At 41.0% G+C, this 71,216-nt stretch overlaps 3 protein-coding genes across 6 annotated transcripts; 1 reads left to right on the top strand and 2 right to left on the bottom strand.

Annotated features, from left to right (window-relative positions):
• Positions 1-15,193: 15,193 nt before the first annotated feature.
• SCO1 (synthesis of cytochrome C oxidase 1) lies at positions 15,194-36,249 on the bottom strand. Its single transcript, XM_004483133.4, has 6 exons — positions 35,901-36,249; positions 34,785-34,875; positions 31,373-31,570; positions 30,475-30,567; positions 28,206-28,321; positions 15,194-23,932 (listed from the first exon to the last, which is right to left on the bottom strand). The coding sequence occupies exons 1-6, from the start codon at positions 36,183-36,185 to the stop codon at positions 23,798-23,800; spliced, it is 918 nt and encodes a 305-aa protein (XP_004483190.2). The 5' UTR covers positions 36,186-36,249; the 3' UTR covers positions 15,194-23,797.
• A 2-nt stretch (positions 36,250-36,251) lies between these two features.
• On the top strand, positions 36,252-52,597 carry ADPRM (ADP-ribose/CDP-alcohol diphosphatase, manganese dependent). Of its 3 annotated transcripts, none has more exons than XM_071210315.1 (4): positions 36,252-36,364; positions 43,455-44,080; positions 44,937-45,053; positions 47,922-52,597. In XM_071210315.1, exons 2-4 carry the CDS (start codon positions 43,480-43,482, stop codon positions 48,254-48,256), a joined length of 1,053 nt encoding a protein of 350 aa, XP_071066416.1. In that variant the 5' UTR covers positions 36,252-36,364; positions 43,455-43,479; the 3' UTR covers positions 48,257-52,597. The 3 variants fall into 3 exon arrangements, with proteins under 3 accessions (XP_071066416.1, XP_071066417.1, XP_071066418.1); XM_071210316.1 differs by lacking the exon at positions 36,252-36,364 and adding an exon at positions 36,458-36,668; XM_071210317.1 differs by lacking the exon at positions 36,252-36,364 and adding an exon at positions 37,561-37,603.
• On the bottom strand, positions 50,791-65,813 carry TMEM220 (transmembrane protein 220). Of its 2 annotated transcripts, XM_058283472.2 has the most exons (7): positions 65,708-65,813; positions 64,830-64,859; positions 62,778-62,861; positions 60,807-60,867; positions 58,876-58,999; positions 57,463-57,522; positions 50,791-52,092 (listed from the first exon to the last, which is right to left on the bottom strand). In XM_058283472.2, exons 1-7 carry the CDS (start codon positions 65,798-65,800, stop codon positions 51,957-51,959), a joined length of 588 nt encoding a protein of 195 aa, XP_058139455.1. In that variant the 5' UTR covers positions 65,801-65,813; the 3' UTR covers positions 50,791-51,956. The 2 variants fall into 2 exon arrangements, with proteins under 2 accessions (XP_058139455.1, XP_058139456.1); XM_058283473.1 differs by lacking the exon at positions 62,778-62,861.
• Between the last annotated feature and the right edge of the window lie 5,403 nt (positions 65,814-71,216).

Here is a 71,216-nt window from a genome sequence, read left to right as displayed (position 1 = left end):
GCACTGTAGGAAGATACAAAAGAAATGGAAGGTGAAGTCTTAATTTTAATAGTTTATATTATAAATGAGGAGTCTTATAGATGATATAGACTCATTTGAAGATTTAGATGACTTCAAATCAATGCCACAAATATGCATGTACTGTCTGCTCTGTAAATGCCAGGCAAGATAGGTGGCTGCAGAAGGAGTAGGTTAGGAGGGCTGCTAATCCCTTGCCTGCCAGGGAATTTCCCCGTCTCACTACCTCTCATCACTTTTCCTGCAACTTGGACTGAAATGCCCATCCTTGACGTCCCTTCTCAACCAAGGAGAACACATCCTCTCTTCTGAGATGCTCACCTGTGTCCTACAAGGGAACGATCTCTTTGGTGCTCTCTCCTGCCTGTGACAGCAAGAGCCTTTGTGTGATCAGCTGGCCACCTCCTTGGGAGGACTGATCAGACAGCTGCTGGACAGGTCCAAGCCACCTGTTGGAGTAGAGCGAAGGATGCAGAGGTGTTAAGCCCTGTGGGGCCGAGGGCAGCGTGGGGCTCTGGCTAAATCTCAGGCACTGGGGTGTCCAGTGCAGGTCATTGGTGAGGGATGGCTGGATGCTTGCAGCTGCTTCTTCAAGGCCGATAATCATTGTTGGGACTTTGTAGACAATGAGACCTGTGACAGTTTGGTTTCTCCCTTTTCTGGTGATCAGCTTACCCATCTATCTAACGTAACTGTATCCATGCCAACCTCCCGGAGACTGGAAGGAAATGTTCTGAGTCCCGTGGAAGAGAGCACCTATGTCCTATTACTGCACTAAGAGCTCGGAAATGCTGGTGACTTCCCACCCCAGCTCTTCCAAAACTACCCATCCTTTCTCACTTTTCTCCATCAAACGTCGTCTTCTTTAGCAAACAAATATAAGTGAAACTAGGTGAGATGGCCAGAGAGCATTAGATTGTTCAGCTAAAAGATCTAGCAAGCATTTGCTAAACAACCTCCTTTCCCGTATGAGAGGAGGGAAGGCGAGAGAGTAGGAAGCCTGCCCAAGTCCATAAAAAGAGGCTCCAAGCGAGGGGGAGCTCAACTCTCGAGAAGAAACCCTGAAGAAGGTGGCGGTCAAAGCAACAACCACCAGAGCAGAAAGTGGCCAAAACCTAGATACCAGGATTCAAAGAGTATTATCATTTAGAAAAGTATCTTTAGGAGAGGGGGAAGCTACTCACAACAGTAGCAACTGCAGGTTGTAGCAGAAAGAGTATGGGGTTTTGGAGTCAGATAGACCCGGGTGTGAATTGAAGGCAGGCATTGCACCCAACTTCTCCAAGCCTTGGTTTTCTCATCTGCAAAATGGGGATGCTAATACCTGTCCACAGACTATGCTAGTTATGAGGCTTCAACAGGATATTAAAATGTAAGATACATCATGCCTCAAGCTGTGTTCGGCCCATTGTATATGTTTAACAAACTTAAGTTCTCTGTTGGAAGGTTTCCAAGTATTATAGCACATGTATTAAGACTAAGATGACCTTGAGTAGATTAAATTGAAATGTTTTATTGATATGGGGAGGGAGAGAAGGAAATTTATAATATTAGATAGATGGATGGATGTTCATCCGAAGAGAGAAAAATCTTAAAGAAGGGAACATCTTGCTGCTTAACAAGGCAGCTTTCTGGGGCTAACTAGCTCCCCTCCTTGGGTGGAATTCCTCTAATAAACGGAGGACAGATGACCTACCAGTGTACCATCAGCTGGCTTTTGGGGACCACCTCACAGCTAGAGCTAATTCTCGCAGCCCAAGCAGAGAGCTGGATAAATGTATTGTTTCTCAAGAATACACACCTAAGTGGAGCAGTGGCTGTGGGTCTGCCTTCCCGATGCCACACGGCTTCCCCCAGAGCTATTTTCTCTGCTGTGTGATGCGCCTGTAGACGGGTCCCTGCCTGGCAGCAGAGTCCCAGCCCCGCTGTTTGCCAGAGCATGAGGTCAGCCCCTGTGAGCAGGTGCTCCTGGATCAAGTGCCTTCTTCATGGCCCGCTGTGAGGGGATTAGGTGTCACTGGAAAGGAGGGCCTCAGTTATTCTGGGCCAAGGCTGTTTCCTGGCCCTGAGTTGCAGGTTGGGAGTCCTGCACTAAAGTCCAGAGTCCCAAGAAGAAAGCCAAGTCAACCGACGCCAGAACACTCCTTTAATTCAACTCAACAGACACTTGCTTTGCCCACTTTCTATTAATATTATAAAAAGTGTCAAACATACAGAGAAGCACAATGTGTACGTACAGAGCGATTAGTCGTTTTATTTGGCTGACCATTTGAGAGTTAAGCAGTAGACATAAAGAAATCTCACTTTTAAATACTTCAGTATGTCTCTCTTAACAATAAGGACAGTCTCCACAATGCCATTCCAACCTGATCAAAATAACAATGATTGAATAATAGCATCTCTTTTGTAGGCCATATCAATTTTCTCCAATTCTTCCAAGATTTACATAGCTATTTGTATTCTTTTTCAAAATCAGGATCTAATCTAGTTTTAGGCATTACACTTGGTGGTTATGTCTCTTTGGTTCCTTTTAGTCTAGAATATTCCCCCAACTTATTTTTTAAAAGCAGTATAAACATTTATTGAGCTCTTTTCAGGGCCAGGCAGAGCACTCGACGCCCCCAGTGAGTTACAGATGTGTCCGTCCTGGTCGCTGCCTTCAAGGAGCTCTCCATCTCTAGGGGAGGAGAAGGACAAAGCCTTGGCCCAAATTTACTGTGAAGATAAAACACAATGCGTGGCATCAAAAAGGCAAGTGTGCATGTGACATTCAAATGAGGGAGGAATTACTTCCGGCTGCACGAGGCAGGCAAGGTCCCAGGGCAGAACACAAGAAAACTCTGAATGGGGTGAGTAATGCCTTGAGAGCTGGAGGGTACAGGAAGGGCCTTCTAGGTGAGGGGAACAGCAGTGCAAAGACACCAGGTAGGAGGGTCTGAAGGATGCTAAGGAAACAAAGTAGAGCTGGAGTCCAGCGAAAGCCAAGCCAAGAGGAAACGAGAATCTATGGACCTCTCAGAAGTTTCCTTTCCTCTGAGGAGGTGAACCAAATGGCTGAGGGGACAATAAAAATTGCTTTTTTATTATTCACCATTTTGCAACTTGTTAGTGTTGTGTGTAGTACATGTATTATCTATTCCAAAAATTAATTAATTAAGATAAACAAAGAGATATAGTGTAAAAAATGCCCCCCTTACTGCCCAGAAAATAAAAATGAACAAGGGGAGCAGATGTGGCTCAAACAGTTAGTGCATCTTTCATATAGGAGGTCCTGGGTTGGGTTCCTGGTGCCTCCTAAAGAAGAAGAGCAGACACAACGAGCTGATGCAATGAGCTGACGAACGAGCAGACACAACAAACATGGAGCAGATGTGGCTCAAGCAGTTGGGCACTTGCCTCCCACATGAGAGGTCTCAGGTTCGGTTTCTGGTGCCTCCTAAGGAAGATGAGTAGACTAAGCAGACACAATGAGCAAAGACAATGAGCATAGACAACAAACAGAGACAATGAGCAGACAAGGAGCAGACAGGTGAGGGAGACATGGGGGTGGGGATGAACACATTTGTTTCCAAGAGGTTTATGCAGTCTATTTTAAGAGACACTTTGACAGAAGGGGAAACCGAGGCACAAGAGAGGTAAAGAAGCTTCCTTGGGGGAAGCAGCTAGTAAGAGAACGAGCCAGGATTGTAGTGCATTTCAGTTTGATGCCAAATCCATGCTTGTCAACCACATCACAAACTCAATGAGAGGAATTCAGGGGATTATGATGTGAGCCAGAAAGTTTGTAAAGTCAATCAGAGCAAATCTCTTGACAACATCGAGCCTATTGAACGAGAGGGAGAGATGGTGCAGAAAGGTGACCTGGTAAGAAGATGATTCCACCCGGAGTGAAGGACGTAAGGAGAGAACTAAAGCTGCGAGTGAGAGTCAGGTCTGAGAGGCGACAGCTCAGCTGGCAGAGAGATGAGCCCGTCCTGAAGGTGGGCAGCTAGCGACGGCGTGTGGTTCAGATGATGGACGAGGCCCTCTGGCTGGGCGCTTGGAATGTCATGACTGAAGCAGGGAGGAACGCTTTGAGCAGGACAGGAGAAGTCTGGAATTCCAAAGGAAAGGAGGCTGTGAAGAGACAGGCATGGCTCAGGGCCTTGCCAGAGGATTTGGGCATGAGAGTTAAAAGGAGTGAGGGAGGCCGAACAGTGCTGTAGAGAAGGAAGCAGATAAACTAGGCACTGGCAGTGGGTGGGGGGTGGAAGGGAAAGATCAAAGATCTTCTTGAGGTGACTAACTGGATGAGATGGAGAAGAAAGGACACTGCGATACTAGAGAATATGGAAGAAAAATAGCAGGTTTGCAGATTAGGGTGATTAAGATTTAAGTCATAATCTTTCATTTGAATTTTCATTTAAAGCAGTGGTTTTCATACCTGACTGTACCTTAAAATCACCAGAGGATCTGTTTAAAAAAAAACAAAACAAGCAAACAAAAAAACCACAACTGGGGAAGTGGATGTGGCTCAAGCAATTGGGCTCCCGCCTATGATATAGGAGGTCCAGGGTTCAATTCCAGGGGCCTCCTGGCGAAGGCAAGCTAGCCTGCATTTTGAGCTGGCCCAAGTGGAGAACTGGCCCACGTGGAGTGCCAGCCAATGCAGAGTGCTACCCGCATGGCATCCTGGCCTGTGCAGAGAGCTGGTGCAGCAAGATGATGCAACAAAAAGACACAGAGAAGAGACAATAAAAGACACAGCAGACCAGGGAGCTGAGGTGGTACAAGAGATAGATCGCCTCTCTCCCACTCCAGAAGGTCCCAGGATTGGTTCCTGGTACTGCCTAAAGAGAAGACAAGCAGACACAGAAGAACACACAGTGAATGGATACAGAGAGCAGACAACTAGGTGAGGGTAGGGGCGAGAAATAAAGAAATAAATCTTAAAACACACACACACACACTTGCATAACCAATTGAAAGTTATGGTGGAAGGAAAGGTTCCACAGCCACAAAACAGAAAAATACTTATAAACATAGCAAGCTATGTGCAAAACTTTAAAGCACTATTGAAAGACATAAAAGTAGACAATGCTAGTTGTAGGATAAGGTGATTCAACATCATAAAGATATCCCCAAATTAATATTTGAATGTAATGCAATCCCAATAAAATGCCAATTTTTTTTTTCTTCTGGAGCTAGACAAGTTGATTCTAAAGTTCATACATGTATAGCAAAGAAAACCCTGAAAAAGATAAATCACAGGAAGGAGATCCTATCAGATATTAACAACCACTACAATGTCTACAAAGTTAAGAGTGTTGTTCTGGTGCATGAAAAGATAGACTGAGCAGAGTAACGGGTCCATAAATAGGCTGAGACATATGGAAATTTGATATATGATAACAATGGCATCTCAAGTCAGTAGAGAAAAGATGGATTCTTTAATAAGTGGTAGTGACAACTGGAAAGACATTTGGAAAAAGATAAATTTGGATCCATCCCTCACTCTGTCCATCAGAATAAATAACAAGTGTGTCAGATCGAAGTGTAAAGAAGAAAACTAGAATGTACTGGAAGAAAACATGGGTGAATTCCTTTTAATCTTGGAGTGGGGAGAGCCCACTATGACTCAGTAAAATAAAATAGAGACTAATTCAACTTCATAATGATTTTTAAAACTTTTATGGCAAAGAAAATTAAGCAAAGTGAAAAGACGAATGAAGAATTGGAAGAAAACATTTGCAACTTATATCACAAAAGGCCAGTCTCCTTAATATACAAATAATTATTAAAAGTTAAGAAGAAAGCAATAACAACGAAATCCACCACAAATGGGCAAACAAATGAGCAGACAATTCACAGAAAAAGCTATATAGATGGTCCCTAAACTTTAAGAAAGAATGCTCATCCCTTATTTAAAGAAAACCACAGAGATACCAGTTCTCACCTACTGAAATGGGGAAACCAAATGCTGGGCAACCCTGTTCATTAGCAAGTGTTAACACATCTCTCATACTTTCCTGGTGGGAGTGAAAAGTTGTACAACTGCTATGGAGAGTAATTTAGAAAAAGCTAACAAAATTATCTGTGGAACTTTACTGAACCTGTGGTTGGTGCTGGGGTTGGTGTATGCCCAAAAGACTTGAATCTCTGGACTGTCCATGTGCCAGCTGGGCCCTGAGCCTCAGCAGAGTTGCAGCTCCTACTCTCCCATTTGTTGGACTTACCCAGGTCAGCTAACAGAGAAGTGAGGATGGTCAACCACCACACCAAGGAACTGAGAGTGTCTACAGCTGCAAGCAGGAGCATTGTATCCATCAGCCATGTGGGACTAAGCCCCCTCTCAATTTAGAGGTGAAGCGAGCATTGTTATCCCAGGGTACACAGGATGGAGGAATAAGATATGAATTAGAGTGGACTTACTGGTATTCTACTATAGAACTATTGTGACTCTAGCAATGGAAGAAATTATATCATTGATGTGGAGACAGTGGCCACGGGAGTTGCTGAGGGTAAGGAGAAGGAAGAGTGTGATATGGGGGCATTTTCAGGACTTGGAGTTGTCCTGAATTATATTGCAGAGACAGATGCAGGACATTATATATCCTGCCATAACCCACAGAATGGACTGGGGGACAATGTAAATTACAATGTAAACTATAGTCCATGGTGTGCAGCAGTGCTCCAAAATGTATTCAGCAAATGCAATGAATGTGCCACACTGATGAAAGAGGTTGTTGATGTGGGAGGAGTGTGTGGAGGGGTAGGGAGTGGGGTATATGGGAACCTCTTATATTTTTTAATGTAACATTTTGTGTGATCTCTGTATCTTTAAAAAAAGACAATAAAATTTGCTAAAAAATTATTAGGTATAGCTCAGTGGAGGCAATAAAACTAAAAAAAAAAATTATATGTAGAGGGGGGTATATAGCTCAGTAGGTGTGAATGCCTGCTGCACATGTATAAGGTCCCAGGTTCAATCTCTGGCACCTCCTAAAAAAAACTATATGTGCAACTTTCCTTTGACCCAGCAAAACTGCTTCTAGGAATCTACCCTGGAAATAGACTTCCACAAATACTGAAACATTGTAAGCACACAGTTATTTATTGTGTCACTATCAAAAATAGTAAAATAGTGAAAACAACCCTAATATTTATCAGTGAAATTTTAATATTTTACTATCAGTAAAATAGGAAAAGAGTGAAAACAACTTAATATTGACTGAATAAATTAAGGTATATTCATGTGATGGAATGCAGTCACCAAAAGAATTAAAAACTGATTATGAATAATTTCCAGGATATATTGTAAATGCAAAAAGAAAGGCTCAGAACAGTGTCTATAGAATGCTACCTTTTGTGAGAAAAGAGACATAAGAATATCTACACGTGTTTACTCAGTTTTACGAAAAGAAACATAGGGAAAGTGGATGTGGCTCAAGTGATAAGGCCTCCGCCTACCATTTGGGAGGACCTGGGTTGGATCCCTGCGGCCTCCTGGTGAAAAAGAAGAAGAAAAAGCATGCCTGCACAGTGAGTCAGTGCCGGCGTGGTGAGCCAAGTGCCCACATGGTGAGCTGAGAGCCCATGTGGTGAGCTAGCGCCCACATGGCGAGCCAGTGTCCACACGGTGAGCCGAGTGCCCATGTGGTGAGCTGAGTTCCCTGTGTGAGTGCCTGCATGGTGAGCCAGTGCTAGCGCAAGTGAGTCATGCAGCAAGATGACGCAACAAAAGAGAGATGAAAGGGAGAGTCAAGGTGAAGCGCAGCAGAGACCAGGAGCTGAGATAGCACAGTTGGCAGGAAACTTTCTCCACATCAGAGGTCCCCACGATCAAATCCTGGTGAATCCTAGAAGAGAAAGATGAGAAGAGAAGACCAAAAGAGAAATAGATGCAGAAGATCATACAGCGAATGGACACAGATAGCAAAAACAGCAGGGTAGAGAAGGGCGAGGGGAAAAATAAAAGAATAACTATATTTGGTTATCAATACATTGGATAAAAAATAATCTGTGAGACCTTAGCTAATATGGGGTGAGAAGGGAGGAAGGAAAGCTCTTCTTTACAGAAGAAGACAACTAATGAGAGTTAGAAGAATGATAAAATTAGAAAACTCATTTTGCCACTCCCAATAACAGACCCATGCAAGGGTCATCAATGAATGCCAAAACCAGTGGGCAAAAGGGTATTGGAGGGAAGGATAGTCACCGTCTTACCCAGGAGATCAAACTTAGCACCACTAACAGGACAGCCTGACATCTTGCTGGAACGCATTGTGACTCACACAATACTCCTAAGAAGTATTCTTCCCAAAAACATTTAATCTAATTACTCCTCTAGCCACAACTTTATTAAACATTAACACTAACCAAGAAATAGTGCAGGGAAGGATCAAGTAAATGACCATATGAAGGAACAATCTGTGGAATCCAGAATGTGGGACAGTCTATAAGACATTTGGCCTAGATTCTTCAAAAAGAACTAATGCTATTTCTCTTAAGTGGAGAGACTTTTAGGTTAAACAGTCTTAATTAAAAAGACATTACCAAATGCAGTATATGACCTTGGTTAGATCCTAGACTGAAACCAAAGGGGGCGTGGTGGTGGTGGTTGGTGGTGGTGGGGAGCAACCTGAAAAGAAACTTGAACATAGACTATATATTAGATATTTATTTTATGGAATTAACACTAATTTGCTTGGTTGTTTTAAAAAAAGCATTGTAGTTACATAGAAGAGTGTCCTTATTTATAGGAATTGCATTTAAGGAGGTACAACCTAGACAAACGTCACATGGTTCAGGGGGAAAAAAGAAAAGAAATGGACACACAGATAAAGCAAATGTGGGAAACAGTGTTCTATAGGTTTGAATGTGTGTTCTCTAGATTTGGAAATGTTCAAATAAAAGGTTGAGGGGAAATGTAAAAAGAGACCAACTGAATCAGAGCCTCTAGGTGTGGGGTTTGGGTATGATTTGTAAAGCTCCCCAGAAGACCACACAGAGTTGAGAACTACTGAATTATAGAGTTCCCAGTGGGTAGAGAAAGGGAGATCCAAAACTTTGAAAGAAAAGACTCTGAAATGAAAAGATAGATTTGAAAGTATGCAGATGCTCCCCCAGATAGTGACTGCAATGGGCAAGAAGAGCACCTGGCATGAGCGTACACGTGGGGAAGGGGGGGCGTAACTTTAGGAGCTTTTATACAGTAAGCACGTCTATTTCCAATAGAAGGGCCCGCCCGATCCGACACCACAAGGAGAAACACGTCTCTCAGTGGGAAGGTGATTTACTGTGAGTGCACAAGCAAGGAACTGGGGGAATCTTCCCAAAACCAAGCCAAAGTGGGAATGGGAGCTAGGGTTTTTATAGGCATAGGAGAGGCATAGGGGAGAAGAAAAACAAGTGATACCAGGGGTCTTCTGAGGGTACAAGCAGTTTCTCAGACTTGCATTGTCTCACACAATGTCACATTTGTCCTTGGCTTCAGTGGCTAATTAACCACAGTTTAGATGTAGTTGTGCAGGTGCAAGGCCTTCATGGCTCCTTTCTCAGCCAACCATGCAAGGATATCAAGCTTTTCGTCTCTGAGAAAAACTACAGATGTACAGGGTCATAAGGTGCTCCTGACACCACTCTGTCTGGTTTTGCTTTGAGATGGTATCTTACTCCTGTAAGCAAAATTGAGAAGGTCTGGCTAATGTGCTTCAGGGAACTAAGTACAAAGAGTAAACTTCTAAAATCAGATTAATAGAAAACCAGCTCAATTCATTTTAGAATTTTCAGAGCTGCTTAAGGGAAGAAATTTTAATAAGCACATTTTCCAGCTATCAATTTGAGGAAAAATCTCAAATGACAGTGAAGGCAGGGCTGAAAGGTAATGAAGGGACCCAAGACTTGGGGGAGGAACAATGAAGTACTCTAGATCTCAGTTCCATCCTTTGTAAACTAAACTGGGTGAAGTAGAGGAGGATTAATCAGGTTTGGGCATCAGAATCCTCTGTGAAGCTTTAAACAAGCAAACCGATATTCAAACTCTAACCCATGTCTTAAATGAGAATCTCTGAAGCTTAAACTTGGTTTCCATAAAGCTCTCCAGGTAATGTTGAGGAATGCCTCTGCTTAAAGCTATCGATAGATGATCTGTTCAGTTCCTTTTGATTTGGACAGTATGTGCATTTCATATTTACATATTTCTTAACCTTGGAAAGAGGGTGGCTGCCTGGTCCCCTAACTGACCAACCATTTTCCTTAGGAGGTATGACATCTTCACCTGCTGGAACCCAGGAGCCGTGGAAAGAAAGGTGGCAAGGTCCAATCCCTTGATTTCCCAACATCATGTGTATACTCAGAATGGGAGAGGGGAGGCGTGGGTTGCACGAAAGAACAAGAGCAGTTATTGCCAAACATCTGGGGTGCCAGGCCCCCAAAAGGCATCTCCTGCAGCCCAAAGGGTGAAAGGTGAAAGAAAGAAGGGCCAGGTCCCACTTGCCCAGGGGCTGCCTTGCCCTGAGGGTTCGGCTCATCTCTTCTGTTCACCAGACCTCAGTATCGTCATCTAAGAAATTAGGGTCTAGGTCCCCCTTGTTCCACATTCTGTGATTTTATTATTCTATTTAGGTGGGCATGTCAGAGAACCCTAAAAGGGATGAGAAGGCTGGACACTCAGTTCTAGAGAAGCAAATTATAGGTTCTTCAGGGAACTGTGAAAGACAAGGGGTGAGGAGAAGAGTTAATCTGAAAATGATTTAGCAACCAGACATTATAGGGGAGATGCTCCTTTTTCCAAGCCCCTCCCCCAGTTATAAAATCAATATTCACATAGAAATTTAAATTATGGGAAACTATAAAATAATGAAGAGAAATCATAATCTTCTCAACCAGAGCTAACAGCCATTAATATTGTATATGCCTTCCAAATATTTTTCTGTCTAGTCATATTTCCTTTTTCAAAATTAAATTGGGAGATATTTGTATATTTTTAAATAAAGCAACACAAGCTCACTACTTTAAAAATCACATCATCTAAGATATATTTGCAACTAGCTTCGTCTTACTTGATATATTGTCGACATCTTTCCGTGTCAGAAACTTTAGATTTACATCATTTCTAATAGTACCATACAACTGTATTATGTAGATATACCATAATTAATTCAATTAATCCTACTTTGTAAAATCTAATAGTGATAAACATCCTTGTACATTTTGATCAACTGGCAAACTGTTTCTTTAGGATAAACTCCTAGAAATAATGTTGAATCTAATGCTTTTGATCCATATAACCATATTACTTCCCTGACAGACCCTGTCCATTAAAAAAAAATACCTCGCCTCCCTTACGCCCTGGGTAAATGTTTATTTCCCTACATCATTTTAAAATCTGGGTCTCATTGCTCTAATTTTGCCCATTTTATAGGTGGAAAATGTACCTGATTGCTGTTTCAGTTGGCTTTTCTTCTCTTAGGAGGGAAGTCGAGCCTCATTTTATGTCTGCTGGTCACTTGTAGTTCTATGAATAGTCTTCCTATCCACTCACTTTTTCTATTTTAAGAACTTTTATATATTACAGATGTTAATAGTCTCTGATGTATATTGCAAATGTCTTCCACATTTTGACATTTGTTCCTTATCTCATTTACGCCTCATAACAATCCCTTGAGATAAGCAGAGCAGGTGGTATCATCCCCACTTCATTGATGTGGAAACTATGACTCAGTGGGGAATGCTTTGCCCAAGGTAACAGGGCCACGGGAAGTCTTTGGTTTCCTCGCTCTTAGTGAGGTGCACCAAGTGTCCTCTGCTCAAACAAGGATCTCCCCTGATGGCATCCTTCAGGATTAGGGGAGAAATCATTTCCCACTATACAAATTACAATTTCTTAAATATTTTGGGCCTTGGTTTCCATCTCTGTATAAAAAGGGAGTTGAACTATATGATCCCTCTACTATTTTCCAATTCCATGACTTACAGCTCAAGAGAGAGCCGCTTGGATTGTTTTTAGCCTCGGAGAATTGGTGGGGATGGGCGTTGGGGGTGGGGGTGGGGAGGCAGCTGGGGAACTCTGAATTGTGTGGACTTACCCTTCTCCATGTCTGAAGGGCAAGGTGAATGCCCATGACAGTACCTTACCAACAGCATTTCCTTCCTAGACATCCCGGGGCTGTGGGTGAGAACTTTAAGTCCTGCTGAGCCTCTCTGCAATCAAAACTAATCAAAGAGAATGACAACAATCAATTCCAGCATTCATGATTCAGGGCTGGACAGCACTAGATCAAGCTGCTTCTTCCCATGACACCTGCAGACATCATGAGTCATCACGGCACTCACCAGCTTCCTCTTTAGCACTGCACTGCAGGAAGCAACTACTATTGGATTGAAATCAGCACAGGAGATAAACTACTTGTCTTCCTGGCACTAGACTGTTTTTCCTGTTAATGACTATTTCTTATTGCAAAATCAATGCATGCTCATTTAGGCCAGTTTAGAAAATAGATCCTCAAAAATAAGAAAATAAAAACCATCCATAAACACACCACCCTTTTAGCCACTGTTAACATTTTGATGTATATATTCTGTGCTTAAACTTTAAAAAATGGGATTAACTTTGGCAGTTTATTTATTCACTTGATGTAGATAATATTTTTCCACATTTATTGAGTATTCATCAACAGCTCCATTTTAATGGTTCCATGGGACTCCATTTATGAATATACCATGTTTTATTTAATCATCCCCTATAGTTGCACATTTAGGTTGTTTCTCATTGTCTATCATTTAAAGGATGCCATGAATCGTTGCAAATAAATCTTTGTGCGTAACCTATGTTTCTTTCTGTGGATAAATTCATCAACGTGGAATAGCTGCCCTACATACTAATTGCCACCCAGCAAGACTGTCATAATTTATATTCTCACCAGTCCTAGGTGAGGGTCCATTATCTCCATAACCTCATCGTCTAAGCGTAACATTCTTTTGGTGTTTTGTTAACCTCAGAGACAAAAAAACTACTGTTTTAATTTGTACTTTCTTTTTTAAAATTTTTTCTTTAATTAAAAAAAATTTTTACATTCAAAAAATAAAGGTTCCCATATACCCTCCACCCCCCTCACTCCACTCCTCGCACATCAACAACCTCTTTCATCATCATGGCACATTCATTGCATTTAGTGAATACATTTTGGAGCACTGCTGCACCACATGGATAATGGTTTATATTGTAATTTACACTCTCCCCCAGTCCACCCAGTGGGCCATGGCAGGACATACAATGTCCAGCATCTGTCCCTGCAGTACCACCCTGATCACTTAGTAAGGCTAATTTTTAAAATATGGTTAACTCTTTAGTCTACGTTTGTAAATTGCCTGTTCTTATCCTTTGCCCAGTTTTTTCTTGGAGTATTCTTTTATTTCCTCAAGGATGTGTAAACATTACTTATTTATTAGTGCTAGTAATTCTTTGTTGCTTTAGACAGAACCTTATCGCTCTTTCAATTTATGCTGTCTGCCTTTGGTGACATGTTTACAGAAGCCCTCCCTGTTGTTTTAGTCTGACTCTTTTGGATGCAAGAACCTCCAGACAAAGGAAGGTGGGTGGATATTGTAAGGACAGATGTAAACTAGATCTAAAATGGAATGCCCAAAAACTCTAGAGCAGTGGTCTCCAAAGTCAGGAGCACAATAGGGAGACATCCATTGGGTGTGGGAAGGAAATATTGGCCCTTCTATTTATATGTATTTGCATTTTTAAATTTTCATAGGAAGATAAGACACACAAAGGCATATTCAAAATACATATGTTCAGTTTAGAGAATAATACAATGGTCACCCATGTACTCACCACCTGGATTAAGAAATACATTCCTCATTTCAAATTTTTGCATTTTTGATTTTGTTTCCCATTGCTGCCCCTGGCTACCATTTGCCCAACTATATTTGTACATTAGCTTATGCATATAATATATAGATAAACATACAAATATATATTGGTGGTACATGGTCACATTATTCATTATTTTTTTAATGGATTATTATAATAAAGAAGCTTGGAGGCACTGCTCAGAGAAATCTTTTTTTGGGTTCCTGTTTCTTTCTACCTACCGTTTTCTCTTTGCTCTAAGGACTGGCTTCTTGCTGACTGGTGTGCACACACCACTTAATCCTGGCCACCTCGGCTCGGGATCTGGCCTCTCTTCATCACCCTCTTACTTCAGCTCCTGATGCTGATTGGCTCCCGTTGCCATTCCTGTTCCAGAGGATGTGACTGGTCCAGCCAATGAGCTGGCTGGCGATGGGGCCAGGTACCTGGATCTATCAGCTGTGACCTGAGGTCCCCTGGTACGTGGCCCCTGCCCCTCAGCAACAGGTGTGAGTGGGCTGCTTCCCATAGAAAGCGCTTGGGCAGGACAGGCCCCAACCTACTCCCAAATCTTCTAACGCTCACATATATTTCCTATAGTAGTTTTATTACTTTTCACACTTACATACACACCCAATCCATCTGGAGTTCATTTTAACAGAGAAATGAAATAGAAATCTACCTTTTTTCATTTAATTAACTATTGCTCCTATACCAATTTTTAATTATCCTCACCAATTTGATATACTACCTGTACTCTCTACTTAAAAGTTTTATATCAAAATGGATGTTTTTCCAGATTTTCTACCTGCTAAATGCTGCATAAGTCCTACAACTTAAAAAAAAATTATTATGGCTTAATAATATATGTTACTACTGGGTGGGCAAGTCCTTCTCATTCTTATTTTCTCTATCTTCCTGTATCTTTCCTATAACTATTTTTCACATTTATCTTTCCAGATGAAGTTCAAAATCTTCTTTTGAGCTCCCAAAAGATGCCAATACAATTTTTAAAAGAAAGGCTTATTCAGGTATACAGTTTACATGCATTAAGTCTACTCTTTAAAAATACAGTTTGATGAGTTTTGATAAATATATAGTTATGTAGCCACCATTATAATCAAAATAGAGATAACTTACAGCATCTCCATAAGTTCCCTTGTTATTGTTGAAACTGCTAAAGATTTAAGTAGGAGAAATCAGACATTTTCATCGAGTCTTCTTATCAAGAAATGCACTAGGCCTCTTTATTCACTTATATCTTAAATTTTTCTCAAAACTTTATAATTTAATTCACTAGATACTAATTAGATACACAAACACTCAAGGGAATTTCTTTTTTTAATTAATTTTATTTCAAATTCACAAAAATAAAAGAACAGAAAAAGGCATTTCAACAACTTATGGATGAGAGTAGAGTTGCTCAAGCAATTAGGTGTCTCCCTCCCACATGGGAGGCCCCGGGTTCGGTTCCCAGTGCCTCCTAAAAAAAAGACAAGCAAATAGCGAGTGCAAACAATGAGGAGGGGGCACAGAGAAATAAATAAAAATAAATAACTCAAAAAACACCTAAAACAAGTTATGGAAACATTACTCCTAAAATGGTCTTTTTCAGGTACTTTTGTCTATTCAAACTGCTAAGTCAGTTGTACCTCTAGTATTCAGAAAGATAGACAGATGAGCACAGATTAAATGACATAGTTGAAGTCTCCTTATTAATGAAAAAAAATGTAGATGAGAAAAAAAATCTTAATCGTATTCATATCTCACAAAACCAAACCCTGTATCTTTTTTCACCGTTAGAATATAATACAATTTTGCTTTTGCTACACAAAAACATTACAATGTTGTTAACTATAGTCCATAAATTACATTAGTTATGTTTTCCCCAGGTATCACCACATTCTTAACACCCTGTAGTAGAACAACATTCCTATTATTTATATTATTAACTATAACCCTCATCTACTTCCAAAATCATTGTTATACATTCCTAACATTATCCTCCAGCTGTCCTCCAACTACCATTAATCTTCCTAGGCTACTTGCTTTAGCCAAATGGGGGGTTTGATTTTAGGTGTACTGGTTGACAAATTGAGACGGAATGGCCTAAAAGCTGCCCTACTCTTTATTTCTTTTGTAGTTATTTGCATTCCAGAGGCCTTCTCCAATGACTTGGTCTGTCTAGCCCTAGCACTTAACCTAACCAAAAGTATTTTTAAAATGTTAAATTAAGCAATGGATGAATGCTGGGGTCCCTCCTGGTCATATGGGCTTTCTGAATGAGTGGGAATTGGTGCCTTCCGTCCTTGCATGGGCAAAGGCCCAAAGTCAGGGGAGACTCTCCTGAGCCAGCAGAGGGAAAAGGCCTGCCCTGCCTTAGGCACTAAATGCTCACCTGTTCTGTTGTGAATGAAAGTTGATCCTCAGAGGGTTTCAGAGCCCCACTCCTGGAACTAAAGGGCTTTACCACAGCCCTGAGAGTACCAGGGGCCAGGCAGATTTGGCTTCTCCCAGTCTCACTTAATGAAACCAGCCATCCTTATCAGCCTGACTGCACTGGGGCCAACTGATATCAAACAGGTCTTCAACCTGGTTTCAATTCAGATTTTCAAAATGCCTAAATGGACACATTGCATTTAGCCTGCTAAAGCCCTTTGGGCTAACCAAGCAGCATGTCTCTCTGCTTTTTGCTGGAATTATATCAGCTTGGTGGAGAAACCCTTGGTATCCTGCACTGAACAGAAGTTCTGACGGGGAGTGATGTATGTCTTTGATTAAAATTTTAAAATGGAGAAATAAAATAATTATCAGCAAATGGAGAACTTCATGGAAGCAAAATTAATTATAAGGCTTCCTGGTTGGTGAAGATTAATCACTTTATTATTCTTCACTTTTTCCTCTTCCTTACTGGGGAAAATTAGCAGGCTCTAGGGTTAGAAGGGGAAAAATCAAAGAGCTGTAGACCTCTGCTTCTCAAACTCTAGCATGAGTAAGGACAACTGCAGATCCTGTTAAAATACAGATTCTGATTCAGGGGGTCTGGAGTGGGGGCCTGGGAATCTAGCAAGCTACCAGGTGATGTTGTTTTGGGCTGACCTGTTTCCCCAAAAGATAGCGTTTATGTCCTAACCTCCAGCGAATGTGGCCCTAATTGGAAAGAGAATCTTTGAAGATGTGATTAGTTAAGATGAGGCCAAACTGGAGCAGGGTGAGTGTCCTCATAAGAAGGGAATAACTGGACCCAGAAAGACAGACACAGGGGAAAAGGCCATGTGAAGATAGAGGCAGATACATCCCTAAGCCCAGGGGCGCCAAGGATGGCCAGAAAACACCAGAAGCCGGAAGAGGCCAGGAAGGACTTGCCTCTCGAGGCTTCACAGGGAACGTGCCCCTGCTGACACCTTGATTTTGGGTTTCTAGCCTCCAGAACCTGAGATGACAGCTTTCTCGTTTCAAATCACCTAGTTGGTGATGCTTTCCTAAGACAACCCAAGGAACGTAAATCAGATGAAAGCCTGCTGTTCCAGGAACCACACTTAAGTTCTAAGTGGTAGCTTTGCTGAACACTTGGAGGCAGGTCTCTGTGGGCTCTTCCTCCCCTACACAAGGACATGGTGGATAGTCTGTGACTATGACTGTGACTGCAGCACAACCTCCAGGGCATCACAGAAGCTGTGGTGCCCAGCAGCTGCTGAGCCCAGGGCTCTCACACCAGAGGCTCTCACATACCTCTACAAAGCTCAGCTGTGGCCCTCCACCCTTGCGTCATCCTTGAATGGAAAATGGATAATGGGCCACCATTTGCAGACCCACCCAAGAATATTTCGGGTGGCCCTGGTATAAGGGCAGTCTCTCTGGCTTAGTCCCTAAAAAAGGGACTCAACTGGGCTCAAGAATTGTCAGCCTGGCCCCAGAGCCTGACTGACAATGACCAGCTGTTGCTCACTGCAGCAGCCAGGAAGGAACGTGCCTGCTCTCGTCTCCAGTTTGTTCCTCCCTCAGTGTCCCAGGGCCCAGGAAGCCTCCAAAGCATCTAAACAGCTTCTCTGAACTCCCTCTCATGGCTGTCAACTTTAGTTTCTATCTCCCAGTTTGGGGGTCACTGGAGCTATTTATTTCTGAAACCTTCAAGTGGGGGCAAGAAGATGGACACGGCAGGAGCATGGGCCTAAGTGGGGCTGCTCCCACTGACTGACCATGTCAGCCCTCTACTGTTTTCTGACAGCAATCATTCCATGCTGTGTTGAAACTTGCTGTGCACTGTCCTTCTCTGCAGTCCTGTCAGCCCATCTCCTACCTGGGGAACCTGGTGTTAGCTGTTAATTAGCTTGTATCCCTCTGCCTGAGCTAAGGCAAGTTGCTCAGTGCTGTCCCGATGCCTGCTCCATATCACATATTGCCTCTTTTCTTGCAAACCTGCCTTCCACAGGAAACTTACCAACCCCAATTTTCTTGAGTGATACTTTACGTAAAGGGCATAAATCTTATGTTTATGAATATGTACAATTTTTAGATATATATAGAATACATACAATTTAGATATATGATCTGTAGCTCCAGATCAAGCTACAAGTTTTCATCACTCCAGAAGTTTCCCTCTTGCCCCTTCTCAACCCCAACCTGTGCCAGAGAGGTAAGTACTATTCTGACTTCTCTCACCACGGATGGGTTTTCCCTGTTCTTGAACTTGTATCTACATACAGTATGTACTTTTGAGTATTCAGCTTTTCTTCACTCAAGATGTTGAGATTCACCCATGCTGTGTATGTAGTTCTTTTTACTACCACGTAATAGGAGGTATACCGTACGTCCTACTACACGGTATTCCATAATTTATCCATTCCCTAGCTATGGGCATTTGAGTTGTTTCTACTCCGGCTACTATGAACAAAGCCAAATGTATGTGTGCGTGGCTACATGGACTCCCTTCTCTTGGGTGTACAACTAGGAGCTGTTATTGCAGTACATGGGGTAGCACATGTTTCACTTTGGTAGTAAATGCCACTTTGCCAAAGGAGTTGAATTAATTTATGCTTTGCTCCCAGCAACAGTGCATGAAAGTTCCCAGGTACTCACTAGGAAGCTAGGTGAGGGCAAGTCAGCTCTACGTGCCGCAGGGTGGGTAGCTCTCCTCCTCTTGCCTGGGGACCTTGTGTTAAGATCCTGAGTGATACCCTGACAACGCTGCCTGACAAGGAGGAGGCAAGACTGAACTTACCATCTTTGTATGGTAAGTGCTTAGCCTGCCACAGAAGGCAAGCTAAGCACCACCTCGCAAGTCCACTAGTCAGAGGTGGGTACCTAACTAATAAATTAACCATGCGCAGGGAGGCAGAGACAGGCCCCAGGAAAATCACAGCAGCAACAGACATAAACTGGCCCCTTAATGCCAAAGAGAGCAATGCTTCACTGGTAAAGTCCGGACTGCTTGCTAGAGAAGAGGAGGAAATGACTGAGAAGCTAAGTCTATGTCTGAAGCCCTTGCTGCAGCCAGCAGCCCTCTCAATGACCTGCTGTCCTGGTTACATTTAAGAACCCTGAGGGCTACCTTCCTCCTCAAAAGACTCAAGAGCCCAGCAAGCTTCACGAGGCCTAGCCAAGTTTCTGAGAAAGAACTCTGTCCAACTGCCTGGTCTTACTGGATAATCATGCCCCAGTGTTCTCCTGTTAAGACCAAAAGCCCCAAAGTCTCTGGTGTGAACCTTTAACTCCTCCTTAATTCTAATGTTACTTTAAGAAAGCAGTTCCACCAGTTTCAGGTTTAGAATATGAGTGAATGTTGAAGTGGGTGTGTGGAAGATGCAGGATAATGTCACAAGTTAGCTTCTGTGAGGTGGGTTGAAGCGGACTGGTGATACCTATGAGGCTTAGAAAACACTATAACCAACAAACAGGAACCAAAACCCACTGCTGATGCAAACCCTGCCATGCCAGCCCCAAATCGCAACCCTCATCAGGACCGAAATTAATGGCAGCATGTGTTGGTTTTCCATAGGATTTCATTTAACCCTCACATGAACCATACAAGAAAGGTATCATTAGTATTCCTGGTTACAGATGAGAAAACTGAGGCCAACAGAGCCCAGGTCCTGTGGATTCACACCAGCCTGGCTGAATGCAATAAATCCCCGGAAAAGTTAAGAGCATGGGCTCTGGGTACACAATGCCCAGCCACAAGCACCTGCCGGGAGACGCTGGGGAGCGGCCTGTTACAGACAGCAGCAGTTGCCCACCGGAGAAGCTGAGCTTCCCGAATCTCATGGTGAACTGACTCTGGCTCCCAGCTCTACACTGCCATTCTCAGAGAGTGGTTGAAGACATCCCTGAAATGACACATCATTCAATAATGGCTGTGTGTGTGTGGTGAGGGACCAAATGAAGTCCACATGTGTTTCCTTGAAAAGTATTTTTTTCTCTAGTTAACTTACTATCTAGCCTTTGGCAAGAGAGAAGGGGGAGCTATTTTCGACAATCTTCAATGATTATCAAATTCAGTAATTATCAAAACTGAGGAGTATCTGTGCTAGTCATAAGAATATCAGCTTTAACTAAATCTTTTTTTTTTTTAAAGATTTATTTTTATTTATTTAATTCCCCCCTCCTCCCCCCGTTGTCTATTTTCTGTGTCTTGTTTCTTTGTCCGCTTCTGTTGTCGTCAGTGGCAAGGGAAGTGTGGGCGGCGCCATTCCTGGGCAGGCTGCACTTTCTTTCGCGCTGGGCGGCTCTCCTCAAGGGTGCACTCCTTGCGCGTGGGGCTCCCCTACGCGGGGGACACCCCTGCGTGGCAGGGACTCCTTGTGCGCATCAGTACTGCGCATGGGCCAGCTCCACTCGGGTCAAGGAGGCCCAGGATTTGAACCATGGACCTCCCATGTGGTAGACGGACGCCCTAACCACTGGGCCGAAGTCCGTTTCCCTTAACTAAATCTTAGCATTCAAAAGTTTTTAGGCCTGGAAACCAGCCTAAGTTCTGGAAAGATTCACACCAAACATTAATAGTGATTACCTCCAAGGAAGATCTAGGATGGGAGAAGGGGTGGTCAAAAGAGATGTGAACATCAATTTTCAGGAAGGAATTTTTAAAGAAATAAATCTGAATTTCTGGCATAAGAGATTAAATTTAAAACAGCAATGATTAAAAGGAAATGTATCCAAATATATTTTCTTGGTAGTAAAGCAATAGTTATTTGAAAAGTTCTTCCTTCAACTTCTCTATACTGACTATATGATATACATACTGTGGAATAAGAACCAATAAAATTTCAAATACATTACTTAAATGAATAGAAAATAACTACCTTCTAAGTGGGAAAGGTGTAGTAAAGTGCACATGGCTAAAGAGGTTATTAATTGCACTTCACTGATAAATAAAAATAATCACCTACATCGTTACAGAGTATGGTAGCTTATAAACAAGGGTTAAAAACACAAGCTAAATAGATGGCAAATTCTTGCTCTTAAAGGTAGCTCACATGCACAAAAAGATTTAAATGGTGCTATACCCCCAAAATGAAAGGTATTTGGGAATATGAATGATTTGAAATTTTTTCTTTTAACCTTTTATTTAAAAGTAAGATATTAAAAAATATCTTATGCAGATGCATTTGCAATTCTAAATAATTTTACTGGGTCCCATTAGTCTCCTAACTCCCATGGATATTTTATACTCAATCACCTGGTACTGAGTAAATCTCAGCTCTTGACCTAAGGTATCGGCTGCCTCATGCATAGCCTGATGCATCAAGTACTTCCCTGCCTGCTGCAGAGACAGGATTCTTACAATTTTCAAATAATTTGAAGATACTAACTCCACTGGAGAGTCCAGCAGAGACACAGTAACATAGCCAGGGAAGCAATCTGCAAGTGATACTTCACTGGAAGGCCATCTGAATTTGGATTTCCTAAGATTCGCAATTTGAAAAGCTGCCCGCTGGCTCTCAGCATCCCACATTTTTGGCTGGATTCATCTGGTCACCATAGCATGCTGCAGCAGTGGAATAAGCAGGGACATGACTAGAAATTGGGCCTGAGTTTTAATCTAGGGTCAGAAGTAAGGACAAAACCTTCCTTTCTTGGGAATTACCTACTCATGCATAAAAAGGGGGATTTGGATTCAGTCATCTCTGAGGCCTCTTTGCCTGCTTCTAACATCCTGACTCCAAGCTGACTTAAACTTGACACTGAATGAAGAGCAAATAAAAGGTTTCTTCAAAAGTTGCTGTTCTGTTTCTGGATCATTACACAAGTTCTAACCTGCAACAGCTGAGAATGAAGACGAAATTTTATCTAAGAGCAAACTTGCGGCAAAGTGATCCACACAAATGTTTTGCGACTTAAAACAGACCATCTTTTTTAGAGTTTGGCATTTCAGACACTTACTGTCTCTTGTTACATGAGACTATTCTTTTAGTACATTCCTCACCTTGACAGGATTCCCGGCAGTCATTCCTACCAACTACGTCTGATTTGTAGCTCATATAAACTAACTCTTGCAGTTGTTTAAGGAACCTACCCAAAGAAACCAGAATGGTTACAGAGTTTGATATTTCTTTTTCACATACTTGCACTCATAGGTCTGTATCATGTGGAGGTAAAACAAAACTGATGTGCAAAGAGACTACGTTGTCTGACCACGCATTTTGCCTTTTGCATGTTAGGATCTGCTGAAAACTTTGATAGAACTTCCCTTAAGATAGCAATGTCAAGTGGAAAAAGATAGAACTTCCCTTAAGATAGCAATGTCAAGTGGAAAAAGATGAAGAGTCAAGCCCAGGCACCTAGGAAAGCTAAACTTAGAAACAGAATTCAAGAGTCATTCCAGCACTCAACAAACATTTTCCCCAATGGCTGTGTACACAATGCTTCGTTAATTGACACACCACAAGATAGGCCAAGTGTTCATTTATCAAACTCAAAACCTTATTTTACCACAGAACAGTTTCTCATAAAGCACAAATCCCAGACTGCCAGCATCCAAGTCACCTGGGAAGTCTGCCATAAATGCAGATCTCTGTATCCTACCCCAGCCTCAGCAAATCCAGCTCTGGGTCTGGGAGTCTACATTTGAACAAGCACCCACCTCCTGCCCAACCAAGTCTGTGAGTCCCTGCACTTGCACCTATGTGCTGCCACTGATGCACACACAAAAGGAGGTCATGCTTGTCCAATCTGCAAAACTGAATCACCTTTATTTTCCATGTAGTGCAATCTAGTAACCGCGGGAAGTACTCGGTATATACTCATGATCATTATCCTCTTATTTCCACTTGGTTCAGCATTGAAAACCTGGCACATCATTAAGCTAAACAGCACATAAAAGGCCCCCAAAAATTGATCCAGGAGTTTTCCCAAACAATAACTTTTCTCATCAGTCAAATCAGCATTTGCTGACAGTGGAATGAAATCCAAGTGTGACACTGAAAATCATTAACAAGGAAGACTACACTTATGCTTTCAAGTATAAAGATTACTTCAGGAGAGACCCTAATTTGACTGTTTTTCCAAACTGGCCACTAGGAATTTGAAGAGGAAAGAAATTACATTCTTTTTCTGGAAATTAAGTGCCATAACCTGCATAAGCAAGGGTCTAAGATACTGAAGAGGCAGCAAAGCTAAGTGGGGGGCCCTATTTATGTGGGTAAAGTCACCAAACATGCTGCATCCTGTTGTGTCCTCCAAGAGGTCCACTTTTCGCTGGCTTTGCATCAACTTGGTCCTCCAGTATCACGGTGGCTACTTGGGAGACTTTTGGTTGTGATCATTAGTTCCAAAAATGTATCCTGGATGAACCCCAGGGCAACAAGTTCTGCCCAAAATATAGCTGTTTTCATGGGACAAAGGCATTTCTATAGGTTGCATAAGTAGTGGCTCCTATGGGAGACAAAGCTATCTTCCTCTTTAGCAAGAAAGCACTGCACCTGACCACTGCCCTGGTTAGCTCTTCTTCCTGTGCTCCCTCATGTGCGCAGCAATTGAACCAGCTATCTCTGCATTCTTCTTGTTCTGGCCAAAATAATCCAGAAACTCACCATCTGGTCCAATCAAGTACATTATTATCGTATGATCCACCTGCAGAGAAAAGAGTGGAGGAGATGACAAAAAGATTAGTAAAATAAGAAGTGAATAAATGTTGCAGAATAAGATAACTTTATATTAATCCTTAAATGATCTTTAGAGCAGTTATTATTTATGGGATGGGCTTAAGCCTATTACAGCAAATTCACAAGGGGGATCTTTAGAGTTCCAGAAATTTACATAGGCTATTGCTTGAAATACCAGCTAGAACTTGGAATTCTTTCAGTTCAACCTTTAACACAGTCTTCTACGCAGCCCAAGAAAAGAACCCTCCCTCTGAGAAATGACTGCTGCTGGCATTCATAAAACAGTCAGTGCTTGTGAGACAGCAATGCTTGTTTGGGAAGAGCCCAGGTTTATTAATAAAGTATCTTATCTGACCCCTTGATCACACTAAGAGACCTCACAGGGAATTAAAAGCGTCAATGAGAAATTACAAAGTTCGTGGGCTTGTTCTTTGATGTTCTAGGCAGAACTGGTGATCACTCATTACTGCCTAGGTTCTGCTTGCCATGTTTCACAAGGAACCAGAAAACTAAGCACTAGTTTAATTATCTAATCTGTAAATTCTATGCTACATTTAATCCTGACATTAGCTATTCAAAGATGAAAACAAGCATTCTTCTCCTATAGATTTTTATGAACCACAGTGACTGATCCTACTTGAAACCAATTGCCCTGGAAACTCCTCAGGAGCCACAAAAGCCACACCCCTAAGGAATCATCCTCAATTCAAAATCCATTTTCCTGGCTAAGTTCTTAAAAATCTTCCTAGGTCTTACTTTAGATTAGTCATCAATTTTTTCCTTTTTAAGTTATATGCTTTCACAAAATCTGATTTAAAATAAGCAGAAGATTTGGCTCTTGAAGTCCCTGGAATTTATTGCAGGCTTGATTGCCATGTGGCAAGATAAAAAGAAAGATGGGAATGTGGCCACACATACCAAACTGGAGACACCTCCCAAATCTACCCGAACACTCATTATATGTCTGTGAGGTTAGAAGTTCTTTATACACATACACATTCATAAAGAGATAGCAAATGGAAAAGGCCACTTGCCTGTCCACATAAGGAAAGAATTTACAACAAGAGAGCTGAAACAGCTGGTGATTTAATGTGTCCTGAAATAATTTACTGTAGGAGGAAGGGCAGGGGATCTGGATTTCTCCACACATTTGATATAGAAATCAGAATTCAGTCTCTGGCTCTATCTTTAAGCCTTACTCCCTGTAGCTTACACCTTTTTTATTTCTTTTCCTTTTTCTGTCTCTCCCTTAAAAAAGTCTTGTACTCTGTTGAATTTATTTTGAGGCTTCTTAATTTAAAGGATGTTCTAATACATAACATAAATACTGTGCTATGCATAGCTGTCAAGCTTGTCAATAGTCACTTCCATTTGGGTTGTAGGCAGAACAGAGCAAACAGACATGTTTCTAATATACAGTAACTACTTCAAAGTTCTAATAGTTCCTGGTATAGAAAGAGGAAATTGGCATTTCTGACAAGTTCTTTCACTTGTCATTAAACCAACGAGACAGGTATCATCCTCCTCCACAGATGAAAGTACAGGCTCAAGAGGGTATGTTACCTAATTAGTAAGTGCCAGACCTAATCTCATATACCTAGGTCTCCCCAATCTTTTCATATCACCATGTTGCCCTATTTCTTCTGGAATTCTACTGGAGAACTGCAACTCAGTTTTTCTAATGTGTGAGTTTTGTTTATATTTCACATTTTATCTAACTTTCTGACTTGTGCTGATCTAATAGATGGAAAATAGCATCTCTTTATACAACTTACATTTCTTTTATTATTAGTGAAACTGAACATCTTTTCTTAGGTTTGAAGGCCATTTAAATTTTTCAAAAAAAAGTATTTCCAAATTACTCTGCAGATTTAGCTTTCAATAGGACCCCAATGTTTGGCATGCCAGCTTACATACACTATGGGCTAAAAATTCCACTGGCATTCAAAAGTCAAAAGTCTACCATTTGTTGCTGCTGTTTGAAATCAAGAAAACCCCAACAATTATGTCTCAGAGTTAACCTCTAAGGCTCTCCCTGAAATCATAATAGAAATTTCCCGTACCATGTTGTGGATGAAAATCTGTGACTTTAAGAGACAGAAGGTATACTAATAAAAAACCTACGAAGCTGAGGAGTGTCTCCCCCTATTGGCGAATATATCAAATGCATAGCAATGAACTTGATTCTTACCAAAAAGTCAGATTCTCATGGTAGTAGAACAGTATTCTTAAAACGGGGTCTAGAATGTATTCTGGAGGGTTCAACAAGCCCTTGTAAGACGAAACTATTTGCATTTTAAAATCTAAGATTAAAAAGATCAAGGTTCATATTCCACTTTATCTGCAGAGCTATCTTATAATTGAGAACATTTCAGGCCCAAACCTGTGTCTGGTATACTTTTATGATCCCACTGTCACATAGATGTACATGACTGGTCACAGGAAACTCAACACAGAAATGATGAACTCTCACAAGTCAAGGCCAGGATCAGTCAAGGAGGACTATATGATCAAAGGTTTCAAAGTATCCTAAAGAGAAAAGTGAGGAGGGCAGTTGGTAGTACAGTTGGGCATCTGAACTCAAAAAATGCAGAGCACAGCAATCTGACCCAAGCCATATTCCTGTGGTGAGCAGTGCATTGGTTTCAGCAAAATATCCTTTTTCACATCAACTGGATGTTTTAAATTTGAGTTTTATAGGTTGTTTGATTTTGTTTTATTTATAAAATTTCTTTTTGACTTTTGGGTTGTTTAAGAGCAAAAAGCACAAGACTAAGAGGTATTGCCTAGTTTAGGATTGTATATATTTAAATAACATAATAAAACTCATTTAATATTAGAAGTTGGACTGATCAGCTTACCTGCTCTCAACCAGTTAATATAACTCTCTACAGAAAGAGCAACAACGCTTGAAATGTTTTCCTATTTGCTTCCCACTGCCTTTCTTTCTTATCAAGAAACCACAGTAGACCTTTCACTGTCCTTAAACTTAATTAAGGCTTTAAGGAAAAATGTTCATTTTGTTTTTGACCTTTTCTCCCATGAATCACTGTTCCCCTAATTCTTCCAGGTACCAGAGTGGTCTAACCTAGAAGGTAAGATTAGTGTGTGGGCTTAATGCAAAGGGACCAGAAGCTGCTTTTAATTTAGGCTGTAGGCTATAGGGGTATACAATGTACTCAGTTCAGAAGTGGTAAAGAAATGACACCCAGCTTAGAGACAAAGCACTGCAGTGAGATGTCCATTCTGCACTAAGTGTCCCTTGGGACTCTTGGGTGGCTGGTGGATGAAGGAGTCAGGGTCCTGGTTGTCTGTCTTTCTATAAAACCAGATACACAGCTGGAAAGACTCTTAGTGATTAATCATTTGGTCTAGCCAATAGTACAGAGAAGCCAGAGTACTTGACACAACTGAGAAAACTCTGAAATAATACTAAAACACAACTCAGCTCTTAATGTGATAGGAAAAAACGTCCATATGGAGAAGAAAATGGTGTGTATGTATGTGTGTACACACATTTACACCCTTCACTGTGAAACCACTGGTAAGAAAAGGAGCAAAGCAATTTGGGTGTTAGCCCAAGACTGTTGGGGCAATGCTGATGAAAATGATGAAAGCTCTTTTACGTAAGAGCTACACAAGTACAACCTAATTGCATTTCTACTCTTTATCATTAAAAAGCATACACCTAACTGTGCAAGGCATATCGATGATATATAAGCAAACCTTACAGAAAGTCCATCTTTTTATAGCTTTCATCTTTGCTTTGGCATTTTAGAATTCTTATTTGATTGAAAACTGCAATCCTTAAGGTCTAAAACCACTTCTCAAAAGGAGCATGTATTTTATACCTTTTTGTGGGGATGCAGGGAGGACCAACAGAATGTTTTTAAATTAAAATAAGCTTTGCCCCAAAATGATGGCTTATTTCCAACCTGCTGTCCAAATATCACATTTTATTGAATCTAAATGCCACTGATTTTATACTGCCTGATAATTTTATATGCTACTACAAAAGAAAAACCACAATTATGACAACACTGAATAGAAATTAAATGAGCATCCCTAAGAAAATAAAAACAAAGAAATATGCTTCTACTATCCTTTCAAATATCCCAGATTCCTAAGGATTTGACAACGGCCTCAAGTTTGCCTTCCTCTCTGAAGCCAGTCAGTCATTTAAGGGCTGTCTGAGTACCTGTCTGGGAGCTGGCAGGGCTAAAGCCTATGCCTTTACTTACTATGTAGTCTTCATCTTCATCCTTGGGGCCAGGGCTGTAATACACCCTGAATGCTCTGGCTACCTGATCGATCTCTTCTTTTGTCCCAGTCAAGCCAACCAGTTTAGGAGAAAATTCTAAATAAAAAATTAGAAAGACAGTGAAAAATGGGAAGAAAGTAAAACAACCATCCTTCAAAAGACAGTATCAAGTCATAAAGCAGCCCCTTTGCCACTTTCTTCCTCTAAGTACCTAAATATTTCCTCATGAGTCAAAGGAAAAGAAATCCATAGAACAAATGAAAATTCCCTACTCTAATATGTGTCATGTCTTTTTATGATTACTTACTAAAGATGTGGAGAGAATGCATTCCAATTATCTAAATCACACATTTTACTAATTTAGTTGCTTTTAAATACTTACATGTGGCTCTAGCTGAGATATGCTGAAGTTTAAAAGTATTATCATGAGTTAATTACTATAGTTTTTCATTGTATCAAGTGACAAGGAAGTCTGTTTCACAATTAGTTCATAACAGGTCAAAATATCTGTATCTTATTTTTCAGCATATAATCTCAATATAGATATCAGATTCTTTTAACTTCTGATGAAGATCTGGAAAACAAATACCATTCCCAAACAGCAATAATAATAAAGTTCAGAGCTAAGGGTAAAACAGCATGTGTTTGCTGCTAAGTTTTTGGAATTTACTTAAGTGAGCTGTGGAAGTTATTTTAAAAACCTAGATTTATCAGACTACTAACACTAAAGTGATAGTCCAACATTTAACAGCAGTATCTTCTTCCGAAAGTCTAGAAAGCCTATTTTCATTCCTTAGACTAATTCATCTAAATTGAGAAAGTATTGATGTACTGAACAACCAGGATGGCTTGTCTTTCTCTTCCATTCTCTGAGTAAATGAAGAAAAAGATGAAGCCTGAGTTAGCTGCACATTCAAACACTTATGTTTCACTAAACTGATGAAATTGCAGTATCTTTCTAAATATCATCTTAGAATTTTTTTAAAAATCCCCCCCAAATGCAATTAGTAATGGTTAAGTCATTAATCATTGCATGTATGTGTTGTTGAAGAAAATTACCATAAGGTGAAGATTTGGTATTTCAGATAGTAGGATATTTATGGTTTGGTTAATATGTGTTAAACGTAATTGCCAATATAGATAATTAAATTGGAGATTGTTTATTGCCCAAATGAACTCAGTGGTTGCCTAAAGACAGAGGAGTAGGGACGGCACAGGGTGGGGTTAATGGGGGACATAGGCACCTTTTGCCAGATATATTAATTTCCTTGACTGGTGATAGTTTCACATATGTATGCATATGTCAAAGTATTAAATCACACACTTTAAGTATATACACTTTACTGTATGTCAATTATATCTCAATAGAGCTGTTAAAAATAAAAAAATACATAGCAAGTCCTTCACAAAACAAGTTTAAAAACAACCTGAGTTTTAGAGGATATACATTAGAATGTCATATAATAAACATAAATAACTATTAATCTTTGACCAGTAGCTTAAATTTCATAATTAAAATTCCTGATTTTTAAGCATCTACATTCTAGACTTATTTTAACAATAAAAAAATCTGACTGAACAGATATTTATTCTGATCACTCACATTTCTCAGCTGAAGAACCTGGAGTCCAGAGAAATTAAGCAACTTTCCTAACCTCACAGCTAAAACAGAACCAATACTTACTGGATCTCAATTCTACTTTAATTTACAGTATTTAAAAGTGCTGTCTAACAGGTTTTAATGTGCATGTTGAGATGTTTGAATTGAAATTCCTCTACTGAAGGTTATAAAGGTGTTAGTCATAATGTTTTAGCTTTATAAACTACATGTGCTATGTGTTAAAAATGTTTATATTTAATAATACACCTTTAATCTCCCAATGTACATAATCCCAGAATGTAAGTTTTCCCTAATTTTACAAAGGAGAGAATGAGGTACAGAGCTGGAATTAGTAAGTGTCCTTACTCCCAATTCAAGGCTCTATTAGCTTTGCTGATAAATGAAGAAGTTCATATTTCTTCTTTGTGGTAAAATAAAGAACAAAGCACCAGGAAAGGAGTAATCTGTTTCTTATTTATTTTCTTATTAGCCACAGCCACAACTCGAGTCTCATCTGATCATTCACCTGTAAAACTGGGGCTATCACCTGTTCTGCCTTCTTCACAAGGCACTGTGAGGTTCAAATGACTTTTTCTTTCAAAAACTCTTAAGAGCTAAGTAGATATAGAACATTATTAATAAAACACACCTTTCACATAAGTAGCAATGGCTTCTTTTGTGTCCCTCTCTGGGTCAATAGTGATGAAAAGTGGAGTTAAATTTGGCAAAGACGGAATACCATCTGAAAGAAAAGTCTCATTAGTCGGTATTTGTATTATAAGGGAGGGAACAGAAAACCAGCAATTAGAGTACAGTAAGTGATACAACATATTAAGGAAGCACAGAGGGGCAACTAACATTCTGGTGGAAGGGACAGGAGGGGCTGGGGACAACCTCCAGATGGAGCAGATCCATACACTGTGGTGACATCAGATAAGTATCCTATCAACCACCTACACCATGCATAGATGTTATATTACTCCTTATCACATCATGTGACTACCTTGTCTTCCAATCCAAACCAATCTAATATTTGTAGTCCCCTGCCTCCCCTGACCCCTCCATAACTTGAGGGCAAGGTAAACTGTTAATAAGGACTGAATATCCTGAAACAATTCATTTCAAGAAAGCACCACCCGGCACCCTTCCTTGTAATACAATGTTTTCTGGGCCATGATCAACACTAGTAAATACCACTGCCTATAATAAAACTACAGATTACCTATACTCATCAGACAGTCCCTGGGGAAAGGCAGTGGCCATGATGGAAGGGCTACAATAATGGAAGGAACACAAAAGCAGTTACGTGAGAGCTGCTCATCGACATTTCTAAGAGCTCTAACAGTTAACATCAAAACAGACTGCTCTGGTGGAGAGTAAGGTCACAGAAATCAAAGCAACCAACAGCCTAATGCTGAGATTTTACGTTCTCACGAACCAAATAATTACAAAGGCCCATGAAACGGTAATACAAGAATGTGAAAAATGTAGTATTAGGACATTGGGACATTAAGGAAATATCATTTTTATACTGGTAGCTTTCTTACCTATTTCATCCACAACTTGAATCATCTTTTCTAGTTCTTCTGGACAGATATCAGGGCAATGGGTGAAACCAAAATAAATCAGTACCCACTGACCCAGGTAGTCCTTGTCAGTTTTAGGCTCTCCATTATGAGTTGTGAGGGAAAATGGTCCCCCGAGTAAAGGCTTTCCTAGGCTTCGCTGTCGTTCCTTCTCCAACTCTTAAAAAAAAACCCACAAACATATACATCAAAATAAATAAAAAGGCAATCTAATCACAGGTACTCAAATGTCTAATAAATGGTTAATACCACACTTTTTGTAATGTGGGGGCACAAAATGTAGAAGAAAATCTCAGTCTTCAAGAAGCTTTAAAAATCTTTTAAGAAAAAGAAGCATAAGACAATAAAACAAAATCAAATTAAATGTTATGGTATTTAGTAAGGTTTATAAGAAAAGACAATAGCAAAAAATATTTCTTCCTGTTCTGGAACCATTCAGTCCTAAGCCATTAGGAGTGGCCATACTGGGGGTGAGAGAGGGGCTGCTATGACCCACAGTATAATGTCTGGGCTCAAGTGGGGTGAGATGGATGGCTGGCACAGGAAGTCCGAGCCCAGGTGCACTGGAGAGCAGACAGCCATGATAGGCCCTTAGTTACATACAGGGGCGTGATAAATAAGCAAAGGATAAGAGAGTTACAGATGAAAAGGGAGTTAGAATTACAGAAAGGGTAAAAACTAGAATGAATCCTCACGTCTTGGCAAAGAATTGTGGTATCTATCTAACTATCTAGAAATAAATATAAATGCACACATACATTTCCTAGCTCTGTTTGTGAGAAACAAAGGCATGTTGTTTCCATGGAAGCAAGTTACTTCCTTGACCACCGAGTCATGCTGTCTCCATAGCTATATGTGCAGGTCATAAATCTAGCAAGGAGATGTGTACATTCAGGTGGAACGAGGACTAGGTAGAATGGGGCAACCTGAGCAACAAGATTATGGGTATGCTTTCTCAACAAAATAACAGAACACTGAAATTTTATACTTTGATTTATAATCATAGCTTTCGATCCATTGTGTTACACAGGTTGAGGTAATGGGAATAGTTAGCTAGGATAGTTGCTGGTCTCACCATTGCTTGGGGTATATAAAGAAGCCCCTGAGATTAATAAACTTGTCTGACGAGCTTGAGGCTTCAATGCTCTCAGATACCGATCCCAATCTCTCTGTCTTTCACTCCCGATACCCTTCAGGTCCACTACGCCGACATCTGTTCACTAAGAGGATTTGATAACACAGACACCCCAAAAGCAATAAGCCCAGATCCTGACTTCTAACTACCGTTCTTCACTAAAAATAAACAGGGTTTTTGGAGAAATGGCTGATATGGACACCAGGGCTGGGACAAGGAAAATACAAGATGAGCCTGAAACATCTTACTGTGCCACAGAGTAAAGAATTCAAAGACACATGTAAAGAGGAAAAATTGGTCTGCCTAAAGGGGCTCCCACTGGCCAAGCTGGGACAATTTGAACAGCAAAATAAAGACATTACAATTCATTGAATAAATAGGAAACCTAGAGTCCATATTGATTTAAATGAAATAAACTGAAAGTTTGATGGGGAACAGAATATTTACACATGTAAACAATACATATCACAAAAACATACTAATTATACATAAAAGTAACTCTTGGTGGAGGAGCCTGACAGTATACACCTTACTCAAATGATCAAAGCGAACATCATTAGTAATGGGACACATATCATCTGGTTAGATGCAATGAGAACAAAGCATCACTTTTGCGATATTCCTGTTAAAGGTGCATGGCCTGAATCTAGAAGAGGAAACATGAGACAAACACAAACCAAGGGACATTCTACAAAATATGGGGCCTGGAATCTTCAACGGTATAGAGGTCATGAAAGTCATGTAAAGATTAAAGGAGACTAAAGAGACCTAACAACTAAGAACGAGGTATGGTTTTGAACTGGATTATTTTGCTATAAAGGACATGATGTAGCAAAATTGTGAATGAGGTCTGATGACTGGAATGGCCACATATCAATTCCTTCACTTATGAATGTAATGTATGCAGTAAATTACAGTACTATTCATTTCATATCATATTACAGTTGTTGTATATCTCAAAAAAACCGCTTATGCTCATCCAAACTTTGAAATCGCAGTAATCTGTTAGACCTAATGTTGGGTGAGTTTCATAAAAATCTGCTGCTACGTTCTGGGACAGGGTCCATGGTTTTCACCTGACTGGCAAAGGGGTTTTGTGGAACAAAAAAGGTTAAGAAACCCTGCACTAAAGTATTTGGAGAGAAGGCATCTGGGACAGTTTAGGAACACTTTTAAGGTTGTTAAATTTCACTGCAGGTGAAACTCCAAACTAAAGTCAAAAGAAGCTTGCATATACTAGAATTGTCTCTGCCTCTATTTTCCTTACCTCACAGTTTTGTTTCTTTTGTGAATCTAAAGAACTTCTTAGAATATAAAAATTATATTGCTAAAATAGTGCTCATTATGCAAAACAAAAATAGGTATATGTATCAATGTGCAGCTCTTATATTGCTAAAGTTCTAAGGCCTATAAATTTTCACTCCTAGACTTAAAAAATTTCCCATTGTATAATCTCGTCAAAAAAGACTCTAAGGCTAAGAATCGAAACAGATTTAGGGGAAACTAAAGATACTGGAAACTTCCAAACTAAAGCCAATAGTCACTAAACATTTAGTATCTGTAAACAACTGATAAACACTTCAAGGTTTTAATCCAGAGCAGTTCTTGCATTCCTGGAACAGGCTCTCCCTCCTCCATGGGCAGGCTCTCGCTTTCCCTTTGCTGATACCCAGCATTTTGTAGTATCTACTTGCACTATGCCCCATGCCTGACTCTCCTAGGAAGCCTTTCAGAATCCCAGGGTTGGGCTATCTGCCTCCCTGCCTTTGGCCCTCAGAGAACCCAGAGCTTCCTTCTGCCCAAGCAGAACCTTGTCTAGTGAAATCCTTTACTTGTGATTCTGTTTTCCCATCATGTGCACTTCAAGGGCTAGGCTATATTTTAGTCATTTTGTACCCTCAGGATTTTATACTGTCCACACTGAAATCTGTCCAAGGTAGGTCTTTTTAAATTTTTAGACAGTGGTATTCTGAATTGGATCCTAGAACAGATAAATGACATGAATTGAAAAACAAGCAAAACAAAATATCTATAATTTATAGTACTGTACCAATTTTAATTTCTAAGTTTTGACAAATATACTATGGTTATATAAGATGTTAACAATGGTGAGGATGGGTGAAAGGTATATGGGAACTCTCTATACCATCTTTGCTACTTTTCTGTAGATCTAAAATTATCTGAAAACAAACAAAAGATGCTAGTACACAGATAGCTGACGAAGTGCTATCTACTTACTTTCTGTCTTTTCTTTCTTGAAGTACTTCATTCCAGCCAATAAAGCTCCTCCAATAGCAAATGTGAATGCTAAGGACTTCCAGGAAACAGGCTACTGGGGCAGAAATTTCAAAACTAAAATATTAATGTGATGTAAAATTTTAGCCACATTAAATTTATTATAGTAATTTTTAATATATGCACACAGAGACCTCAATCTTGTTGAATGTGCAGGATGTTTCTGATCACTTGAATGAGAAAATGCCAAAAGTTTCTGTAAAGACAATTAACCTGGGAACCTCACAATTACAAAAGCACTCATTTCCAAGGGAAAATTCCCCAAGTTAATTTATTTTCATGTGAAAAACAACTCACAGAAGCTCAAGTATCATAATTAAGAGGTATGACCCTGGTCCCCATTGCTAATTTCAAAACCAGTTAAATCACATGCTTGTACTGATGCTGACAATATAAATAAAATTCGGGAGGTTAACATAACTCTGGCTTCCAGAAGTAACAAAGCCAAAGTGTAAGAGATGTCTACAAGAGGAGCTACCTGCAGGCTGCATTAATTGAGTTATTTCCTTGTACTCTTTTGAGTAGCAATTAGTTGGCCTAATTACCCCCCCCCCCCGAAACTGCCCTTACCTACCACGAAAGGGAACTGGCTCTTTTATTTTGGGGGTCAGAACTGTTGAACCCAAGAAAGAGAACTTTTCCTAAGAAAAACGCACCCAGCATACAACTAAAGCCCACATTTTGTTTCAATGTCAAGATATTCATGGATCCTCTGCAGGGAGATTCCGGTGACAAATTATAAAAGTGCTCTGACATGGTAAACTTTAGGTTGAAACCCCTGAGAATTTAATTTTTGGCCCAAGGGTTGACTAAATCCAAACCCAAGTACCTAACCACGTGGAGAGGGTGTAAGTTCCCAAATTCTCTTTCGGGTTGGGGCTGTGGGTAAACCAGGAGAAAAGCGGAGTGAGATACTGTGCTCCAGGCAAGCCAGCTGAGCTGAGTGCAATTTCCGGCCAGGCTGAGTGGTGTCGGAAGTTAAGGTCGAGTGGGATGGGAAGGCCAAAGGGTCGTCCGACAGCCACGACCAACAACGGAAGGGTCCAGGTGTCCACTTACCCCGGGCTGCGAGGGGCGCGTGGGGTCTCTGCGGCCCTTCGGCCCGGGCCCTGGCGACGCCGGAGGTGGCCGCATCGCCGTGCTAAGGGACCGGCTTGCCAGGCAGGTGCCCGCGAGCCCCGAGGCCCGCCACGCCTCCTCTCGCCGCACGCATAACTGCTTCGGCCAGGCTCTCGCGGTCGTCTCGGCCGGGTCCCAAAGCCGGAGTCCGCGAGGCAAGAAACGCCAAAATAGGCCACCCCAAGGCCGTAGGAGCCTGCTGCCGGCCAACAGCAGACCCGCCATGAGCTTAGACTACCGCGCCTCCTTGAGCCCGCCTCGCGACTTCCGGTGCCGCTTCCGCTTCCCCGGAAGTCAGAGGGGCTGAGCCCTCAGGGCTCGCGTCTCTCCAAGGTTACGTAGAAAGTGAGCGCGGTCGCCTAGCGCGTAGCCAGGAAGCGCTTCGAAAAGCAGCTGGGGCGCGGGTAGGTGGTTACTGGTGGCTGGAAGCGGGGCCGGCCGCCTCCAGCCCGGGTGTCCCCAGGTAGGGGAGGGAGCTGGGCCCCGGGTAGGCGGCCGGCCTTCGCTTTCGAGTTGCGCGGCTAGGCCAGGCCCAAGCGGCCCTGAGCTTTGGGGGCGCCCGCTGCTGTCACTCAGGTCTTCGGCGACCGTAGCCGGCTGCTCGCCCCGCCGGGCATCCCCAGCCTTGGAGGAGAGAAACCACTGCTCGGAGACCGGCGGAACCAGCACCCCCGCCCCCCCTTCGCCCGTCACCGTCGTCTTGCTCAGGTTGTTTTTGGCGCCTTTGGCCAAGTAGCAGACCCGCTGTGTTTGAAATAATCCTGGGTTGCTTTTTGTTTTTTAAGAAATGTTATTGCGAACAATAATTTGAGTCGTTAGGGCGGTAAGGGCGAGTTACGTATGACTGGAGTGCCCAGTGCTCCGTTATCCCCACACTAATTTATTCATAAAGCACAGCACTGTGCAAAAAAAGAGGTACTGCATCATATCCCATTCGAACTTGGTCCCCAGTTTCTTCATAAAATGCTCTTGTTGACTCTCCAGTCTCCTTCATTTTCGTAATTTTAAGTTTGTCACGGAGTTCCTCATGTGGGATTGCTTCTCTTCTCTTGCTTGGCCATGGCGAAGACAATACCTAGGCTTATTTTATCTCTCCCTGTGAAAGTATTTGTGACTTGCATTCATTCACTCTCCTTTTTGTCTTTTAGTATCTGTAATCTTAAAAAAAAAAAAAACACACAAAAAAAACGGCTGTCCACACCGTTTCTGTGTTGGATTTGCAAAATAGAGGAAAAGACAAACTGTCCTCTAATTTTCTTTCTTAACCACAGATCCCACTCCTTAGCGGCTTTTTTAAAGGGGCTACCAATGAGGCAGAATGGGCACGGTATTTTATGTGCCTAACTCGCCAAGAATGCTGTTCACTAACACAGGAGAGCTGTAGTCTAGTATTTCCTGTGCTTGGGTTAGAATTTTCTGGAAATTTCTGCTCTGAGTTCAAATTGTTTTTAATCAGGTTAATTTTCCTGTATTGAAGTTGCACATGGGTAAGATTTTTACCCTGGTATTTCTGTATATTTGTCCAGGGAAAATTTTTTCCACTAGTTGGCAAAAAGACACAAAAGTGCCTTCCAGTTTCAGGCATTGAACATATAAAATTATTGTTCAGCTCAGTTGTACGTGGACTGACCAAACACCATCATGTAAGTAAAATTGAATTCAGTGTTTTCAGCTAGTTTGTTAAAATTTTATTTGGCAAGGTAGTTCTTGAAACAGCTTTTACTTAATTTCGCTGTTTACCAAAGCATTTTTATACAGTTTTCTTCATATTAAATGGTACCAAATAAAATACCAGTTTCTCTAACAGTTCCTGGGCCTATTAAATGTCTATTAGTGACTGAGTTGCTAATAACACCTCTGAGCCTGATTTCATGGGACTCGGGTGACATTCTAGTGCTAAAAGGTACCTAAGGCATCTAGTGTAAACCTATCACTTTTATTACTGTTATTAAGCCACCAAGATCACCAAATTAGTTTTTTTCTTCTTTTAATTTAGAGACTTTACTTGAAAGAGACAGGTCAGGAAGAGTATCAACCAGTGTTTGTTCTATCAATACTGACAAGTCTGATTAAACTTTGGGCTTCAGTTTAGGCTGGTTTGACTAGGATAGCTAGGTCCTAAACTTTATGTGAACCTCTTGTGCTGTAAATTGTTTGCTGGCCCCAGGCCCAGACTAACCTCCTATCCCTTGCCCCACCCCATTTAGTATCTGACCATGCACATTTCCTGTTTGGAGTTCCTTCACTTTCCTGTTATTGCAAGATTTCATACAGTTGGTAAATTTCAAGACACCACCACCACTGCCAGTCAGTTTTTAGCATCCCTCTTAGTTTTCCACAGCCACCTGTCCTATGGACTCTGTATATAAAAGCTTTGCTCACCCACCCCTTCCCTGAGACATTTCTGGCTTCAGCTTTGAGTGTGTCCCTATTGCAGTAGTTCCTCTACTCTAATAAAGTCTCGTCTTACTAATGCCCAGGTTTTCTTTCTTTTTTTTCCCTACAAGGAAGGTTTTGCCAGTCTTAAGTATTACAAGATTTTATTAGTGGTATCATCTTGCAGCAAGTTTTCAGCAATTAAGCATCCTTCTTTTCTTAAAAATTACTTATGCCTAAGGCTGTTTTCACAAAATTCTGGTTGCTTATCCAGCACAATGACTTTTTGTAGGAGATTTGAGGTAAAAATCTTGTAAAATTTTCTACATTATTTTACTCTAAAAAGTTGCGGTAGTTTGAGTTACCTGGAGGCTCACTAGACAGATTTTCAGATATATAATTTTAAAATGCTTTTCTTAACATGCTTGTAGTTCTTTGTGGTTTACAGAATAATTTGTGTTATAACTCAGTTGACTCTTACAACCCAGTGGTTTTCCTTATTTTATACTAGGAAAAACTACAAATTCAGTCCCAGCTCTTCAGTTTCAAAGCTTTCAGTACTTTATCATAATACTACAACTAAAACCTAGATAAAAGCACATAATAAATGATGCAGGCAAAACTTTCAAAACAAAGTTCACTAAAAACTTGCTATTTTTCTTTCTTTTCTAAAGCAAATACATCTTCTAATTCTTCCAGACTTTATTTTCTCTTCAGAGATTTTTTTTTAAGAATGCTTTTTAAAAAATATTATTTTATGGACATTTGGAAATATGCATAAAACTAGAGAGAAAAAAACCTATGTACTCCTTAGGTACCATTTATGAGCTTCAACAATTATTACCTATCCTTTGCTCACCCACTTTTTTATTTGCATAGGAGGCGGGGTGTGATATTTTGAACAAGTTCTTTAGTGTAAATTTCCCGACCTGAGATGATTTTGACTTTGATCTCTTCCACACTGTCCAGGGCCAGTCTTTCTGAGCTTGCTGGCATCTCCCTGAACTAGCCAGGAGAGTCAATCCCTATCTGATTATTTTTCTTAAGATTTATTTTTATTTATTTCTCTCCCCTTACCTCCCACCTCCCCAGTTGTCTGCTCTGTGTCCATTTGCTGTGTGTTCTTCTGTGTCCACTTGTATTCTTATCAATGGCACTGGGAATCTCTGTCTCTTTTTGTTGCATCATCTTGCAACAGCTCTCTGTGTGTGCAGTGCCTCTCCTGGGCAGGCTGGAATATCTTTCGTGTGGGGTGGCTCTCCTTATGGGGCATACTCCTTGCGCATGGGGCTTCCCTATGCAGGGGTCACCCCTGCGTGACACGGCAGTCCTTGCACACATCAGCACGCATGCGGGCCAGCTCACCACACAGGTCAGGAGGCCCTGGGTTTGAACCCTGGACCTCCCATGTGGTAGGCGGACGCTGTATCCGTTGAGCCAAGTTCGCTTCCCTCCATTTGATTCTTTTGCTCTGCCTTACTCACTTCTGATATTTTCTTTCCATGAATGTAACCTTGTCCTCTCTTGCCTCTCTTGAGCCTTCCCTTAACAGATGACAGTATGAATTTAAATTTCTGTTTTTCAAAATAATTTAATAAAATTGTATGTTCCCTCTCCTTACCCTTGTTTTAAAAGCAGTATGTGCTCAATATTTTGTATCTCTTTTCTACCCAGGAATACTTTTCTGTTTTGAGGTATATGGTATATGGCCCTTGGTGGTTGACTCTCCATAGTGCTTACCTTTCTTTAAAATGTTGCCAAATCTTAGTATAGCCTTGAGTTTCCCAACCTGGACTGTGTTCCAGTGAAAGGTATATCTGACAGGACTTTCGTTAGCACATTGGAAGAAAACCAATTCCATGTGGCTTTAAGCTCAAAGTGGGATTGATAAGCTGATTTAGAACTGAATAACCAAGGGTAATTCTAGCAGGGACAGTGAACCCAGGTATTCAACTAATGTTTTCAGGCATTGACTTCATTCCATCATCTGGGTTTGCTTTCTTCTGTGTTGGATTTATTCTCAACTCAACTTTCCCAGCAACTCTAGTCTTAGTTAGCTTAGCAGAAATAGGTCCAGTAGTTTTGCTAGAGGTTCCAGCAAAAGTCCCAGAGCTGATGCGTACTGGCCCAGCTTGTGTTATATGCCTACCTAAACTGTGGCCAGAGGAAAATTGGCTTTTACTTGAGTTTGTTAAAAGCTGCTGTGAGCAATGTACCAGAAATGGGTTGGCTTTTATAATGGGAATTTCTTAGGTTAAGAGGCTGTGAACCTGTCCAAATCAAGGCATCATCAGATATATTGTCCCACCAGAGTTTGGCTGCTGGCAGTCCTGGACTCATTTCACATGGCAAGTCATATGGAGGCTTCTGGGTCTTTTGCTTCTGCCTTTTGTTGCTTCCTTCTCTCCTGAGTTCCTTTCTGAGCTCCGGGGTTCCTTCTATCTGTCTCTGAAGCTTTTTCTGTGCCTCTGCTTTCAGGCCTCGGTTTATAAAGAACTTCAGCAAGAGGACCAAGACCCAGCCTGGGTCATGCCTCACTGAACTAATCTAATCATAGCCCCCAGCTGAATCCAGTCTAATCAATGGGTCCCACACCCACAGGAATGGATTAGCTTCAAGAACATAATTTTTTCTGGGATCTACAAAACGTTTGAAACTGTCACAGGTTTTATAATTATAAGCCTCTCCTAGATCTTTTGTCTGCTCTTTTCCTTCCTCAGCCAGAGGGTGGACGTCAAACCACATGGACTGAGAGTGAGGAATTGAGTATATGTCTAAAGAGAAATTAGGGTGCTGTTACCAAAACAACGGGAAACAACTGTTGAGTAGGCAAAAATAATAGCCATGTATAGGAGAGACGTTCAAATTAATTGGGGCTCTGTGACCTATAGGAGATCCACAGCACATATTTTCACCTTATAGGCTCTGAGTTGTCTATTGGTGATAGAGCCTTTAAATCTTACTTAAAGGTAAACACAGATACGCTCATTTGGCAACAGGGAAAAAAGAAACAGTTTTTCCTTAAGCTTTGGTAATAATGTTCCATGTAATGTACTTGCTAAAGTATTTTCTGATCTGATTCTTCTGTTAATCTGTACCTGGAATCAAAGGTATAGAGATTTTCAGATGAGTTATGTGAGTTTTGTATCTCTTGTAATTGCCACTGAATTCTTCACCTTGCAGATCAGATTCTCTCTCATTTATACCACCCCTAATACACATTTTCTGACTTGCTATCTAGGGGAGTTTTCAGATAGGGGCTACAGGAAAGAATGAGCAAATAAAAACTAACATGAGAATACCAAATCATTTTTCTGGATTTCCATCTCTTTTCTGGTACACTTTTACCTATTTTCAGGCTAGTTATACCCACCACATTAAGGTAGGAAGAAAAGTAGCTGAAGCTTATAACTGAATGGATCAGAAAGAAAGTTTGTCATTAGTAAATATAGTTATAGAACGAGAAGAGGCCCCAACTTGTCAAATAAGTCAAATTGAAGTCAGAGCCTTATTTCTGGTTTGTGATTTGTTGCCTGCATTTCTGATAGGAGAGCTCTTAAAATTAGGATTTCACATATATGTAGAAGATTGAATAGGCTCTTTATAGGTATATTGGGCAAATGACTTTTGCAGACCAGGAGCCTGAGAGTCATTTTTAGAAATTCCAAGTGAATTTTTGGAAACAACTAGGTTCTAATAAATTCAGACACACAGCAACAGTTTATTATTACAGTCTTTATTAAAAACATAGTTGATAATTTAAGATCTTGACATTTTTTTTTTCTCCCCCCCCCTCCCGTTCCCGTTCCCTCCTCTCTGTGTTTATTTGCTATGTGTTCTTCTGTGTCTGCTTGTATACTCATTAGGCGGCTCCGGGAACCAATCCTGGGACCTTCCAGAGTGGGAGGAGAGGCGATTACTCTTTTGCACCACCTCAGCTCCCTTTCTTGCTGTTGCTTCCTATTTTCTCTCCTCTTTGTCTTTTGTTGTGTCATCTTGCTGTGCCAGCTCTCTGCGTTGGCCAGCACTCCTGCGTGGGGCAGCTTTCCCGTGCGGGATGGCATTCCCACATGGGCCGACACTCTTAGCCAGCTCACCATGTGGGCCAGCTTGCCCTCACGAGGAGGCCCTGGGCTTCGAACCCTGAACTTCTTATATGGTAGATGGGAGCCCAATTGGTTGAGCCACATCTGTTTCCCTGGTTTTGTTTTAATCCTTAGTGTTCTTGGCTCTTTTAAGAGACCGTTATTTATTTAGATCATAAACAACTTCATAAAATAATAGTTCCTTTCAGGTATAAGTCCTTTGGTCTTCTCAACCACTCATGCAGGGTAGAAGTCAATTGTCAAAAGAAAATATGAGATATTTATGTTTTAGTTGTAGAATTAGAGTTAATATTCAGTTAAAAAAAAACTAGTGAGCGTGAGAATCCAACTGTTGATGAATCAAGAACCACTGCTCACACAAGTAGTAATATTCACATCAGTGTCATAGTTAATTTTTATGTCAGTTATTTTTGGTTTAAAATTTTTCCTCTCCTTTTACATCTTAACTGTCTTTCCCTGTTAATCCATATATAAAATGAAAGACTTATTTCAGGTCACCTGCCCACCAGCAAAGAGAAAAGACAGCCTAGCTGTCTCAATAACCCATATGAGTAACTAATGTATGAGGTGCAGTGAATAAGTATAATATAAAACTGTCAAGTAAATCTTGACATTTCAGTAGAACTATTTTGGTGCTCATGAAAGGTGTGTGGGGTGTGTGTGTTGTGTAAAACTAGTGCATGCTTCTTAAAAATTAGAAATTACTCTAGATTTGAATTTGGCTTTATTAGAAATAGAATACCTGTTCATTATTAGGATGATAATACCCTTTTGTAAATTGCTATTCTTCAAAAGGATGGAGGTTATCATCTTTTACGGTGAGAAAACTAAAATATTTCAAAGACTTGGTAATTTGGACCTAAAGCAACCTGGCTCTAAAGCCCCATGTACTTCTCTCTCTGCCATGCTGCCTAGTGAATTCAACTGTTACGTTGAATATACATTTTAGCATTTTCTTTAGTTAGTAAATTAAGTTATTTATAACTTAGTCATCTTTTAAAATTTTATTTAGTTTATAGGAAACCTGTTTGGAGGTTATGGATGATAAGCTCAAGCCTGGAATCCTAAATGAGAGTTCAGAACTTCTTTTCTCCTTTGGAGTTATAGCAGATATTCAATATGCTGATTTAGAAGATGGCTATAATTTCCAAGGAAACAGGCGGAGGTACTACAGACATAGTCTTCTTCACTTACAGGGTGCAATTGAAGACTGGAATAAAGAAAGCAGGGCACCCTGCTGTGTACTTCAGCTTGGCGATATCATCGATGGATACAATGCTAAGTATAAAGCATCAGAAAAGTCACTGGAACTTATTATGAATACATTCAAAATGCTTAAAGTCCCAGTTCATCACACATGGGGAAATCATGAATTCTATAACTTCAGTAGAGACTACTTAACGAACTCCAAACTTAACACAAAGTTTCTACAAGACGAGATTGTGCACCATCCTGAGACCATGCCTTCAGAGAATTATTATGCTTATCATTTTGTACCATTCCCTAAATTCCGGTTCATTTTGCTTGATGCTTATGACTTGAGTGTCTTGGGTGTGGATCAATCTTCTGCAAAATATAAGCAGTGCATGAAGATACTGAAGGAGCATAATCCAAATACGGAATTGAATAGTCCTCAAGGTGAATTATTCCTTTGAACTGAGAATCTAATACATTAACTTTAAATTCTTCAGCTACTTTTATTCAGCAGGAAGATGGACAATTAAGGTAAAAGTATATTGTCGCTGTTGTTCAGGGTCAGGATTTCTCACAAGCCTGATGTCATATGGATTGATTGCTTTTGATTCAGGTTTCATTTACTAAACAGATACTTGAATGCCTACTCTGCCATGTACTTTTTCTAGGGTTAGCTATTCAGAGGTGTAAAACATACAGTGTCCTTTTTTTGTGGACAGAATGGTGAAAGATAAATGAAACAGAAGATTATTTTCCATGGTGGTAAGTGCTACCAGGGAAATAAAACAGGGTGATGTTATAGCAAGAACTGGGGGTACTACTTTAGATTAGGCATTCAGAGGAATCTTCTCTAAGGAGAAAGATGTGAATGACAAGAAGGATCATTCTTGGGAAGAATTGTGGGCAGAATATTCCAGACAGGGAAAAACAAAATGCAAAAGTCCTAAGCAGAATGAGATTTTGGCATTTTTGAAGAACACAGAAAAGGGCCAGTGGGGTACAGGATCACTTTGGAGAGTAATCAGGAGCCACAATGTGTAGCGCTTTGTTGCGATAGCAAGGAGCTTGTATTTTATTTTAAGTGTAATGGAAAACCAGTAAAATAAGCAGAAGAGCGTCAAGTCTAGGATTACGATACAGAGTGATTTATATAATGCTCCACATTCTTGTGGATTCTCATTTTAACACCAATCAAATATTTCTAAAGGGAAGTGCAGATGTCCCTACATTAGCTAAACTTGAATGCCCAGAGAGGAAAAAAATGATGTTCGATAGGTCTGATTTTCTGAATTCATTTCAGGCCTTTCTGAGCCCCAGTTTGTCCAGTTTAATGGAGGATTCAGCCAAGAACAGCTGAACTGGTTGAATGAAGTTCTTACCTTCTCTGACACAAACCAAGAAAAGGTGGTGATTGTGAGTAAGTATTTAAACACTAGAGATTACATTAGCTTTTTAGGGTATGGGAACAATTAGGTTTTAAAGCATACTAACAATATTTATATTGTGATATCCCTTTTGCCTAAAATGGATACCTTAAATTTTTTTTATTGAGAAACATCCTGAATATAAGATTAACATTTAAGGTTGAATGAGGAAAGAATTGTAAAATAACAAAAACATTTTCTCATACATGAAAGCCGGTAAGTTGGTTTTTTAGGTTTCAAAGTAGAATTTCCCCAAATAGGATCAATTTATGTAGTAACTTTTAAATGAGAAAATTAGTTCAGGCCCTACCAATCTATGCTTCAGGAGACCTGCCTTCCAGCAAAGTGGCCACCAAACAGAGGCCACTGCTGCCTGAGAAAGCCAGGCTGCTATAATAGAGGTGAGTGTAATAGACTCAGCTGCCAGTGAATGCTGCCAGCTCTGTAATGTCTACCCCAATGTTACAAGGAAGTTGAATTTGTATATTTTTACTGAGATCATTTTTTGACAGGCACTGCCATCAGAGATTACCGGAGTCTGAAGGTACTTAAAACATGACCTCGCACATGTACACTCACACACGGGTGTGGTCATGTTTTAGGGGCTGAGTTTAGAGCCCTGGCTTGAGAAGTGGCATGGCCTAATGGATGAGAAGACTGGGCTCAAGCTCTTGTTTCTATGAGCTGTGTAACCCTAGGAAATACCTAACTTACATGCAACAGTATCCTCAGTATTGCATCAAATGAAATTATGAAAACACTTTGAAATAAGGCTATTGACTGGTAAAAATGCATAGATGGAGTCAGAGTTTCTGCTGCCATTGGAATACCATATGTCTCTCAAGGCTTGGAAAATATAAGGGGTCCTCAGGGATTATTGGCATGTGTTGTGACATTATTTGGCTCAACAGTAAATGGTCTCAGAAACTGAGATGCTTCTTGACTTTTATCTGCTCTTTAGTTTTCCACTGCCAGGCTGTACCTGTTACTTTAGAGAATATTGGAACTAAAAGAGACCTAGAGATTAAACAGTTTTATTTTAAAGATTAAATTATACAGCTAAAATTATATACCTACTGACAACTGAGATTAGAATCCATTTTTTTATATCCCATTCCCCTTTATGCTGTGTAATTTTTTTTTTTTTACCAACGTCAGTGCACTTGTTTACCATAGCAGTCTCTTAAATTTCTTCCATTTCTGCCATAAGCTTAGAAACCAGATAAATAAGCCTTTAACAACTGAGTGCCTGTTTTTGTTTTTTTTTTTGTGGTAAAGTTTAAAATGTTTAATAGAATTTTCTTTCGTTTTTTTATTTGATTTTTAACTTTTATTTTGGCTGCTCAGAAGTCATTTAGCCTACTTTTTGCATCTTGGCTATACACTTAGGAGGAAAGAATTGCCATGAGCTGAAATGGGGAACACTATAGGAGGAGGGTGTTTTGTGGGCTAAGTTCAGGAGTTCAGGTTTGAATACATGCATATTCAGTTTCAGATGCTGTTAGCTGGCAGATGCCCATTAGCCATTAGTGGAGATGTTAAGTAGGCAGTTTGGACATATGAGTCTGGAATTCATTATAGAGGTTTGGGCAAGATATTTAAATTTGGAAGCTGAAACAAATATAGGTGATGTGTGAAACTTTGTAAATTACCAGGGTAGAGGTAGGATAGTAGAAGAGAAGTCCACGGACCAAGCATTCAGGCATTCCTGCTAAGACCCTGAGGAAATGAGGAGGAACAAGCAAAGGGGACTGAGAATTAGTGATCATTGAGGTTGCAAAAAAACTAGGAGTATGGGGGGTTCTAGATGCCAAGAGTTTCAAGGAGGAAGGAGCGACTGAAGTGTCAGATGCTGCAGGGACTTGACGGATGAGCCCTTATGGCTTCTAGGTACTGGAAAGCTCCCGGCCCCTTTGGTCTGTTAGTCCTTCTTACAGCTTGAAGGGTGGTTGTGAGTGTATGTATGTGTACATAACAAGTTCTGACTCCTTTCGTGCTTTAATGGTATGTTTACCTCCCACGCACCTACTTTTTCTTTATTCACATTATAGACTAAAAGACATTAACTAGAAACATGTTTAAGTTTCAGAATAAAAATGAAGAGAGAGAGAAAAAAGGAAAGTGGCTTAATGGGAAGAAGCAGAGACCAGGGAAGTATTGTCCCTGTGCTACTTCGGAGTGATGACAGTGGCCTGATGCGTGCTGGGGCCTCATAGATGTCTGGGCATCAGGAATTCATGATTCTCCTGGCTCTGCTTCCACATATTTACTGTGGGACCCAATATAAATATTTCCTACTTTAATTCTGTTTTCTTATCTGTAAAGTGCTACCTCTATCTCATGGGGGTATTGTGAAGAAAAACAATTATAAAGTAGCATGAATCAGTTCTAAGGCATTGTTTATAAATGACACAAAATTTGAGGCCCCATACCTAAATCATTCTTTTCTTTAGGATTATATCTTCCTGTATAGATGACATCCATATTTCAGGAAATCGATGAGATTGGATTTCAGTTCAGCATCTGCCTGATTTCTGGCTGGCTCTGCATTCAGAACTTAACAGGAAGCCCTCAACTCCCTTACTTGACTACAGCTTGAGGTTCTCTGTAGTCCATACAGATCTCAGGGTCTCTCTCTCTGGTATCTCTCTCCCTCTCATATAGGCACTAACCCTTTTTCTGTGCTCCAGAGGCATAGCTGTAGATTACATAGTTCTTCCCATATCTGGATCCTTTCTGATCTCAATCCATTTGGAATTGAGGTAGTGATATGCACTTTTGGGGGGTATGAGCTTTTAGCCATTTATCTTGATGAAAGATTTCTTAATTGGTTCATAACTCTTGTTTTCTTTAATTAACAGGCCATCTTCCCATTTACCCAGAATCCTCTGACAGTGTATGTCTCGCCTGGAATTACAGAGATGCCCTTGCCGTCATCTGGTCTCATGAGTGTGTGGTGTGCTTCTTTGCTGGCCACACTCATGATGGTGGGTACTCTGAGGATCCTCTTGGTGTGCACCACGTCAATCTGGAAGGGGTTATTGAAACAGCTCCAGATAGCCAAGCTTTCGGCACAGTTCACGTCTATCCTGATAAAATGTTGTTGAAAGGGAGAGGCAGAGTTCCAGACAGAATTATGAATTACAAGAAGGAATTCATAATTTCACCCCCCCATCTCCCAGAAAAAAACCAATAAAACCATAATCCTCAGTCCCATTGTTTAGTATTTTGCTTGTATAACAAAATGTATTTATGGCTTCAATGTGTGTGTGTTCATAAAATATTCTAAAATGTCATTTTTTAAGTATCTATTGCTGAAAGTTAAAAACAAACCAGGGAGACTGAAGTGAGGGGAGGATATAGTTCTCAAAAGGAACTTTATTTAGTTTTTCCTGAGATTTTTTAAAAATTTTGCACAAGGAGAATATGTTCATGTATCTATGTAACTTAAAATTCATAATAAAAAATTAAACTCAGGTAAAGGTTTTCTGTTCACCCTGCTGAGTGAAGAAGCTTTGAACATTTTTTTGCAAAGAATACCTGATTTTTGTAGGCTTGTTTATTCCTATTTTGTAAACAAACAAAAATCAAGTATTTCACAGGTGATGATGAATGAGTGGAGTTCTCAAGATATAAGAAGGACCTCCTGGAGAGTCATGCACACTAGTGATTCTAACCAAAGCAGAACCCAAGTGCCAGCGCATCTGTGTGTGTTTTAAGCTGGTCTCTTTGGGCCATCAGCTGGTGCTTTGTGAGTGTTCGGTAGATAAATGATTTTTCCCTTTATTCTCTTTACAGAAAAATGAGGCATGTTTAAATAGCTCAGTTGTCAAATATGCTAAGGCTTATCTGCAGAAACACCTACTAGATGGCAAATGGAGATTATTCAAGTATAGAGAAAGTTTGATTTGGGGCCTGAAAAAAAGAAATACTGCTCAATCTAAGTGTGCCTATGGAGTAGCTAGGTACTATGATGGTATAGAGGTATTTGTTTCCTGTTGCTGTTATAAAAAATTACTACAGAAAAATTTAGTGGCATGTATTCTCTTACAGTTCTGAAGGTTGGAAGTCCAAAATTGGTTTCACTAGGCCCAAACTAAGGTGTCAGCAGTGCCATGCCCCCTTGGTAGACTCTAGGGGAGACTGTTTTCTTGTACTTTGCAGCTTCTAGAGCATTCCTTTCATTTCTTTCTGATGGACTTTTTCCCCATCTTTAAAGCGAGTAATGTAGCATCTTCAAAAGTTTTTCTGCTTTGTCACCATGTCACCTTTTTTGTCTCTGTAGTCAAGTCTTCCTCTTCTTCCCTCTTATAAGGATACATGTGATTACATTTAAGGCCCACCCAGATAATCCAGGGTAATCTCATTTCAATCACATATGCATAGTCCATTTTGCTATATAAAGTAACACGTACAGGTTCCAAGTATTAGGATCTTGATGTGTTTGGGGGCCATTATTCATCCACAGATGAATATAATATGCTCCCTGCATTCATGAACTTAACCATGAGTGAGGGACATCCATAAATTCAAAATGTGACATTTGCCACCACACAAAGGGCTGTGAGAATACAGAGGAGGGAGAAGTTAATTTTGTTTGAGCAGATTAGAGATGACTTGAAGGAAGGAAAATAAGTGGGGAAGGAATTTCAGGTAGAAAAGCATAGGCAAAGGCAAAGAAGGAGTATGAAGAATTTAGGAGGAGCAAGTAATGCTATGAGGATTCACCAAAGGGTGCATGGGAATATGGCAAGAAATAGAGGAAAGGGATAGGCTAGGTCTTGTAAATGGCCTGATGATGAGCCAAGAGTTAGTTTACTTGGTCACACAGTGCTGGATTAGATTTACCTGTCAGAAGTTGCTAGATTAGATTTGTGTTTCAGTTTAGGCAGTAGACAATGAGGCTGATACAGAAGAGTGACAATAGGAAGGAAAAACAGGATTGGGGGAGACTAAAGAGATTTTGAAAAAAGATTAAAAATATTTAAAGTAATTGAAAAGTAGAATTTAAAAACTTCATTAATAAAGAAACTGCTGTACTTCACCAAAAGTTAGTGCCTTTTATACACTTTACTCTGGAGATTAAAAAGGGACTATAATCAGAATTTATAGTTGGATGTGGAAAATGCAGATACAATGTAAGTGTATCTTGAAAATCACTATCTTCAATACCAAGTCAAGCATTACTTCAAGGATGGTTAGGTTCTGTATGGAATTTGCAAAGGAGTCCATTTCTTCATGTGATTTTAGAGTTAGACTAAAAGGTATAGAAATACTAATTATCACCTAAGCTAAATGTGCACTGGAATGCTCAAAACTTTTACTTATATTTTGTTGACCCTTAAATTTCACTTAAAATTAATTCATTTCAACCTTGTTAATAAGTAGTTTTCTTCCATTTCACTGATCCACATTTTGATAGAGAATGTCTTACTGTTCAGTGGCCATTGTCTATTTTTTAAAAAGGCCATTCTCCATACCTCCTTTAATACATATTTATAGAATACCTTCTCTTGTATTAAAGGTTTCAAAATAAAGAGACAAACCACCAGACTCATTTTCACTCTCTTGACATGCAATAGGTACTGATTCTCCTTTTTGGGTAGACTATTTCCTACATCTCACAAAGCAGTACTTTGACTATGAAAGAAACTGCTATCAAGAAGCTCTAAAACAGCATTGTCCAATAATGGGAGCCAGAGAAGTCATTTAAAATATGCTAGTAGTCAGTTTTAAAAACTAATAGAAACAGTTTATTTTAGTCATATCTCAAATATAATATCTAATCAATATAAAAATTACTTTTTTGTACTATGTGTTCAAAATTCCATGTGTATTTTACACTTACAGCCCATCTTCATTTGGGCACTCAATTTTCATTGAAAATACTTGATCTATATTTTGATTTCATAAAATTTGCAGGGAAAAAAGTGGATACACATACCCAAGTTGTTCCAAACACACTTAACAGTTTTCCAATAACAATGTGTTTTTAAATGAAAATAAATTTTTTTAAATTAAAAATTCACTTCCTCAGTCACTAGCCACATATTAAGTGCTTAGTAGCCACATGTAGCTGGTAGCTATGATACTGGATGGCACAGTTTTAAAATGTTCTTCCCAGCAGTTGCTTTTGAATAGAATCGCTAGGTCGAAGGACATGTGTATATTCACATTTTCAAAAAATCATGTAGAAATTTGGGTCTTATTTCTCATTTAGAATGTAGTTAACATTCCCTATTTTCCTCCTTGATTTGGTTCCTAGACCATTCTATCCAACTACTCAAGGCATGGCTGTTCGTCAAATTCATTTGGAGTTCCACATTCAGTTCACAGCTGTGTCCTGGTTAGATCAGGGGTACAGCGTTCTCTTGAACCTTATTTCTATCATACACCTGAACCCAGCTCCCCTGTTTTAATCACCAGCACCCCTTTGCAGTCTTTGTAAGTACATGCTCTCGTCTAGTTTAATCCTTGTAGCTGTATGAAGGAACTGAAGTAAAATCAGATAATCTGGTATTAATCCTACTTTTTAGGTAGGAAATATCCATCAGGAGGTTTATATATTTGCCCAGGCCACACAGATACTGATGAAGCTAAATTAAAAATTCTATTTCTTGGCTTTTGTTCTAGTGCTTTTTTCATTACACCAAAGCATAAAAACCTTTAGAAAAGGCTTCCAAGAAAACATCACACCCCATCTCTTTCTTCCTAGTCTCATCTAATCTTAGGTTATATTGTATCTTTAAAGAGTTCTAAAAATATTTGGGGAAAAAAAATTATCTCTAATATTAGCTCAGATAACCTGAAATAAATTCCTAGAAAACTGGCTTGTTTCTCCACTATTTATAAAAAATTGAAGATACTCATTTTAAGAACAGGATTCTTGAATTCATTTAAATTACTGTCTTGCAGTGTGTTGGCCAGGTAGACCGCATCTCCTTATTTATATATATGTAGATCCATGAGATAAAGGGGCAAAGAGAGATTATAATGGCAATAGCCAATTGAATTCTTCCACCAACTGGACTCCTATAAAAACACACAAAAAAATGATTATAGGTAAGAATGAAAGGTATAGATTGCTTTGGAGACAAGTATAAAGGTCAAATTGGTAAAAACATACCATTACATTCCAGCATGCTCTTAATATTCCCTAATTTTCTAAATTGAAATGAGATTCAAAAAGTTAATACTACAAATGAACAACTCAACGACATCACAAAACAAATTCCCAGATAATCACTGATCAAGAAAAAGCACGCTGTCAGTCCCCAGAAGCCCTCTTTCTGCTCTGCCCAATTTCTACCCCCTCCCTCTTCTCCAAGAACAGCCATTAAACTGACTTGTGACACTACAGCTTAGATTTCACTTGTATAAATAAAATTATACAGTATCTTTTGTTTTTGAGTATGGCTTCTTTGGCTTAAAATTATGTTTGTAAGATTCACCCATGTTGTATGTAGCTGTAACTCATTTATTTTCATTTGCTGTGTTGTATTCTATTGTATAAATATACCACAGTTTCTCAACTCTGCATTGATGGACATTTAGATTATTTCCCTAATGTGGCTATGAATGTTCCTTTACATCTCCTCTGACACACATATGTGCACATTTCTATTGGCATTTACTTAGGAATAGAATTGCTAGGTCGAAGGACATGCATATATTCAAATTTAGTAGATAACAACAACTTTACAAAGTGGCTTTACCAGTTTGCATTTCTATCACCAGCATAATCAAAGTTTCCGTAGTTCCATATTATTGCCATTGCTTGATACTGGGTCATTGTTCACTGGTTTGTTTTTTAAATGTTAGCCTTTATGTTTGATATAAGAAGGATCATATTGTGCTTTTAATTTACAGGTCTGTGATGACTAACGTTGAGCATCTTTTCATATATTTGTTGGATATCTGAATTTCCTCTTGTGAAATGTCTATTCAAGTCTCTGGGCCATTTTTCTACAGGGTTGTCTTTTTTCTTACTGACTTGTAGGAATTCTTTATATATTCTTAATTCAAACCCTTTGTTGTATATATGTGTTGCAAAAATATCTTTAATATTTAATGATGTATTTTGAGGAACAGAAGTCACTGGTAAATAAGACAATGTTAAAATTGAACTTTTCCTAAGGCTTTTTGTGTTCTAAGAAAACTTTCCCTACTCTAAGTCTTGAAGATCATCACTTAAGTTTTCTTCTAGAAGTTTTATCATTTTTACCTTTCAAATTAGATCTATGATCCATCTGGAATTGATTTGTATGAAAGTTGTTAGGTAAAGATTTTACTTTTTTCCATTGGGGTATTCAGTTGATCCAATGCCACTGATTGAAAAGGTGGCCTCTCTGGGTAACGGGTGTGGCTCAACCAAAGGGGTTCCTGTCTACCATATAGGAGGTCCAGGGTTTGATGCCCAGGGCCCCTGGTAAGGGCAAGCTGGCCCACGTGGAGCACCGGCCCACACGGGAATGTGGCCCCGTGCAGGAGAGCGACCCTGCATGGGAATGCTGCCGGATTGCCAGCCGTCGCCGAGAACTGGCACAGCAAGATGATACAACAAGAGACACAGAGGAGAGAAAATAAGATGTAGCAAAGCAGGAGAGCTGAGGTGGTGCAAGAGAGTAATTGCCTCTCTCCCACTCCAGAAGGTCCCAGGATTGGTTCCTGGAGCCGCATAATGAAAAAACAAGCAGACACAGAACACACAGTGAATGGACACAGAGAGTGAGGAATGGGGGGTGGGGGTGGAGGTGGGGGATAAATAAAACTAAATCTTTGAAAAAATGAAAAATAAAGGCTGCCTCTCTTTGCAACCCTGCAGTGCCACCTTTCTCATAAATCATGTCTACATATGTATAGCTGTTTCTAGATTCTACTCTGTTCCATTAGTTTGTATATTGTGTTCCTCCAGTTATTTAGATCTTCCTTAAGCTCTCTCATAATGCTTTATAGTTTTGTGTGTAGAGATTTTGCATATCCATGTTGGATTTATTCCTAGACAGTTGATATTTTTTATGGTATTTTCTTGTTTTAATGATTCTCTAACTGTTGCTTGCTGACAGAAAAGCAGTTAGTTTTTGTATATTGATCTAGTATCCAGCAATCATGCTAAATTCACTAATTAATTCTAATAATTTGTTTTTATCTTCTTTGTATGCATGTTACCTATGTATGAGTTTTATTTCTTCCTTTTCAATCCTTCTATCTTTTTTTTCTTATTGTACTGATGAGGCAGCAATTGGGCAATGTTGAATAGAAGTGGTAATAGTGACTTAACTTCTCATTCCTTGTCTCAGAGGGAAAGTTTTCAACTGTTCATCATTAAGAATTATGCTTGCTGTAGGTGTTTGGTACATACCCTTTATCAAGTTGTGCTCTCTTGTATACGTGGTTACTAAGAGCTTTTATCATGAATGGATGTTGAATTTTATTAAATGGCCTTCCTGGATTAATCAAAAAGATGGTTTATTTTCTTTTTTTACTCTGTTAATGTGGGGAAAGATAGTGGTTGGTTCTCAAATGTTAAAATGTCTTCCTAGAATAAACCTAACTTGGTAGTTGGGTTATATATTACAGATAATATATTGTAGCAAAACATGCTAATATTTCATTTAGGAATTTTCCATTTGTGCTTATGAACAAGATTGCCCTTTATTAGTGTGTGTGTAATGTTTTTGTCAAGTTTTTATCAAGGTTATTCTGACCTCATAAAATAAGTTGGAAAGTGTTTCTTCTTTTCCTATTCTCTGGAAGAGTTTGTACAAGTTGGCATTATTTATCCCTTAAATGTTTGGTAGAATTCTCACTGATGCCATCTAGGTCTAGAGGCCTCCTCTGGGAAAAGTTTAGAATATGCACTCAGGTTCTTTAATAGTTATGGGACTGTTTTGAGTATATGTTTCTTGTTGTGTCCATTTTTCTAGGAATTGGTTCATATTACCTAAAACTTCAAATTTATTGGCATAAGTTTGTTCATAATATCCTCTTAAGATTTTTGTAATTAGATATGTACTGATATATTCCTGATATTATTTGTATCTCCTCTTGCTTGTGCTCATTCTTTTATTTTCCCCCCTTTTTAGTCTTGCCAGGCCTTAGCAATGTTATGAATCATTTTAAAGAACCAACATTTGGCCTTGTTAATATTCTATTTTTTAATGTTGATTTTTCATTTCATTAATTTCTGCCTTTATGTTTACTTCCTTCCTTGTTTCTTTGGGTTTAAAACGCTGTTCTTTCCATAACTTCTTGAGACAGAAGCTTGGTTCATTGATTTTCAGCCTTTAAAAAAAATATTTATGGCTATAAATTTCCCTCTATGCATGATTTTTAGCTTCATCCCACTTATCATTTAGTACTTCTCATTCAGTTACAAATATTTTCTAACTTCCATTGTGATTTCTTCCTTGATCCAACTGTTATTTGGAAGTATATTTCTTAATTTCCCTACTATGGTAATTTTCTAACTATTTTTTTGTTAATGATTTCTAACTTAATTACACTGTGTTGAGAGAACATACTCTGTAGCATTTCAGTCCTTTGAGATTTTTTGTGACTTATTTTGTGGCCCAATGTATACAGTCCTTTTGTAAATTTTTAGTGTGTACATGAAAAGAATGTGGATTCTACCATTTTGGACTCAGGTTTTCTATTATGCTAGCATAATCACATAGAATAACTATTGCAAGTAATTTGAGTGTGTATTTCTTAATGGAATGTACCCTAAGAACAAAAACAAACAACCCATTTTAGTAGTCATATTGTTATTCTGAGATTGTATTTATATTGTGGGATAAGTCAAATGAGTTATTACATTGAGTTCACTGAGACTTGAGATTTTTGGATGTTGAAAGAAGGTATAGACATAGGATATCTGTTAAGGTTTAATGATAACCTGTATTCTTGAATTTGAATTCTTAGGATTAATACGAACTCATGAAGTATTTTATCTATCTATCCATCCTTCCATCTATCCATCTGTATATATATATATATATATATATATATATATGGATTTATAAATGTCATGTAAAATATAAATATACAAACATATACATATTTATGTGTGCATTTTCTGTCCTGTCCACTGAAAAGGCCTACAACCAAACACCAACCCAGTAGCAATGAGCACCCCTAGTGACCTCTGAATCCCATCACCTACCAAAATGAAGTACAGCTTTTTGGAGAAATGGTTGATTCCAGGTCTGGGGCATAAAATGTACAAGATAAGCCTGGGACATCTTTTCATACAAGAAAACAAGGAAGCTATCAAAGTTTACTAGGGTCATGCCAAAAGAACTCAGGAGTCAACCTGTAGATGAGTCACTGCTTAAAGATGGGACAGTTTGAGCATCAATACAGATAACTGCCAGATTGAAACACATCAAATAAGTTGAAATCCATTAATTTATAATGGTACTACTAAAACAAATAAAACTCAGTCACTTGATACTCAAGCAAGAAACAATTCCTTATTTTGAAATTTGGTTAAGGGAGAGAATCAGGAATTTGTCCTCTCTTTCCTTTTATGATTTGTACCTTAGAATAGCCAAAGAATAGATAAGGGGAAGTTTCTCTTTATAGAAGTTTTCCAGCTAGTACACAAAGAAGGAATGAAAGCAATAATGAAATAGGAATTATCACCACTTTGCAACCCAAATGAATTAATGGATTTAGGCAATGATCATCAAAGACATCACAGAGAAACAACCAAGTGTTACATACATTATGATGGAAATACCTAACACTACCTATGACGTGCTCTTGCCTGCTACTAATACCAATGCCAGGCTCTGGTCAAACCTCTAGATCTCACCACCAATTCACAGGAAATGCAGGCACAAAGGAAGAAGCAATTGTAAGACATGTGGGGAGATGTGAACACTGACTAGAAAACCAATGACACTGAATAATTATTGGTTCTTTTATTTTTGTGTGTATGATGATGGCACAGTTGTTATTTGTAAATGCTTATCTTTTAAAGGTACAAACTGAAGTATGTAGAGATGGAACAATATGATGTCTGGAATTTATTTCAAAATAATTTGAGTGTAGAGTGGATAGTGGTATAGATGAACTCAGATGGAGACATCTGATTCATTATGTCATTATTCATTCTCTTTTTAGATATGTTTGAAATTTCCAAAATAGAAAATTAAAAAAAAAAATTAAAAATAATTTCCAAAAACTGTACCCTTATTTCTCTAGTTCTTACCTTTAAAGTCTCCTTTAAAGTGGTTAAGAAACTTAGACTCAACTCTTTGTAGCTCTTCTTAGGAAAAGGAAAATTTTCCTTTAAAAGATTCTAGTTTTCATTTGTGTGTCACTATCTGCACTTAACCTGGCTGGTTTTATCAGTCATGAGGACATGTAATTTTAGTTAATGAGTTGAAAACTTACTTTGATGAACTGTGGCACAGGCTCATCCATGCTGTGATAATCACCAGACCAAACAGTTCCCTATAAGATAGCATAATTTCATATTTTTTTAAGTGGCTGCAAGTGAAACAAATGTCATCACCTTCTATGCATGACTACTTAATTTCCTTGTCTGTCCGGATGACATTCTCCAAGATATAAAGCATCCATGAATATTTCCAAGTCTGGCCATGATTACTAAATTACTTTGATAGTTGAAAGCCTTTTATGAAAATAAATTTCATCTTATGAGTCAGATATAAGAACCATGACTTCCCAGCTTAAACCTCAGGGGAAAAAACCTCCCAAATAAATCACTTACTTCAGATCACTGGAAGGAATAGTACAATCAAGAAAACAGTTTTAAATTTGATCAGTCATTATTTTTACATTTTTGGGAGGATCTAAATGTTAGGAAGGATGAGATCAAATTAATAAATAATTGCTCTATTGCAGAAGATTGGGTCACTTTATAGTGGGGAGGAATGATTTGTAGTATGAGTCAGATTAATGATTTTAGCATGGGTACACACCTCTATCCATATATCATTTGCACGGAGTGGAAAAGTTATATACACATAGCATTTGCACAGAGTGGTAAACAGTCATATTCAGCTATAGTGCCACTGGAAGCCCCACCTTGAATTCACTATAAAATATGGGCTGAAAGCTTTAGGTGATTCACCCACTTGGTTTACATTCCTATCTACAGACCCAGTCTGATTTGCTCTCCAGTTTTCCAGGGATTAGGGCTATTAATGAAGCAGAACGGCATCAGCAATACTTAACTTACAGGTCTCTGAATCTTGGTTGTTGGAAGATATTAGCAATGGAACACAAAGAAAAGGAAAGGGGCTCTTAGTAAGGGCAGGAAGTTAAGGATGGGAAGAAGCAAAGAAGAGGTGGTAGGAGGAGCAAGAGATGATCAAACAGGAACAAGTGACCCTGACAAAGGGAAGAGATGACATGAGACATACCAGGGCAAGGCTAACAGTTTTAACTTAAAATACTGACCTCTGAGGTGCCTAATAAACATGGTAGATAAGATTTCGGCTTGAACTGAGATAGAATAGTGATGGAGTTATCACCTTATTAGATTGGATTATTACTGAATAGTATCCTTGCTATTCACAAAGAGGCCAAGGGCCAAATGACTGCCTGGCAGTAACATAATGTAATAGATATCATATTACCACTGCCTGTAGTGGTGATAATGGAATATGATGGACAGTGCTGGGCTGGAATCCTGGCTCCATCCCTTCCTCAGTTTCTTCAGCTCATAAAGGAGAGAATACCTTCCCTAGTCCTCTGGTGTACTTGGGAAAATTAAATTATCATTCTGCACAGATAAGGGGTTATAAAGGAATGGAAGAAAGAACAAGAGCCACTGCTCACCTGCCTTCTTCCTCATGTAAGATGTTCTGTTGTGTATGAAGCAAGAGGTAGTACCCCAAGCCAACAGCCCACACGATACAAAAGAACGTGTGTATTGCAGAGACACTCTTCCAAATAAAGTTACCTAAAAAAAAAGATATCCTGATGCTGTTAGTCACGGAATCACATCCCAGTGAAAAATGATCTTGGGAATTCTCTGCAGACCTGCTTCGTCATGGTCTACTTTCAGGAAAGGAAAAAAGCATTTTCTGAGGGAAAACACAGAACTTAAAGCAGCAAGTATTAAATATAAATGGAAGTGGTCATCTATTGTTTTGATTAACCAGCATCTCCCGTTCCACCCCAGTCCACGTGTCCCCCTGAACTGGGCCTCAGCAGGGTCAGTTGACATGTTTTATCCCCTTAAGCATATTTACGTGCTCAGGTGAAAAGATGGCCAATCAGGGCCCACAACCCAATCCCGAGACTTTTGTGGTGCTATCAGGGAAGCAGATTCTATACTCTGTTGGTCTTAGGTGTCGTGGAGATGTGGACTTGGAGCTGCACGGCTACCATGTGAAACCCAGGAGTGGCAGCAGGGCACCAGGCAGTGGAACTGAGTGGTGAGAGAGGTGTAAGCCCCGAGTCCCTCGGGCAGGAACATTTCCCCAAACATTTTCAGTCAAGTTCACCAATGCATTTTCTTTTCTGCGTATAGCCAATTTGAGTTGGGCTTTCTGTTTTTCGTAACTAACTGATCTGCTTTAAAGATGTCAACAGGGCTGTAGGGGCCTACACAAGGAGCTCATGCATCGAAGAACTGAGAGCTTTCTTCCCCCAGGTGGGAGTCATTAGTCTTTATTCTAAAGGCCTCTAGAACTCGCAAGCTCCTCTAGTAAAAGCTGTTTTAAAGAAAGTGAAGAGTGACTTGTCAGGACTAATAACCTCCATTAATAAGAAAATGTTCATCAACAATGTAAAATGCATTATTTTTTTTCTGTTATAAAAGGCACTCCTTTACAGTATAAAAACTGTCCAGCGTAAGGTTCGTTCAGAGATTTTCAGGGCCATCAAAGGGGAACTGTCTACGTTTTGCCCAACATTGAGGCAGACAGCCAAACGCAATACAGACCTAGTTACAAAAGTAGTTCAAAGAGCAGGTGGCAAAATAAAAATATGATGAAGTTTCTGTTTTATTCATTCATTCATTAATTCAAGAGGCACTGAGTAGCTACCATGTACCTGGCCATAGGTAGGCTAGCTTGTGCAAAGATGAGGAAGACATGATCCTGCTTTTAAGGGCTTAGAACTTAGTAGGGGAAAACAGGCAAAAGCATGGAATAAATTGCTGGAGGTAATATGACAGTTTGTTTAGGGGGAACAAGATACATTAATGAACAATCTAGAGATCTGTTACAGGCATTTTAGACAATTTCTCTACATGGGTGGAAGTTTGTATATGTAGGTGTTGAATAAGTTCAAAAGAAGAAAGTGACTAATGGGAGTGGTATTGGTCTAAGGAGAATCTGCTAAGAAAATGAGTTGTTCTAGGTTGTAAAGAGTAAATAAGTAACAGTCATTGATTGTCACTGGGTAGGAACAAAGGTTAGCACTTAGGTTGTTACTGATTTTACATTACTTTGGTAGCACGATAAAAATCAATGCAGTGACTGAAACCCTTCTCTCTCATGAACTAACCTGCAGAGCTACTATTCTAAGTCAGTATAAGAAGTCTTGTGTTTCAAATTCTTAAAAGAATGGCTAATACGGCAAGTCCTTGTAAAGTTTTCCTGAAGTTGGGATCTAGGTCAGAATTAGTCCTGCTTTTTCTCAGAAATCAGCAGAAGAGTCCCATTTTTCTCCCAGGAGTTGGGCAGCTAGACTCTCATTATTATGGTGAAGTCAAGGAGATCTGGTTTGCTGAATCTCTATGCAGAATCCAAAGTTCATACCTGTGACAAGAGGGTTAAGTCCAACAAGCAGGGTTAGTACTGCAGGTATCATGTACACCACCTGTTGGCAAAGGAGAGGAAATTAAGAGGTGTGCCCAATATATGGGATGTCAGAGGTATCCAGGAAGTAAAGAAAGATGACATCAGCGGCCACCATGCTCCATAATTTGTTTACCTCTTGGTTTCAGTAACAATTGTGAAGTGGTGACCTCTGCCTTTATGGCACTTATCATGTCAGGTTGTAATTCTATCTGCTTTCCTACTAGACAGGAAGCTATCCCAGGAAAGCCTCATCCATCTTTGAGCAAGATTTCGAGTCTCAACACATGCTGATCTCTTAGTTTCTCCCAAGCAACTTCCATGTACAACTGGTCTTTTTTCAGTTGCATAAAAGAAAATGATCCTTGAGAAGCAGGGCAATAACAGCAGTAATTTGCTAGATGGTCCTGCTGGGTCTGGCCCAATGGACTATGCGGCCCAATATTCCACCTCTGCAAGTGGTACCACAGAAAGTCTAAAACAGCAGATGGATTGGATATGCCCAATAATAAGACCAAGTTCTTCATTTCAGAAACCGTTAATAAATTGGTTTGTAGGACTGGCTCTAAAGAGGCCCTATTCCCAAGCCTCACTCATAACAAGCAAATTCTAGCTAAACTTTCTATTGTGTGTGGGCAGAGGGCAAGCAGGAAAGGGTAGGCTAATAAGAAGCATGGGGACTTTCCGAGAAATGTAGTTGCTTAACCACATCAGCTGGGGTGCTTATATGAGAAACTTTTAGTTTATTTGGATGTTGTCAGAGCTGTATATTTTAAGTGATTTGTTCCACTATGAAAAACATGCTCGTGTTGACTCCAGGGAGAGAGAGCATTTGGATTATAGAATCTTTCCTTTTCCATCCCTAACGATTACTGGAATATTGGCCAAGATTAACATTTGCAAGTTAGGCCCTTTCTTCCAGGTGGACAGTCATACAACGGAAGTTTGGATCTTCACAAACATTAATGAGCACATGCATCACCTGGAGATCTTGTTAAAGAGCACATTCTGATTCAGGATCTGGGGTAGGGCCCCAGATTCTGCATTTCTAATAAGCCCCCAGGTAATGCCGATGCTATTGCTCCTAGGATCACACCTAGAACAATAAGGGATTTGTTTTCCTCCAGTGAAAAGCTATACCTGATTTAGCCACTGAGAGAGAGACATACACAGAGAAGTTTCATGCACACATACTATTTAATTGGGCTCTCTCTCAGAAATTTTGGCAGAGATTTTTTAAAAATGTGCACTCAAATGTATCAGATACCTGTCAGGAATAGATTGAGTTTAAAACTTTCTTTCAGTACATTGTAAACATATGAAGAAAATAACACTTACAATTAAGTAATGGTTTCCCAAGGCAATTGCAGCATGTTAATCCTCATTTAAACACTTTTCTCTATCTTGAATGAAATAAAGTTCTTGAGAGCAGAGAGAATAGTAATTGCTATCTAGTATGTAAGTTAAAGCAATGGCCAGCATGAACAGTCAACAATGAACTCAGTAGAACCCCACTTAAAATAATCTTTTATCATTTTGTGTTTTTTTTTTTTAAACTAAGGGTAGCATAGTATCCATTTATTCTAATTAGTTTAATTCAACAAATAGTCACCGAGTACCATGGTGGCCATTCCTAATTCTTCTCTCCCTTGTCCACCTGCCTCTATAAAAGCTTGAAAGCCCTTTTTGTTTTCCCGTTGGTCATGTTCTAGCAATGAGATATAAGGAAAAGCATTCTAGGGACAAGGCTATATTCAAAATAGTTAACAACCAATATGTGCAGGTGCTGGACAATCAGAATGGATCCCAGAAAATATGCCATACTCGTATGTGCAAATCAAACAGCAGCCCTGTCTAAGGGGCTTCTTGGCAAATGTTTTCCTCCCTGGCAAAAGGAGGACAGCACAGAAGGAAAATTCATTTTGCTCCTGCCTTATCTTTCCTATTATGGATGCTCTTGTCTGAGGAAGAGATGTTTAGAGCTGCAGCAGCCATCTTGTAAGCAGAAGCAGAGACCTGAGGATGGCGGAGAAGAGAGAAAGCTCAGGTCCTTGGTGAAACTGTTATCCCTTAAACACCTATCTCTGGACTACTTGTTAACTGAGATAGTCTCAGTAATTTTATAAGCTGCTGCTAGTTAGATTTTCCATTATTTGCAGCTGTATTTATTCTGATACAATATCCTCCAACAGCAAGGTGACACAGGGAACACAGAGATGAGGCAGGCACTGTTCCAGCTCTCAAGGCCCAATAACCAGGTATTCATTGATTCCTGCTTCCATTCATTTATCTCATTCATTCATTCATGAGCCAATTCAAGGCCTGCCATATGGAAGGCTCTATGTTAGGTTGCCTGGAAACTACAAAGGAGAAGATCTGTCTTCTGAGAACTGGCATGATCAGACCCAACTCTTATGCAAAGCAGAACGTGTTAGGGCTACAATAAGGATTCAAAGGAAGAGTGGTTGGAATCTCCAGCAAAAAGGCAGAAAGAGTTTTTGGATGAGACAGGATCTGAGCTGGGTCTTGAAGCTTGAGTAGAATACAACAGGAATTCTAGGGAAAAGGCAAGTAACTGCTAGAGATGGGCTGCCTTTCAAAGGTCCAGCTGGGAAGGTGGGCTGGAGCCATATCATTGTGGGCCTTGAAGGCCAAGTCGGGGAGTTTCAACATAGAAGCCTTGGGAAGTGACAAAAGTTTCTGAAGCAAGAAGTGATATACGGGAAGTGGAAGAGATTAGAGGCAGGCAGAAGAGCTAGGAAGCTATTGTAAGGGAGGTAGAAAAGGGCAGAACTGGGGTGCCTATGGGGGCGAGGGCTAAAAGAGAAGGGTCAAATGTGCAGGTCATATAGAGATAAGCAGTTAGATCTAGATTATTTTTTGTTTCATTCTTTTTTTGTGTTTTTGTTTTGTTTTGTTTTTTGAGGGAAGATCGCAAAGGCAGTGGTATGGAAAAGAGAGGTCCTAAAGATGACTGAGGTTTTGAGCTAGGATGACATGGAGAATGAGTCTGCTGATACTAGAAATGGGTAAGTCAGGAGGAAGAGCAGGTTTGGGTGGGAGAGATAATGGGCAGGACCTTGGGCACTTGAAAGAGCTAGTGTGATGTACAAATGGACATGTCCAACAGTCTGTTGGGAACTCAAGATTATGCTGGATATTTGACACGAGGCTGCCAAGAAATAATATTTGGAACCCATGAATCAGAGTGCTCAGGAAGAGGCAGTTTGATTTAATCCAGGGACATGTGACTCTGATTAATAATCATTATCGGAATATGGTTCCAGTGCACTAAAAAAACCTGACTTCTGATTCCACATGCTTTCGTTTGTTGCTAATCTCTACATGGTCAACATTATTCTAAAACCTAAGAAATCTCTCCTTGCTGACAATGTAAACCTTGTGTGTCTGTTTTGAAAGAAACTGGGCAAAATCCAGATATTTCAGAGAATTATGAGATGATCCCCCACCTCCTGCCCGCACCCCCCCACACACACACAGTTCAAAAGGTTCATATCAGAGCATTAGTTAAATGAATACTGTAGGTTCATGGGCTTTAACTACTTCCTCTGGAAATATGACACATGGAGTTGGCAGAACCACATACCTTAAGCTTGCCATGGAATTTGCTGGAGTTTCTGGCTAGAAACTCGTAAAGAATGGCTCAAGTGACCTTAAGAGGTCTAGTCTACATTTCTCAAGGAACAGGTCCTCAGTTGGTCCACCTTATTTAAAGGGAATACCCCTGAAAGGCCTCTGTGATTCCAGAAAGTCCTGAATTTATACACACACGTGCACATTATCACTCTGACCACCCCCACTCCACCCCCACTACTTTAGAGAAAAGAGCTTACAAAGGATTAGATTTCTAAGATTTTAAGTAAATAAAGCTGGGAGGAGGGGCACATAGACAAAAGTGTGTGCTTCTGGCGTTCACAAGTCCCAGCTGGAGGTGGGTTTCAGATGCAGGCAGCTCGTACTCACCACCCACACTTCTGCATCTGGGTCATTAACCTGAAATTCCAAAACAGGAGGGCATTAGCCAGCATACTCGGTCGTGTTCCCTCCCTCCATGGCTCTGCTCTTCGGTCGTGCACACATCTGCTGAGCTGAGCACCAGATGCTGCCACGGGCACCCAGGATGCAAAATATGAACAAGATATAGTCTAGCAGATCATGATGGTGGAAGGGGCTTCTGGCTGAACGCAACAGGTGGCTTTAACACACAGCCACGCCTTTTTTTTTTTTTTTTTTTTAAAGAAGGCACAGGAACTCTGACGAGTTTGCGCCAAACACAGAATGGGCATTTCAAGGCTCCTCCACTGAGGGTCCCAAAGCGGAGCTGAGAGGCGAATTGTGCTCTCGGGGGTTTGGTTCTGCCTCCTGCTTGTAGGCGCTGGCTTTGGTTCAGTCTCACCCTCCGTCTGAATAGTAAGAAAGAGGCCAGGGCAGCTTCTACTCCCGCAGCTTTCAAAGTGACAGGCAACTCGTCTCCATAGCAGGGCGAGAGAGGCCGGTCAGGCCTCCAGGGTGGGCGTGTGTGTGTGTGTGTGTGTTGAGATGAGGCTCCAGGAACACATTTGTGCCACGGGTCGGGGAAGGAACGGAGGTTTCCTAAGTATAACCCCCAGTTCCCTTCCTCTCACATTAACGAGCCGCCTCCGGCACCCCGCTGGCTTACTAGCCTGCACTTCGCGCCAGGGCGAGGGCGGAGCGCCGTCGTGCAGGCTCCTTAGTCTACACCGCGCCCACGTAGGGACGGAGCTGGGTGCTGCAGGCTTCCTAGAACACCGCACGCCCGGGCACAGGCGCCTCCCGGCCTCCCTCCCCGGGCCCCGGGTGCCCGCGGCCGCCCCGCTGACCTGCACGACGGCCGCGAGCGCGAAGAAGGCGGCCATGAGGAAGCTGCACGCCCTCCACAGGCCGCGCGCGCACGGCCCCGCCGCGGGCGCCATCGCGACGGGGGGCGGGGCCAAAGGGGGTGGAGCCACGGGGCGGGGACAAAGGGGTGGAGCCACGGGGCGGGCCTCGGGGGCGGGGCCTCGGGGCGGGGCCACCCGGGCGCCCTCCCCGCGGCCCCCGCGCCCCGCCCCGGCCGCCCCCGGCTGCACTCCCCGAAGCGATCCACGTCCCCGCTTCACCGACGCGGGAGCTCAGCCCCCAGGGGGGACTGGATGACCGGCCCCGAGGTCGCACAGCTCGACTGTGGTGGGAGGAAATCTTTCCTGAGCCCAGAAAGGTCCAACCCAAAGCCTGCTTCCCCGAGGCTGTAGGCCTCGCCTTTAAAAAAGAAAAAAAGGCGCCCGTGTCCTGTCTTTCTGGTGAGTATTTATGCATTTCTCTCCAAAGCTTGGGAACCTTCAAAGCCCTGCAAGCATTATGCTAATTTCTACGGTGAAGATAGTTATATTAACATCGTACACAGCTCACAGCTTGTCCACTGACAGCCTCGTTTATCTTCATGGGTTTTTATGATACAAGGCATTTACATATGATACATATTTACAATTCTTTCCCATCACGGAAACCAACAAAATCTCCGCAAGCATTGCTCATGAATTTCTCATGAACTGAGAACACTGAAATACTCACTGTCCCTTCCCGCCCGCCGTGTTTCACAGTCCTTTTTGGATTTGTAATTTACCCTTCTGATTACTTCTTCCCCAGCCTCATTTACACATGCATAGACCTCATCATTTTTGCTGTTCTACAGAGTTTTCAGCACTTTGGAGCTTGAGCTCCTGCGCCTCTCCTCCTTTCCTTGCCGCGAAATCTCCTAAACTCTTTGAGTTGTCGTTTCCCACCCCCCAGTTCCACTGCGTTTGAGAAACGCTTATTAAACATCTGCCGGGCCCAGGTCTGTGCAGATCCATGGTGGATTTGCTGTGTGTTCTCCAGGAAAGGAGCTTGCTGCCTGCACTCGTAAAAGCAGGTACAGGGGAGCCAATGGTGCCCAAGCGGTTGAGCACCTGCCTCCCACATGGGAGGTTCTGGGTTCGGTTCGCTGTGCCTCTAAAAACAAAACAAACAAGAGGCAAATAATGAAAAAAACAACTCAGGGGAGCCAGTGTGGCTCAGTGGTTGAGTGCCGGCTTCCCACATTCCAGGTTCCGGGTCCAATCCCCTGACCGGGGTACCTTAAAAAAAAAAGCAGGTTCACACAGGAGATGACAGCAGGACAGAGGTGGAGCAGGGAGGGCAGGGACAGCCACTGCCTGGCCTCAGACAAGGCTCCTTACTGAGCTCCACCACTAAATCAGCCCTGGGATGGGGTTACATCAGGACCACCTTGCTATGGCCACCTTGCTATCCGGCTCCTTATCTGGAAAGAAAATACAGGGGTGTGTGATTATCACACCAACACAGAGCTGGGGATGGCAAAGGAAAGCAAGGCTGCAACGTGCTGTAAACTATTTGGGTCATTCAGTCACCAGGGAGTTCTAGAATTCTCACTGCTCTGGGGCTCTGCAGGTCCTGTAGTGGACATGGGTAGATTTTGCCTGCACAGGTGTCATTCCCCTTTCTGCAGAGTCAGCATCCTGATTACGGGGGAAACCCCGTCTCCTAGTATTGGGGCAGGTAGAGTAGGTGGGTTTGACTTTTCTCCTCCCCCAGACCAGGGATAGGTGGGTGACTCTGGCCTGCAAGTTGACATATCCCTTTCTCCTGACCACTGTGATTGGGTCATGGGCCTTGGATCCAAACTGCCCACTTTGTGCTAGACTTAGTGTTGACAGATGGAATACAGGATGTCTACTTAAATCCATTTAAATCTAAGCAACAGATTGGGAAGTGTATGTGGCTCAAGCAATTGGACTCCCACCTATCACATGGTGTGTTCTGTGTTCAGTTCTGGTGCCTCCTAAAAAAAGGAAGATGAGCACATAACAGACACAGCAAGTGCAGACAATGAGGGAGTGAGGAGAAATAAATGAAAGAAATCTTTTTAAAAAGTCTGTACTTTAAAAAAAATCTAAGCAACAGATAAATACTTTTGTGTCATAAATACGTCCCCAATATTTGCTAAATCTGGTAATCCTAGTTGAACAATTAAAGAGACGCTTTCTTTCTCTTGAGTGTATTGCTGGTAGAACATAAGTCTGGAGCTGTCAGGACCTCTACAGGGAGAAGCCTTCCTGAAGGTGAAGCCAACATAGAGGAAAACAGAGCCGAGAGCTAAAGGAAGGCAGGGACTTGATGAGGTCACTTAAGATGCTTGATCCAGCCATGCCTGAAGCTACTTCTGACCCTTCACTTTTGTGAGCCAAGAGAGTCCATTCTTTACACAAGCCAGTGTAACTTGGGTTTCTCTCACTTACGACAAAGGAATCATGACTTGTAAAGTCTTCTTTTTCAGTAGTTAAGCTTGAAATCCTCTAAAATTCCTGCTATGTTTACCCAGACATTGCAGCTATAGGGGGAAAAGAAGGCTCAGTCTGAAGGTGATGAGAAAAAAACTTAAATTACTCCAAATATACCAGATAGCTCTCCTTGAGAAGAAATTTCATTTTCCCTTTTAACCGAAGGCGACGTTACACTGCTGCAGAGAAGACCACGTTTTAAAGGCTGGCTTCCCTCTGCAGAAGGGGCATCGTGAAGACCCAGGAGGCCTCCCTGAAGCCAGAGCGCACAGGCCCCCGGACCAGAGACATCCTTATGAAGCGAATCGGAGCCGCTGGTGCGCGGCGGCGCAGGCTGGGACTCGCTTCTCTGCTGGAACCCGCCAGGGGTTGGGCAGTAAGGGCTTCCGTCCTCCAGGAGCCTGGAGACAACGGTGCTTGCTGGCCCTCCAGAGACGCCGCCTGCCTCCCAGGCAGGACTGAAAGCCGGCTGCCTGCATTCCCTTCCCTGAAAGCAGGTGCCAGCAGAGCGGGGACTGATGGGCGCCGAGCCCAGCATGACTCAAGTAAGGGAGACAAGAGCGGGCCAGGCCAGCTCAGGTCAGCGAGGGTGCTTTGCTCCCTTCCCTTGGACACTCCAAATATTCTTGTTCAGGCCATCCTCCTTGGCCGAAAGGCACCTGACAAGCTCAGCCCCTCCCTTTGCTGTGCGTCCAGCCTGCAATCCCGGAGTTTGGCTTCCCACCTTGCTTGCCTAAGAGTGCAGAATGCACGGATCTGCTGGCACAGGCCGGTCAACGAGACAGGGGTATTTTAGGTGGTTATGACAGCATGCCGTTCTCTTCTGCCACGCAGCCTTCCCAGCTCTTGGTCCTGCCAGGTGCAGTCTGGGGCAGGGGGAGGCAGACGGTCTGTAGCAGACTCATCGTTGGTGAGTGTTATGTCCCCCAGGCTGTCCACAGCATGGATGCCTGTGACACCACCAGATGACACGTTTGGGTGACGGGGGTGACAGCGAGCGGGAATCCGGCCTCTGTAAGATACTGGCCTGTCCACCCACCGTCCTCGGTCCAGGACATCAGATCAACAAAGTGTCAGGCCCCGTCCTCTCCCCGTTGTGCTGACGCTGTGTGCGGGACGCTTTGTCGAGGAGCCGTGTGGAGGAGGGTACTGGAGGGTCTCTACTCTGGGCTGCACAGGCTTCTCATCTAAAGGATCTGAAGTCACTGCGAGGATTAATTTGCTGCTGCAAAACCCACCCCGTCTCCAGGAAGGACCGTTAGCAAAACTTGGACCATTTTATGAAAGCCTTAAAGCCTACTCATACTGATGGACAATGAAAGGTACCTAACTTGAATAATTTCCCCCAAATTCCTTGATGTCCCCGTACACCACTGGAAGGAGAACGTGGTTCAATGCACTCTCCTCCTGCACTTACATCCCTCTCTATGCTCTTTACCAATGTGAGACATTCTTCGAGCCATTTATTTAATTCACTCAATAAATATTCAGGTTTCCTATGTGTCAGGATGTCCTATGAGGATGTGACAGTGACACAGTTCTTATTCTAGTGGAGCGTACAGTCCAAGCGAAAATGAGAGAAATAAGCAGGCAATGACAGCAGCTAACCGTGATTAGGGCTGTGAGGAAAGAGCGGGGACTGCTACGGGAATGTGGGAAGCAGGAGATCTGATCTGTTCCACCAGGCCAGAGAAACTTCTCCGGGGAGGTGACTTCTCAGGTGGCTCTGAAAGATCAGTGGGTGATGGTGGGCGAAGAATGCGTGGACCTGTGCTTTAGGGCAGAGAGAAGAGCGTGTGAGAAGGCTTGAAGGCCCCTGTGCTGGGGGGCTGGCAGGTGGGGACAGCGGGAGAGGAGTAGGAGTGGAGAAAGACAGGCAGGGCCCGGCTGGGCTGTCAGGAGTTTGATTTTATCCGGGGTGCAGTGCAACCACCCTGAAGCCCAAGGCAGAGGCGTGGCAGGATCCCCGGCACACCTGGGCTGCAGGGTAGAGAATGGGCAGGAGAGAGTCCAGAGGCAGCAGGGCACTGGCGCTGAGGGGCCTGCGGCAGGCCAGGTACGAGGTGATGCTGGCTGGGACCAGGAGGGTAGCGGTGGCGATGGAGAGAAGTTACTGCCCACGGGGGGACATCTGGGGGATACGATCAACATAAAACTGAACCCATTCTCCCTGTGCCGCCAAAAGGAAGGTGTGGCGCCTGCATGCTGGGGAGCAGCTGGAGGAGGTCGGTGAGCTCATCGAGGAAAGGCTGCCTGCGGAGACCTCCTGGCCGGTGTCACCGTTGAGATCCCTCCCCGCTCCCCTGTTGCCTTTGCCCCACCCAGGATCCTTGTCAGCACTTGTGAATAGCTTACCTGACCTCAGCTGGAGAGTCCTATTCCCCTTGTTGTCCTGACACTTTGCTCTTGTTGCTTTTACAGCACTTCTTAGTTTTCTTTTTGTGTTTTTTTTTTAACCTGTGCTAATTGTTACGTGTGTACATTTATTATTCACACCCCTGAACAATCCCACAGATTGAAGGACATAAGGACTACAATTTATTTGTTTTTATTTCCCTCCCACAGTACCTGGCATACCTGGATACCAATGGTATCCAATAGTGATACATTTGAACCGTTGGATTTGATGTGGGGAGAAGGCAACAGTTATCATTTTAGAGCCCTATAAATATTAGGCAACATTGTAAGCACTTTGCATGTATTAACTCATTTCATGCCTAAAACGTCTTTTAGGTAGAGACTATTATTATCCCCGTTTTATGCAGAGAGAACTGAAGCATAGAGTAATTTTTAAGTGCACGGGTTGAGAAGTGCCTGAGGAGCTCAGCTCTCGGACACGGGAGTCAGAAACGGGACTTCTCCAAGCCCTTGGAGAAAGGCCTCCTTCGGGTTTACGAAATTAGGGAGTGGCGCACACCCAGAACTCTGCCCTGAGCTGCTCGCCTCCCTTGAAATAAAAAGAAATTAAAAAGAGTCCAGTGTAGACCAGGGTATTTATTCTGCAGAGGCT

Source organism: Dasypus novemcinctus, chromosome 21 (genome assembly GCF_030445035.2).
Source record: "Dasypus novemcinctus isolate mDasNov1 chromosome 21, mDasNov1.1.hap2, whole genome shotgun sequence".
In the NCBI taxonomy this organism is placed as follows: domain Eukaryota; kingdom Metazoa; phylum Chordata; class Mammalia; order Cingulata; family Dasypodidae; genus Dasypus; species Dasypus novemcinctus.
This window is presented reverse-complemented; position numbering and strand designations above follow the sequence as displayed.

Coding starts and splice junctions, on each gene's coding strand:
- ADPRM (XM_071210315.1), top strand. CDS start 43,480: ATGGATGATAAGCTCAAGCCTGGAATCCTAAATGAGAGTTCAGAACTT. Junction 44,081..44,936: donor GGAATTGAATAGTCCTCAAG/GTGAATTATTCC, acceptor AATTCATTTCAG/GCCTTTCTGAGCCCCAGTTT. Junction 45,054..47,921: donor AGAAAAGGTGGTGATTGTGA/GTAAGTATTTAA, acceptor TTTAATTAACAG/GCCATCTTCCCATTTACCCA.
- SCO1 (XM_004483133.4), bottom strand. CDS start 36,185: ATGGCGGGTCTGCTGTTGGCCGGCAGCAGGCTCCTACGGCCTTGGGGT. Junction 30,568..31,372: donor TCAAGTTGTGGATGAAATAG/GTAAGAAAGCTA, acceptor CTTTTCTTTCAG/ATGGTATTCCGTCTTTGCCA. Junction 23,933..28,205: donor ATGAAGATGAAGACTACATA/GTAAGTAAAGGC, acceptor TTTTCTCTGCAG/GTGGATCATACGATAATAAT.
- TMEM220 (XM_058283472.2), bottom strand. CDS start 65,800: ATGGCGCCCGCGGCGGGGCCGTGCGCGCGCGGCCTGTGGAGGGCGTGC. Junction 62,862..64,829: donor CAGATGCAGAAGTGTGGGTG/GTGAGTACGAGC, acceptor CGCCATCCTCAG/GTCTCTGCTTCTGCTTACAA. Junction 60,868..62,777: donor TCCATAATAGGAAAGATAAG/GCAGGAGCAAAA, acceptor CTTTGCCAACAG/GTGGTGTACATGATACCTGC.